General features: G+C 31.7%; 2 protein-coding genes and 1 pseudogene across 9 annotated transcripts; all 3 read left to right on the top strand.

Annotated features, from left to right (window-relative positions):
• The first annotated feature begins 11,466 nt into the window (after positions 1–11,466).
• On the top strand, positions 11,467–15,125 carry LOC114175103 (annotated as a pseudogene).
• A 1,127-nt stretch (positions 15,126–16,252) lies between these two features.
• LOC114174959 (ornithine aminotransferase, mitochondrial) lies at positions 16,253–29,358 on the top strand. The gene is made up of 10 exons (XM_028059694.1): positions 16,253–16,534; positions 17,126–17,234; positions 17,478–17,708; positions 20,200–20,359; positions 20,461–20,516; positions 21,640–21,792; positions 23,263–23,360; positions 26,560–26,640; positions 27,584–27,817; positions 29,046–29,358. Exons 1-10 carry the CDS (start codon positions 16,392–16,394, stop codon positions 29,191–29,193), a joined length of 1,413 nt encoding a protein of 470 aa, XP_027915495.1. The 5' UTR covers positions 16,253–16,391; the 3' UTR covers positions 29,194–29,358.
• A 9,802-nt stretch (positions 29,359–39,160) lies between these two features.
• On the top strand, positions 39,161–48,507 carry LOC114179213 ((S)-2-hydroxy-acid oxidase GLO1-like). Of its 8 annotated transcripts, none has more exons than XM_028065467.1 (13): positions 39,161–39,263; positions 39,386–39,423; positions 40,030–40,205; positions 40,427–40,551; positions 41,020–41,066; positions 41,245–41,322; positions 41,751–41,875; positions 42,008–42,074; positions 42,192–42,254; positions 42,330–42,399; positions 42,508–42,608; positions 47,667–47,771; positions 48,017–48,507. In XM_028065467.1, exons 3-13 carry the CDS (start codon positions 40,066–40,068, stop codon positions 48,200–48,202), a joined length of 1,107 nt encoding a protein of 368 aa, XP_027921268.1. In that variant the 5' UTR covers positions 39,161–39,263; positions 39,386–39,423; positions 40,030–40,065; the 3' UTR covers positions 48,203–48,507. The 8 variants fall into 8 exon arrangements, with proteins under 8 accessions (XP_027921268.1, XP_027921269.1, XP_027921272.1 ...); XM_028065468.1 differs by having other exon boundaries at positions 39,169–39,263; positions 39,386–39,483; XM_028065471.1 differs by having other exon boundaries at positions 39,177–39,263; positions 39,386–39,406.
• Positions 48,508–72,089: the final 23,582 nt, after the last annotated feature.

The raw sequence follows: 72,089 nt of genomic DNA on the forward strand, positions 1-72,089 counted from the left end.
GCATCATAGTCTCACTATGCCTTTTCAAAAATGAAATCATTCTTTATTATTTTTTATTTATACCACGTTTAGAACAATATTCTCTTTAATTTTTTTTAATAATTTTAGTAAAATATTATTGATATTATGATTAGCTATATATTTTTTAGTTTTTAGTAAAAATTAAAATTAATTTTTTTTACTTAATTTATTTTTTTAAAAACATATAAATTTAATTATTAACTTTTTTAAAAACATATAAATTTAATTATTTTAACCAAATTTTATTAAATTTATTTAATGTTTAAACACATTTAATTAATGTTTGATATAATTTTATTTCAACGTAGTTATAAAATAAAAGTTTCATAAAAAGATTAATTTTAATTTTGATTAAAAATTAATGAAAAAAAAAACATATTCTTTATTCATATAATAATTTTAAAATAATGTATGCATATATTTATTAAATTGATATTTCCAAATATTTTGTTAAAAAAATATATTATATTTTTAATTAATGCAAAACAATTTTTAAAATTATATACTAAGAAAGTAGGAGTATTTTTTATTATCACTATCAGTTCGAGAAATGTACAAATCTAGTCTTCTTTTTTTCAAAATTATTAAAATGGACAATGTCAAAATTTTTTACTGAAATGAGTCAGTGGTGTTTCGTGGATAGAACTTCATATTTTAGAAGTCGTTTTTCAAGACTACAACTTTGGTTTAAGTTTTACAATTTTATCGTAAAAAGCTGGGTTTTGGACCCGTGAAACACGGTTTACTTAAATTTTGATTTGTTGATTATTATAATAAAATTAATTGAATTCCATTTAGATAGAATAAAGATTAAATTGTAAGATAAGTATCATCAATACACATATAAGAAAATAGTACATTAAAAAAATAAAATATATTTATTACATAAACTTAAATTTATTAAAATATAATTAAAAAATATAAATATTTTATTTTGTAAAATTGAATAATAATATTTTATTATTTTTATTTTAAAATTTTATCTAAATTATTTATGTATTTTTTTAATAAAACACATTTTATCATACAATTATTTCAAATAATATATATAATATATAATAATTGAACATTAAAATAGAGAATACAAATATATATATATATATATATATATATATATATATATATATATATAATATGCTATGTGTAAATACGTTTCATGATAATATTTGAGTTTTTTACATTATTTAACACATGCACCAGTGCAGAAAGAGCATTTGGCAGCAGTTATTTTTGCTATTCTACCCCGGTTTTAGAACCGAGACATATAAAGACGAGGCAAAATAGGGTAAGCTTTTGGCCTCGGGTGTTACCCGAGGCAAAAACTCACCTTTCTGCCTCAGTTGTAATGAGAACTAAGGCCATATGTCCCCCCTTTCTGCCTCGGTTCTAATAAGAACTGAGACCGTATGTCTCATTAACTTTTTAAATAAAAAATTTGTTTTTGGTTATTATCACATTTTTTAACCTGCATATTTTTTTAAAACACCAGACCAGAATAGAACAGAAACAAAACTATACATTTTATGAAACATAACATCATTTACAATCCAAATACATTTAAAACCAAGAACACAAGAATACAACCATAAAACACAAGAAATAATCAAAAATAGGAGAAAAAAATAGAAACCAAGAAAATCCCAACAAAACGGAAAACAACAACCCAAATTGCAAAATCAATTATACAAAACGCGAAATAAAAAGGGGGGAATTACGTAATTTTTCGAATTTCAACTAACCACCACACGCACGGAGAATGTGACGGAGCGCGACTGTGGCTTGCTAGAACGGGAGCAACGGTGGCGCGAAAGACTAACAGACAAATAGAGAAGCTTTGTTTTGGGAAAACGAAGAGTTGTTGACGACGTAGAATGGTGGCATGATGGAGACTGGCGTAGTGGCTGTGTGAGACGAACTAGTGGTTGCGTGGGACGAACCAGCGGTTATTGTGGAACCCAAATGACCGCAACAACGTGGAAGGAGGCTCGACAGTAGTTGACAACGCAAATAGAGGCTAGATGACGATGGTTGTGGACAGAAGAGGCACAATCACGAGAGTGAAAACGGGAATGCTGCATTGTGGAAGACAAAGAACAATGCATTCGCGTTTTGAATCCCTAATTTGGTATATGGCCTCAGTTCAATTTTTAATTGAGGTAAATTTGTGATTTTTGGCCTCGGTTCAATTTTAACCGAGGTAAAATAGTGATTTTTGGCCTCAGTTCATTTTTAACCGAGGCCAAATGTCCTTTATGGCAGCGAATCTATTGCAATTAAGACAGAAAAGTTGGCAGAAATTGAAAAAATGTCATTGCGTCATTATATGCTTCGGTTTCCTAATAACCGAGGCCTATAATGCAAGTTAAATAGTCAAAATTGCATTAGTAATTGTCACTTCAATGTTAGCTTAGAAACGTGTTTGAAACATCAAATAATTTTAGCAAAATTTGGTTAAAATGACTAAATCCACACATTTATAAAGATGTGGAACTAAATTAGTCCAAATTTTTTAAGAGAAATTAAGTTCAATTTTAACTGAAAGTTAAGAACAAAAAACATATTTAACTCCAAAATAAATACATAAAATTTTTGGAAGTGCTAGACACATAAAACACATTAAAATTATAATGATATTTATGAAGATGTTCCGCTATAATTGAAATTATATGCTTATGATGAAATTCATCAAATAATTTTGTCTGCTGCGTATGTAAAAGCACAATTGCTTCTCATGATTGAATATTGTTTTGCAAGTCGCGTGTTAAAAACGTTGTCAATGGCATGAAAGTAGTTTTGGTGAAAACTATTCTGCTAGTTTAATTTCAAATTGGAAAGCATTTGCATCTTACGTGTGTAATTGAATTGGAAAAGCAATTCGTCTTTTCCCATGAATTGAATAGTGCATGAGTGAATGAAATTCACATGATACATTTTCTATTTGAAGTGCATAAGCTTTTATTTGGAATTAATGGAATGTTGTTGCTTGAATTGCATGCTATAGGTTAAGGTTTTCTCTTTTATGTATCATGATAAATTGGCATTAATTAGGGAAAATAAAAGCATTTGGTATGTATGTTTATAATTTGGTGCATTAACAAAATGTATTTAATTAAATGGATGCATGAGTTTGCTGATTTATTTTAATAGGCCGAATCAATTGACGATTTTATTAAATTATGTTTTTAAGGCATCCATTTATTTGAATTAAAATTATGAAAATGCTATATATGGTTAATAGAAATTAAAGGTATATATATTTATTTATTTAAAATCAAGTATGATAAATTTTGTTATTCACCAAAGTGGCCAAAATTTTAAAGTTTTTTTTGTTTCAAATTATTAATGTTTTTATTTTAATTACCCATAGAATGGATGCTAAATTATGAATAATTGATTTATGGGTTAAATGAAGTTCATTATTATAAGGTATTTTAGGATCGCCTAAAGGTTGATTAATTGTTCTCATAATTAATGAGCATGATTGTAGTCTCTGTTATGATATCTTTACACTTGCACGCTATGTTTGTTCCAGTCTTTAATGGGTTGAATTTCCTTGACTGGAGTGAACAAGTCCAATTTCACTTAGGTGTGTTGGATCTTGATTTGTCTTTTCAAGTTGAAAAGTTAGCTACTATCACGGATGCCAGTAGCAATGAAGAGAAAGCCCATTACAAAGCTTGGGAAAGGTCAAACAAACTTAGCTTAATGTTTATGAGAATGAGTATAACAAGCAATATTAAGTTAACTCTTCCCAAAACCAATAACGCAAAAGAATTTTTGAAATTTGTGGAAGAGCGCTCCCAAACTACTGAAAAATCTCTTGTTGGGACATTGATGACTATGTTGACCACCATGAAGTTTGACAGTTCACATAATATGCACGAGCATATGATCGAGATGACAAATATCGCAACAAGACTTAAGTCTCTAGGAATGGCAATGTATGAAGATTTTCTCGTGCAGTTCATTTTGAACTCATTACCGTTTGAGTATGGTCCATTCCAGATGAACTACAATACCATGAAAGACAAGTGGAACATGCATGAATTGCATAGTATGCTAATTCAGGAGGAGACCCGACTGAAGAACTTAGGAAGCCACTTTATTCAGTATGTGAAGAATAAAAGAGTTGTTGGAAAGAAATTTATTAAGAAACATGGAAAGGGTAAAAGACCACTGAAGATTGACGAGTCCTCAACCAAAATTCAGAATAAAATGACAAATGTCATTTATGCGGGAAGTCTGGACATTTCCAAAAGGACTGCATAAAGCGTAGAGCTTGGTTCGAAAAGAAAGGTGAGCATAATGCTTACGTATGTTTTGAATCAAACTTAACTGAAGTTCCCCATAATACATGGTGGATTGATTCTGGATGTACAACTCATGTTTCTAATGTGATGCAAGGATTTCTTTCAACCCGAGCCATAAACCCAAATGAAAAGTTCGTCTTCATGGGCAACAAAGAGAAAGTTCTAGTGGAAGCCGTCAGGACTTATCGTCTAATCCTCTACACTGGATATCACTTAGACCTTTTGGATACTTTTTATGTACCTAGTATCACTAGGAATTTAATTTCTTTGTCTAAGCTGGATGTTGTTGGATACTCTTTTAAGTTTGGGAATGGTTGTTTTAGTTTATTTAAGCATACTTTTATGATTGGATTTGGTACACTTTATGATGGTTTATATAAATTGAATTTGGATAATTTATATGTTGAAACTCTTATGACCTTGCATCACAATGTTCACACTAAACGTAATTTAGTGGATGGATGATTTGCTTACTTGTGGCATAAGCATTTGAGACACATTTCCAAAGAAAGAATGCAAAGATTAGTAAATAATGAAATCCTTCCGGATTTGAATTTTACTTATTTGAATGTGTATGTGAATTATATTAAAGGCAAACAAACAAAACACACAAAGAAAGGAGCCACAAGAAGCACTCAGCTTCTTGAAATCATACATACTGATATATGTGGTCCGTTTGATGTAAATGCTTTCAATAAAGAGAAGTACTTCATCATCTTATTGATGATTTTACGCATTATGGACATTGTCTATCTACTGCATGAGAAATCTCAATCTGTGAATGTCTTGAAAGTTTATATAAATGAAGTGAAAAAACAATTAGACATAAAGTTGAAAATCGTAAGATCTGATAGATGTGGTGAATATTATGGAAGATATGATGAAAGTGGACAACATCCTGGTTCATTCGCTAAGTTCCTTGACAAACGTGGTATATGTGCTCAATATACAATGCCAGACACATCACAACAAAATGGTGTATCAAAAAGGTGTAATCGAACCTTAATGGATATGGTTAGGACTATGTTAAGTAATTCATGTTTACCTGTATTATTGTGGATGTATGCTTTAAAGACAGTCATGTATTTATTAAACAAGGTTCCTACTAAAGTTGTTCAAAAGACTCATTTTGAGTTATGGACGAGTAGGAAACCCAATTTCAAACACCTACATATTTAGGGTTGTCAGGCAGAAGTAAAAATATACAATCCGCAAGAAAAGAAATTGCATGAAAGAACAATTAGCGGATACTTCATTGGTTATCCAAAAAAATAAAAAGGGTATATGTTTTACTGTGCTACCCATAGTACATGAATCGTTCAAGCTTGAGATTCTTGATTCATTGAGAATGGTTAAACTAGTGGGAGTGACGCTTCACAAAATGTGGAGATTAAGAAAGTTAGAGTACAAGTTCATGTAGCTAGTACTTCTTTATCAAGAGTTGTTGTTCCACATGTTGTAGAAACTAACAACAATCAAGAAGAACAACAAATTAATGATCCTAAGGTTAACAATGAATCGGTAGTAGAACACCCACAAGAAATAGTATTAAGAAGATCTCACAGAGATAGAAAGTCTACTATTCTGAATGACTATGTGGTTTATCTACAAAGTCAGAAAATGACTTAAGTATTGATATTGATCCATTTTCATTTGCAAAAGCCATTAATGGTGATAATTCTGATAAGTGATTAGATGTCATGAAAGATGAGTTTAAATCAATGGCACATAATGACGTATGGGACCTTGTGGAATTACCATAAGTGTAAAACCTTAGGAAATTAAATAATTAAATAAATAAGTATTTAATAAATGCGGATAGTGGGAACTTTTATGACAATTAATGTTGGAGTTTTTAATGTGGAATAATAATAGCTCACATGGTTGAGAGTACTTAGTTATTATGAGGAGACTTAGGTTCAAGTCTTGTATATGCCCATTGTGTGTTATTTTAATTGTTATTTATTTTTATAATATGCTTGATCATGATGAGTGGTAATATAATCCTATATGTATAGGAACTATCACGAAAATAAAGTCCTTTTTTTTTGCCAAAATTCTTTTTGGCATGACTGTGAAGGAGTATAGACCCTAGCCATCTTGAGGAGCAGATGGAAGGGCTGCGACACCATCAAGTAATGGTCTTTGAATGGCCATTACAACCCTTAGCTATTAACCATTATTACATCAAAGTTAAGAGGCCAATTAAGGGCGAGAGAATGTGTTTTTGGAGCCTGTCATTAGAGAGTATTGTGAGGGGAAGAAATTTAGAGGAACGATTGGATTTTATGAGAGAGAGGAAGAGTTGCACCGTGGAAAAACAAGGAGACCATTGTTGAGAAGGAAGAGAATCTAAACTTATCAAGTTTGAGCAAGGAATCCAGGTTAGGGGTGTTGAATTCGTGTTTAGTCGCATTTTTTGTAATTACATGAATCACATGAACTGTATGAGTATTCTATTATGTTGTTATGGATTCTGTGCGAGGTTCTAGAAATTTTCAGAAATCGCCTGGTGGTGAAGGCCTGCCAAGTGACTTATACAATTATGTGGACTTTTTGGGATTTTTTACCAGAAATCGCTTGGTAGCACGAACTGCTCGCCAAGCAATCCAACCTTAACAACCTTGTTTCTGGACTTTTGACATGAACCACCTGGCGGAGATGAACACTCACTGTAACATCCCGATCGGATATCACAAATTTAAATAATAAAATAAAGAAATAATAAATAAACTTCATTAATTGAAATATCATTTTCCAAAATCGCGGAAAATTTAAAACTTTATTACATTATAAAGTATCACAAAACCTCTACTATAAACTCAATTATAAAAGCCATGTTCAATAATCCAAGATTACAAGTATGTAAATTTCATAAAAATAAAACTCTGTATAAAATTTCCCAGATAGCCCACGCTCTGACTCTATATCTCACCAGATTCATCTGAAACATCATCTGTTCCCGTGTACCGTGTACACGATCATCGCCAAACACAAGCAGATAGGGTGAGTTAACAATTAAACAACATATATATAAAACATATATACATACAAACACACCAAAGGAATTCCATCCTTTGATTCCATATCACATGGCCACCACCATGTCATCCATGGTCTTCATCTTTAGACGAATATCTCAAGATGTCTTGTTGCCCCACCTACAAGCCACAACTTGTAGAGCACGTGCGGAAAACCAACTACAAACTATACTCTATAACGCCAGGTAGAGTTTCCAATACAAACATAGTTCGTAACGTCCCAAGACTACCAAACTCGTCAGGTTATTACTGCGGAGGGCAATCTAACTGAACCCATTCGTATGCACCACAACACGCACACTTGGTGAACGTTTGGCAAGTGAACCAATCGTTAACGTAGTAATAAAATATCGTCCTCTAGGATTGACTTGTTGAATACTAGATTCCTAATTTATGTAATTTTGAGCAAATGTGAATCAATATAATTGCAAGCATAAAATTTATAACAAAAACTTTAATCAAGAGAAGAATCGTTAGAGGATTAATTTCGTACTTTTTCCTATAAAATTCTACTCCTTTTTAATTGATGCAAGTAATATAATCATCCACTTGAGTTCACTGAGAGCTGTTTTACCCCTAATCCCTTAGTAGGTAAAATCTATTTATTGAATTCGAACCCCCAATGTCTTGTTTATAATCACAAACAATCCCCAATTTCCCAATTGTGAAATTGCTCATAAATAAACGATACAACCATAAACAGAGCACTGAGATGAAGAACATTAACAAAACATCAAATGTAAAGAGTAGAACCTATAATCCAAAGTATTACACCAATCCTCTAACAAAATGGAATTAGTTTTGCATACTGAAATAAAAAACACTAAACGGTTGTCCAAAAAATAGATGAAAAACGAGAGGAAGAAGAAGAAGTTTCTTTCCCGTCAACGCTTCCTTTTATCTTTTTCCCACGTTCCTCTTTGCTGAGATCACTTTCTCTCTCCTCTAACCGTTTCCCCCTATCTCTCCTCTTTATATTTTCTTTTTCTTTGAAATCTTTTTGAGTCCACATAATCTTTAAGTTTCTCGCTAGAAAATCTACAGGTTGTGGAAAAATCCACAGGTCACCTATGGAACACTCTATTTTGCGCATGATCTTCTGAAGTCAAAACCACAGGTCGTGGAAAAATCCACCGGGCACCTGTGGAACACCCTGTTTTGTATCCTTCAATTCACTGCACAAAACCACAGGTCGTGGAAAAATCCACCAGGCACCTAGGGAATAAACTGTTTTGAAACTTGCATCTTTTGAAGCCAACTCCACAAGTCGTGGAAGACACCACCAAGCACTTGTGGAACTTACTATTTTGCGTCTAACTTACTCCTTTCAGACCTGTTTACACAAACAACGCACCAATCCAAATGTATGATCCGAAACTAGATAACGCATGATGAAATGAGTCAAATAATGCACAAATGAATAAAAATGTCCTAAACTAATGCATGAATATATCTATATATGATATGCTCATCAACACTCACACCGGCAACACTCACCAACCCGAGCCACAACTCAAGAGATACCATTCTGAGCCACAACTCAAGGAATGCCACGTGCTTAACCCCTATCCTGAGCCACAACTCAAGGGATGCGTTTTGAGCCACAACTCAAGGAACACCAGCAAGCCGACCTTCGAGATATCGTCAAAGCCTTGTAGACCACGCACATTCAAAGTAAGTAAAACACAGGCCCTGTCTTTTCATTATCACTTGACGCTGCTCTTAAGCCGCTAGGCGAGATATGCTTCCAGACTACCTGGTGGGAGACACGTGCCGTCAGGCGCCAAGCGCCTATAAACACTCTGTCATTGCACGTATCGCCTGACGGTACAACTCTTATCGTCAAGCGCCACACGTCTTTATTACCCTCTACAGTTATAGATATCGCCTGGCGGGTCCAATACCACTGCCAAACGCTAAATCAGTACTCGCGTAATATTGTTTTTCAAGCATACCGTACAAATTCCATTCTCAATCACATTGACAAACCTTAAACAACCCTGGCAAAGTTAATTGTGTCAATTCCCACAATTGCTAGCTCATTACCAACTTCCTACACCCATATAGGTTCACTAATACAAATATACCAATCCTTTGGATTGTCTAAGGTCAATCTTATACTACTTCTCCAAATGCCATTATTAAGGTCAAACACTTATATTCTATCTTTATCCTTTACCCCAAATATTACCTCCATCTTCACCCAACTCCAATACATCATAATTAGACCTTACTAATATTTACACCACATTTTCAACGTAGACAAATCCCCATAATATTCCCAACTCCTGAAAGTTATGCTCCACATGACCCAGATTAGTTTCCCAACTCCACTATACACCAAAACACACAAAGCCCACTGCTCTAGTATAGCGTCTAGCGGCAAATTGAGTGCCACCAGGTAGTTCATGTTGTTCCAGGAACCCAGAATTTCACCCCCTGAACCTGCGAATCTTAACCAACCCAACTATTCTGATTTCACTCAATTTTTGACTCAATAGGTTGCATTCGCATGTTTAGGTTCACAATTCATTCCTAAAACTTCCAATATACGAATTCCATTAATATTTTCCACTTAATTTAGTGCAACTATAAAATCCCAAATCATTTACCCTAAAACGATGTTCATACAATTTTTCATCCAATTTAACCTCCAATTACATATAATTCAACGAAATATGACTTTTAATCATTCACAAACAGTTAGTACTGTCTTTTTCCCTAATCAGAATCATCCCAAAAATCCCAAAACACCAAAATCGAGTCAAATTGACTCGCGTCACCTGGCGAGTGTTCATCACTACCAGGCCGTGCATACAAACCCAAAAAACTAGGTGCAACAGGCAAGTGTCGCCTGGCATTCAAGATCATGCCGCCAGGCGGTTCCTCTTTAGGAACCCAGAAATAACACAAAAATGCTTTAGTCGTTTGGCGGCAGTTCATCGCCCGCCAGGCGGTTTCTGGAAAAATTCCAGAAACCCGAAATTCAAGCCAAGACAGAGGATGTTCATGCATAATCATACAATACATCATTCAATTAATCTTAAACATAAAATTTACGAGGTTCAGCTCCCCTAACCTGAATTCCTTACTTAAACTGATTGTGTAAGAGTTCCTCCTTGATCAACTATCGTCTCCTTTGTTACCACTCTCACGCCTTGCTGCAATGTCTCCTAAATTCCAGTTTACGTGCTCAGAAACCTTTCCTCACAACACTCACTATTGGTAGTCTCAAAACCCTCTCTTTCCTCTTCAATGGTTCTCTTAACTCTACCTTAATCAAGCTTAATGTCAAAAAAACGAAAATTGACATTAAACTTAGCTTAATGGTCATTCAATGGTTGTTTCATGATCATTTTTGCAGCCTTCCTAGCTTCCCTCTGACGGCTAGGGTTTCTATGACCTTTCCCTTCCATACCAAAAAGAATTTTGACAAAAAGAAAGTTTAATTTGGTTCTACAAACGTTCAAACCCATTACCATGCTAATATCAAATCAATGCACAACCATTCAACCAATTCATGTTTTGTGATAAATCCTATAATTCTAAGATTATATTATCACTCACCGTGATCAAGCATATTATTAAAATAATGATCAATTAAATAACACACAATTTGACATACATAGGACTAAAACCCAAGTCCTTTCAACATAACTAAGTATTCTCAACCATGTGACCTAGTACTATTCCATGTCACATCAATTAACATTTAATGGCATAATAGCTCCCACTACTCGCATTTATTAATTAATTAAATTTCAGGGGTCTTACACCCACTAGGTGATGCGAGCTAACTTGGCTCATTTTGGGACTTTTGTGATTTCTAGGCTATTTCTGATCGGTGGAAAAAGGGACTTTTAGCCATGGTTGAATATTGCATTTCATAAACCATTGGTTTCTGCAATAGTTTAAGGTAGTTGGGTAAATAATGGTATGGATATATTTTGGGGTTTGGAAAGGATTGGGATGTTACGTCTAGGACTAATGGATGCATGAATTCCCGTAAGGAAACTGTACTTACGCACTTAATTATGTATTAGACATCATTGGAAGCATGATTGAATTGTTGGATTATGTGAATAGCTAGAGAGATGGAGTTGGGGATTTATGAGGTCTTCGCAGGTGTAGGGAAAATTTTGAGTTGTCCAGAATTGCAAGCACTGCTTGGCAGCACATTATTTGCCGCTAGGCGCCAGTACAAATTGATAGTGTGTGGCTGTGAGGTGCAAAACAATGTTAAGGACTTTGTGGTGTCATTTTGTTTAATGAGAGTGGATTAAGGAATATTGGACAGAGGTTGAGGGAGAGTAAAAGTATATAGATTAAGTGTGAGAAGTGATTTTTGGGGTAATTTGTGATTGGGTAGTCTGTAATGTGGAAGGCAGTGTATGACAGGTTCACAATACTAAGACTAAGGGACAAGGGGGAGCCACGGCTCCCCCAACCGTTTTTGTTTTCATTTTTTTATATATATATATAAAAATAATATTTAAAAATTATTACTCTATTTATATTAATTAATTTTTATTTTATTTTATTTTCTATATATTTAAAAAAATATATTTATATATTACTACTTTATTTATATATTATTACTTTATTTATATATTATTATTTTATTTATATATTATTACCTTAATTTAGTTTAAAAAATCTGTTTTAAAATTTAAAAATCACGTTTTGTTCTCTATTATAATTTTTTATACTTTTCTATTTGGTTTCTCTCTTCCGTGCCTCCATCTCTTTCTCCCCTTTTATTTCCATCTCAATTTTCACCATCAATTCCTTATTATTTTCAAAATCAAATTGTACTACGGCAAAATTGAAGAGTTAAGGAATATTTTGAACCGAACAATTTCTTCTTTTGAGTAAGTTCATCTTTTCCTTTTTATTTTTGAAGCAATATGTTTTCCTCTTGTATGTGGCTTTTCTACGCTCTAGGCATATATCTATCTGTTAGAGATCATAAAATCATGCTTTAATTGTTGATCAAACTCTTCTCTGTGTAGATAGAGCTATTTTAAGCTTTAAAGTTGTGTAAGGGAAGAATAAGATTAGGAATCTACTCTAAGGTAAGGGAAGCTAATCATTTAGAAGTTATTAGTTTTCTTAAAATATTGAGTCTTGCTTTTAAGATTTAATTTGGGGTATTCATAATTTTATCTTTTTGTAAATAGGTGAGAGGTGAAAAATTTATATTAGAAAAATTATGATAAAGAGTAAAAGAATTGATTCTTTTTTCAAGAGGAAGGCTTGTGATGAAGATGAAAAAAATGCATCTACATCATCTAAAATTGAGAAACTTCATGAGAATCCAAATATTGAAGAAAATGAAAAACAACTCTCTAAGGTTCCTAAAGTTACACATAATGAATTTGAAAATACTTTAGAACGTGATCTGGGAAAGCGTATTCAAATTTGGCAATACCCACCAAATCAAATTGATGAGGTACGAAGGGCTTATCTAAAATGGGGTCCATATCAAATGCGTCTAGAAAATTATCCATTTTCTGGTAAAGATGATCATCCAAGAAGATTTCAGTACACATGGTTTAGCTTATTTCCTTCATGGTCAGAGTATTCGCCATTAAAAGATGCTGCATATTACTTACCATGCTATCTTTTTAGTAAAAAACCAAGCGGACGACCTGGCTCAAATGTTTTCATTGTTACAGGTAATTGAGTTTATTTTCATTGAATTCTAATTGGCAATAAGTTTATTGTCATCAACATGTTTTAACTTTTTGAATGTTATTTTATAGGTTTTAAAAATTGGAGAAAAGTTAATAATGGAAAAAATTGTGCTTTCCTTAAACACATTGGGAAGGATCCTTGTTCACCACACAATATTGCAGTGTCTGCTTGTCAAGACTTGTTAAATCAAAATTGTCACATTAGGAATGTTTTGGAAGTGCAAAGCTCAGATCAAATTATGAAGAATCGGTTACGTCTCAAGACTTCAATCGACACAGTTCGTTTTTTATCACTTCAAGCTTGTGCTTTTAGAGGTCATGATGAAAGTACTGAATCGAGGAACCAAGGTAATTTTCTTGAGATGATAAAACTCATAGCATCATACAATGATGAAGTTGCAAAAGTTGTGTTGGAAAATGCTCCATTCAATTCCAAATATACTTCACCCAAAATTCAAAAGGAGTTATTGAATATTCTTTCTAGTAAAGTGAAAAATCATATTCGTGAGGAAATTGGGGATTCCAAGTTTTGTATAGTTGTTGATGAAGCTCGTGATGAATCAAAAAAAGAGCAAATGGCTCTTGTTTTGAGATTTGTTGATAAAAATGGTTTTATTCAAGAGCGATTTTTTGATATTGTGCATGTTAAAGACACTGCAGCAATAACTTTGAAGAATGAATTGTGTGTTGTACTATCTTGACATAATCTTAATGTTTCTAATATCCGTGGTCAAGGGTATGATGGTGCTAGCAATATGAGAGGAGAATGGTATGGATTACAAGCATTATTTTTGACTGATTGTCCTTATGCATATTATGTTCATTGTTTTGCTCATCGGTTACAACTTGCCTTGGTTGCTGCATCAAGAGAAGTTATTCCAATTCATCAATTCTTTTCAAAATTGACTTTCATTGTCAATATTGTTTGCTCTTCTAGTAAACGTCATGATGAGTTACAGGCTGCCAAGTTAGATGAAATTGCATATTTGTTAGAAATTGATGAGCTTGAAAAGGGTAAAGGAGCAAATCAAATTGGTACTTTAAAACGAGCTGGAGATACCCGTTGGAGCTCCCATTTCTCTTCTATTTGTAGCTTGATCAATATGTATGATGCAACTTGTTTAGTTCTAGAAAAAATTACTGTTGATGGATCTACTTATTCACAACGTGGTGATGCTGATAATGCTTACAAAAGCTTGACCTCATTTGAGTTTATACTGATCTTGTATTTGATGAGAGAAATTATGGGGATAACAGATGTTCTTTGTCAAGCATTACAACAACAATCTCAGGATATAGTTAATGTTATGCGTCTAGTTTGTTCTACAAAAGGACTTATTCAAAACTTGAGAGAAAATGGTTGGGATAAGTTATTAAAAAATGTGACTTCTTTTTGTGAAAAACATGATATTGAGGTGCCTAATTTTGGGGCTTCTTATGTAGCAAGGCAAGGACGCTCTCGTCACCAAAAGGATTATATTACAGTGGAGAATTATTTTAAAGTTGAAATATTCTTTGTTACCATTGATAAGCAATTACAAGAGTTAAATAGTAGATTTAATGACCAAGCAATGGAGTTATTAATTCTAAGCTCTGCTTTGAATCCTAAGGATGCTTATAAAGCTTTTAATATTGATAAAATTTGCACTCTTGTGGAAAAATATTATCCCATGGATTTCAATGAGCAAGAGAAGATTAATTTGAATTTTCAACTTCAACATTTCATTATTGATGCTCGTCAAGATTCAAATTTGAAGAATTTATCAACAATGCAAGAGTTATGTACATGTTTGCCAACAACAAAAAAGTCTGAAGTTTACTACTTGATAGATAGATTACTTCGTCTTATCATGACTCTTCCAGTTTCTATAGCTACAATTGAAAGATCTTTTTCTGCAATGAAAATAATCAAGAACAAGTTGAGAAATAAGATGGAGGCTGAATTTTTAGCAAGCACTATGATAATCTATATTGAAAGGGATATTGCAACTAGCTTCAGCTCTGATTCAATTATTGAAGATTTTAAGTCATTGAAAGAGCGTAAAGGAGCACTCTGAATAAAGGTAACTTTTGTTGTTTTTTTTATATTATTGTTGATGATAAACTTTATGTTACTCTTTCATATATATATTATTGTTATATTGTTTAGATTCTATTGTCATGAATGCTTATTTTGAATAAAAAAAACGATGTAAAAAAATTAATTTTTTTTAATTAAAAATTATTATTTTTTAATTAAAAAAATTATATATAACAAATATAATTTGGCACCCCTATAATTTTTGGTCTAGTTCCGCCACTGGCTGACACCAAATCGAAAACGAGGTTACTAAGATGAACCCTAGTTGGAACCACTGCAATAAAACTAGAGAAGAGAAAGTATGAGTTGAGGACCAACTTACGTCCAAGCCCTAGTAGAGCCTCTGAAAAGAAATAAAAGAGAAGTGAGGAAGGAAACTGTCTTGCAAAATGGAGGCAGAATGGAAAACCAAGAGGCTGGAAGGGGTCTTGAGACACCCTATGGACTAGCCTTAGGCCCAACAGATAAGACTAGACCCTTAAACATTAGGAACAGAAAAAGTGAGCCTTACACTTTTCTTATTAAATATTAATAAAATATTGTGATGAAAAAAGTTTTGAAGCTCTAGATGATTTAAATTAAAGTTAATGACTAGGAAAGAAAATTTAGTTATAAATTTATTTAGTAATCGATGTTTAGTAAAATAAGAAAGAAAAATAAGATGATTTGATTTGAAAACAATAAGTTATTTATTTATTTCAACTATAATCATGTTACTATTTATTTTCATTTTTTTTACTTTCTACACCAAAATTATTATTAAGTAATTTATTTTTTCAAAACCTTACAACACAAAAAAAAATATTACTACAATAATTTTCATCATTTTAATTTATCTTTATTTTTTCCATCGTTTATTTTAAAAGAATCAGAAAACAACAACAACAACAAAACATGAATTCACTCAAAAATTGAATTCAAACTAATATTCTATTAAGGGACAAAAAAACAAAGGTCAGAATTCGGCTAAAATTCTAACCTATTTTAAAACCGTGCGGTCTATTTAACTAAAGTGCAGAGTGTGTGTTGGAAAAAAAAAGGGAACCGTGCCAGCATTTCCGTTAGTTATTATTATATATTAAAATGTTTTCCTATTTCGTATCTTTTTCACTCCTAGGCGCATCATAAGCACACGCCAAATAAATAAAAACAAGTTGGGTGAACATTGTTAACCCAGTAGTACTTTCATATTATTAAGATTTGCTTGAATCAGAGGAATTTGGGAAACCTTTGTATCTCATCAATGGCTGCAACGAGACCGGTGCAATGTTTGCTACGAAAGATTTGCAAGGGAAGCAGGAGTTTTGGGGTTGCCACTGAAGTTAATGCTTCTTCCTCTTCTTCTCAGACGATCATGAACAAGGAATATGAACACAGTGCTCACAAGTACGTTTCTCTTTCTTTTCGTCTTTCAATGTACTCCACATGTTGCTACGCCCCAAAGGCGAGATTTTTACTTCTGGGCTTGTCTTAGTTTCTCTTCTTCTCTATAACTTCTAATCTGATGATATTATCCCACTCGGATCAGGTTAAATCTCCGTAGGTTGAATGAATGATATAAGTTTTTTAGTCGTTCGTTATAAAAAGAAATCATAAAACTAATCATGAGTGGTAATCTGAAAGTGTGATTAAAAAAATTGTACTTCAAGGTAATCACGTTGTTTAGTCTGTTTTTTCATCACCTAAGCTTAAAGTAGTACCTGCAGAACTCTGACAACATTGCAGAAAAAATGAATTTGGGTCTTTTTGAACTCTTTTATGTCCCGAGTTTCCTTAAAACATTCTCAATTAATAAACAGTCTCAGTTGCTATTTCTTGGCTGTCAACTTATCTGGTTGGTATTGAGCATAGCTTCCTTTTGGGTGCTTGCTTAAGTATCTTTTCTTTTCACAAATTTTGAGTTCCATAGATTGTTCAGGGGTTTAATTAATTTATTTTGGTGTAATATTGAACTGATAGTTCCTGTTTCAAATGCAGTTACCATCCACTTCCGATTGTATTTTCTCAAGCAAAGGGAACCTCTGTTTGGGATCCAGAGGGAAAAAAATATCTAGATTTTCTAGCTGGTTATTCTGCTGTTAATCAGGTACAATCGACTGGATCTTAGTATTCACAATTCTCCGGATCTTAATTTTTCTACAGAATGGTGCTGTAATGAATAATTATTCTTATGTTCCTCCTTTTTGCTTCCTTTATGGAATGAGTCTATTAACTCTTACCGGATCCCTTGTACTGTTGCTACTACTTTTTCTTTTGTTATTCCTCTATTTTTGGGAAAATAACTAGTATAGATGTTCTAATAACATAAGTGCTTTTTATTTTCCCTTAGGGACACTGCCATCCTGAAATCCTGAAAGCATTACAAGAACAGGTAGAAAGGCTGACCGTGAGCTCTCGAGCCTTCTATAATGATCGTTTTCCAGTCTTTGCAGAGTACGTGACAGCCATGTTTGGTTATGATATGGTACTTCCTATGAATACTGGTGCTGAAGGTGTGGAAACAGCTATGAAATTAGCACGAAAGTGGGGTTATGAAAAGAAAAGAATTCCCAAAGATGAGGTATTTATATGAGATTATGCATGCTAATAGTTGTGATATCATATGTTACAATTTTGCAAAATTTTAGGATCCAACTACTGCATCTTTACATTATATGGGCCATAGGTAGTGATTCAATAATCATAATTATTTTTAGTGGTAAATTGTACTAAACTCTTATAATTTACATGTCTGTACTGTAATGTAACAGTTTAGACGTTCTCAAATGTATTTACCATACCATTTGCGGCCATGTTGTAGGTTGTGTATCTTAAAATAGATAAACAGTTGCTCAATTCTCATAGCTGTAGTATGGAAAATAAAATTATCTAAAGATACATAACATTGAATCCAGCATACATGACAAATGTAATTACCGAGTATAATTTCTCTTTTGTCTCGGTAATACTTAGGCATTTGTTGATGTGAACACCGACAAAAATTTAAAGGAAAACATTCTAATTATGACTGATGAGATTGTTACGGTATAAAAAGAAGAAGTTAGTCAGTTAGAATACTGATGAGTTAGTTAAATACTTGTGGTGTTAGTTAGATATAAATAGGGGGAAGAAGGATAGGAGAAGGGAAGGATGTTCATTTTGTAGATTGAGCATTAGCTCTTTTCAAAAGGACAGAAATCCTTTTGAAGGTAAATCCTTGGGGGAGAGATTGTTCTCCTATTCCTTGTTCTTTTCATTCTACACAATAAAAACACTTTACTTTAATCCTCTTTTCAATTCTTTGTTCCTGAGTAATTGGTGCTGGTGCAATCTGTTGGATCTTCGAGGGAGAGCTAGTGTTAGAGATGGAGGTAGCACAAATTTGGGCCATGGGGAAATTGCCAGAGTTCCTCGCGGCAGATCATGGCTGGATTGCTATAGTTGGAAAAGATCTGAGGTGCAAGAAATTCATTTATTCCATTAGCTGTAATATGCATTCATGACCAGGAGGGCGGCATTGCTATGGTTCTATCATTGGTGCTAAGATGACCCAGATTCATATTGGGAATCATTGTCCACAACTTTGATAAAAAGATTCAAAGATAATTATGGTAGTCACTCTTTCAAATATTGGCTGCCATTCAAAAAGAGCAAATTGAGATAGAAACTTGCAGCAAAAAAATGGAAACTTCCACAGTGTTTTTGAAAGAGAAACTCATGTTGCACAAGATATTGAATGATGAGCATCCACAATTGACTAGGTAAAAGAAAAACAACATGGAGTGAAGGGGGTCAAGATGCATTGAAGCAGAGGCTAGTTCTTGGACAAGAAAGGTAGGACTACCCACCTTTGATGGGAGCATAGAAGGGGAAACGGATTTGAAGAGTGGCAATTTTAAGTGAGATGGAAATGAATTGCAATTCTTGAAATAAAATAAGTAGAAGTAAAGATGGTTCAATAATCAAGAATCACACCCCTTGAAGTGCTGAAAAATCCAAAAATGAAGTGAAATTAGCTAGAGAAACAAAGATTATGATTGTGGAAGAAGTTGATGCATCAATAAAGAGAGTGAATATCAGTTTCTTGAAAACCCAATTGTAGAATTAATCAAAAAGGAAGTTGAAGGTAGACACTACCATGTATTATTTACTTTCAAAATTCAAATTAAAATTCTCTGTTGGATTCAACCATGATAACTTGTTGGGTGAGCCTTTAGAAACTTTATTGCATTATGGATGATAACTTAGCAATTGAGTCAATGAAAGGAAGGCTTAGAGGAAGTCATAGTGCATCATGTTATTAGAGTCTTGCCTCGTCTCGACCACTGCCCAAGCCACCAAACCTGTGAGTGCATGCTGTGACAGTGTGTTTCCATTCATATTGAAATAAAGCATTGTGAAGATCATGGTGATGAAGATGACCATGGGATCTAGCTTTCACATTCCAACCTTGAGGACAAGGTTTAATTTTAGGAAGGGTGTAATGTAAGGGTATAAGCAGAAGGAGAAGTTAGTTAAGCTAAATATAGTATTAATGAGTTAGCTAGTTACTTGTGTTGATTAGATATACATAGGGGAAGAAGGATAGGAGAATGACACGATGTTCATTTTGCAGACTGAGTAGCTCTTTTTAAAAGGAGAAATCTTTTTGTGAAGGGGGAAACCCTTGGAGGAGAGAGTTCTCTCCTATTTCTTGTTCTTTTCATTCTGTTCAATAAAAATCTTTCTTTTATTTTTCTTTTCAATTCTTGGTTTCAAACAAAGATGTATAATTCTTTACAGCTAAATATATGGTATTCTTCCAGTACAAAGAGAAGATGTAGGAAATTTATTTTGTCATCCTCTTTTCTGTTTAATATGATGTAGAAAGTTTATCAATTCATGTTTAGTTTTTTCTACTATTGTTGTGTGGTGATAAGGTCAGTAATTCACTATTCAATTTTAGAGCCTGAAAGATATTTTGCTGTAGTTGAGCACAGCCATCTGCTATGCTATTTCCATTGTACTTTTTATGAGAATCTGTTCAATAGTTTTATGAAATGAGTCGTTTTACTGATGGACATTTGTTTCAGGCTATTATTGTCTCATGTTGTGGCTGCTTCAATGGTCGTACATTAGGGGTCATATCTATGAGCTGTGATAATGAAGCTACCCGTGGTTTTGGTCCTTTATTACCTGGCCATGTTAAAGTTGATTTTGGTGATGCTGATGCCCTTGAAAGAATTTTTAAAGGTTCTGCTCTGTGCTGTATACTTATTCCTTCTCATTAGTAGTTTGCTTTATCATGAGAGATCTGTGAAGTTTATTATTTGAATTTTCTCAATGAACTGCAGAAAAAGGAGAACGCATAGCTGCATTTATTTTAGAACCTATCCAAGGTGAAGCTGGGGTAAGTTTTTTTAAAGTGCATATTTAATGAGCTTGGTATCAGACGCCTTGATTGAATTGATATGCTAAGGAAGTTGCTATATACTCGTATCTTTCTCTAATCTATTTACATTAGTACTTACAAAAAAGACATGATATGTTTTTGTCACAGATATGTATTGATTACATTAAACAGGAAGATATGATATAATTTGATGGGGAATTTCTTACCAAATATTTCCTATAACTAAATATTGATTTTGTTCTTATTATTCTATCTCTTCTTTATTATAAGAATAATTGCTTGTGTACCTAAGGCACGAAATTCATTATATTCCTTTTTAGTTTCTCTATTCTCCACATGTTACTAGAGCAGTACCATCCTGTATTATATGTTCTGTTACTAATCCTTTTAATGGTTTTCAATTAGATTTTTTTCCCCTGTACCCCAAAACAAAAATGAATTTTACTTTTATATCTTAAATTATTTAATTACAATCAATAATTGAAACTTAATTTGAGTGTTCATTATTCAAATTGTAATCCTATTGCATACTTGTATCCTTCAAACAACACAATACAAAAGTTGTATCATTTAAATTATAGTTCTTTTAATTTTAATTCTAATGAAATAACTTTAATATTTTACACATTATATAAAAAATTTGTAAACAAGCTACTTATGGAAGAAGCAATGTGAACTGACATTTTTCTACATCGTGAGTGATTATGCTTTCTTTTTGACTGTCCGTGATAACATCTGTCTCCCAAAATTGATTGAGTTTGTTTCTTAAATTATCCAATCAATGTATGTGTATATATCATATGTATGTAATGAGACTGAATAAGAGAAATTATTTTCTTCTAATTCTGAGACTGTTTTTTATAACCAGACCTAATATTTTATTTTTTATTTTATTAATCTTTCAACTAGTTTTATTCTATATATGTTGTGAAAAATATGTACTATGTATTGCCTGTTCAAATTCTTTAAATTTATGGAAAACTTATCTGGTACCCTAATACATCTCATCCTGTAGAATGGCTATAACATTCTGCAGACTTCTTTTTTTTTTTTATATATATTCTTTCTTCTCAAAATATACTTCTACATTCTTCTAATGTATGATATTTTTGTTTTAAAGATAATAATTCCTCCAGATGGTTATTTAAAAGCTGTTAGAGATCTTTGCTCCAAATATAATATCTTGATGATTGCTGACGAAATACAATCTGGGTTAGGAAGAACAGGGAAGATGCTGGCTTGTGAATGGGAAGAAGTTCGCCCAGATGTTGTGGTTAGTTCAAAATCAGATTTACTTTGTGTCTACTTTATATCTATTGATTCATTCCGAAAACAATGATATAAACATTATTTTGTCATCATAAGGTTCACAAAATCTATAGGCAACTCTTGTTGCAAATTTGGCTATCACCCTTAAATAATCTGGGTCCAGGAACTCCACCAATAGTTTCATACCTGGTTCCAAGTACAGTAAGTTAGGTCCAAGAATGTCTTTGTAAGATCTCAGTAATGAATTATGGACTCAGTTTGAAATTGAAATTGAAATTGGCAAGAAAATAACATCTTTATTCCAATAGATTCTTATGTCATTCTTTGGAATGCTGTTTTTTTTTCTTTGACTGATAAATCAGATGATATCATGTTTGGATCAGTTTCTCATCGATTTCAGTAAAAGAAATTACTTTATGACAATCCTTTGGATATATTCTATTAGTTAAAATCTATATAGGGTTTCCTTCTATTTTGTATAAATATATATTGTTAAAGATTTTCAAAATTCATAAAAGGTTGCATCCTTTTGTGTCACGTTGTAATGAAAAGATGCGACTCTTCACCAAGAGTTAAGAGATGTGACTTTTTGCTAAGACTCACAAATGTAACTTTTCACCAAGAGTGACGAGGTGCACAACTTTGAAAGTTTAAAGCTCTTACTAAAAGTCTTGAGTTGATCTATAAATGAAATCAATCTTCATGCAGAAAAACAAAACAATAGGAAGTACAAAACTCGCTAGATTATTTGCATTCAGGTCATTCCTTTATACTCTTACATGTGGAGAAAAGTAATGGAACTATTATTCCATAAACTACCACTGACGATATGCTTGATTTTGAGCACTCAAACTATATCAAGTAACTACATTGTATAAAGAAGGATATTGGTTATGCATCTTATTACATATATTTTCTTTAGAGATTGGTGAGGAAAAATTAAACTTATTAGTGAGTTTGGATGGGTAATTTATTCTTATCCAATTTTTTCTTTCTTTATATCCTCTTTCACTTATAGAGTAAGAATGAGAATGTATTGAATTTCGTGTCAACGATTCTCATTTTCTATTTGCATCTCCAAAACTTCATTAATCATTTCTCTTAAAGGGAATTTGCCAAGACATCTCTTTGCATATAATTTCTGTAGGGATTGGTGGTGAAATCAAACATAAACACATGCCTTGGAGACTTGTGCCTTCTCTCTTCTTAGTTGTAGAAGTAGAACCCTCACAATCAGTTCTACCAACATATGTTTTATAATGTGTGTGGTTGAACTGTTAATAGAAGCTGTGTGAGCTGCATTCAACCACCTTCCACTTGAAAGACTTGTCCACTCAATTTTATATTTTTATCAAGAAAATGGGAAATATATAGCCTCTCTGCAAAGTGCAAACTTTTATTTTTATTTTTTCTGAGGTTGTATTCCTTTTTAATAGCACCATGCATGACTCTTTATAACTGTCCTTTTACTTAGGTACTCGGTAAAGCACTGGGTGGAGGTGTTATACCAGTTAGTGCAGTTCTTGCAGACAAAGATGTGATGCTTTGTATACAACCTGGACAACATGGAAGGTTCGTTTTATTATAAACTTATGATTCATTGTAATTTGCTTTGTATAATATTTCATTGCCTATTGTTGTCAAACTTATGAGGTTATGCTGGACATCTGTTTTGAACTTTTCATCCTTAAAATCCCTTTATTAGTCTGATCACGTGAAGAGACTGAACTCTCTCTTGTGTAGGAACTTGGGATCATATAGTATATAGTTAATTTGATTTTGGGTTAGGGGTGCTAGTTCTATTCATGTTTGTGGTGCTAGCATAGACAAAAATTTATATTTAAGAAATCTAGGACACTTCCTAGTCATATTACTGACTAACTACTACACTAATTGACCCTAAGTAACTAACTAACCATGGTGAAAAGTATGTAGTTGGATAAAAAATGAAATTCCTCAAGGTTCCATTTCATGAAGCATATTTGATGTAATGCTTAATTTACCAAAATTTCTCTTTTACACCATTAACAATAGCAAAATGGTTAGTTTGGAGAGCCTACCCTCAGAGACTAGTTAAAAGGGGGGAGAAGAAAGTACATGAATACTCCACCAAATGGTGAAGTTGATCATCTCAAAACTCAATTGACTGCCAAATGATTACTCAATCTTTGAACTCAAGTACAATGATACTTTCTCTCTGATGGTCAAAATTACTACAATTAGACTTTTCCTTTCCATTACAATGATTAGTCATTCATCGCTTCATCAATTATATATTAAGAATGTTTTTCTGCATGGTGATCTAGAAGAGGTCTGCATGGAGCAACCTACTGGATTTGTTGCTCAACAGGAGTCTAGTCTAATTTGTGAACTACGTTTATAAGATATTGTATTTTCATTGGAGGAAATATTATCACTTGGAAAAGCAAGAAAAAAAATGTTGTTGTCTATGCTTATGTGAGTATAGGGCAATGACATTTCTCACTTGTGAGTTTGTATGGGTAAAAGAATTCCTCTAAGAATTAGATTTTTTAAGATCTAGGCAATGAAGACATATTGTGATAACCAAGTTGCTCTCCACATTGCTTCCAATCCAGAGTTCCATGAGACAACTAAATACATAGAAATCAACTATCATTTTATTTGGGAAAAGTTGTTGTCCAAAGGAATATGTATTAAGCTTTTCGGATCCAATGATCAACTTGCAAATGTGTTAACAAAATTCTTGAAAGGACCTCAAATTGAATTTATTTGTTCCAAACTTGGCACATACAATTTTTATGCTCCAACTTGAAGGGGGTTTTAGAATAGGTCAACTTAAATAGACTTTATTCAAAAGCTTCCATGACCAATTTAGAGCATCTCCTATCAATGCCATTCAAACTTTAGATAAGTTCTCCTCCTTATGTATTCTTAAGGCCTGCGTAATACTAATATGAATTAATCAACCACAAATAGGCATTGTTCTTCCAATCCAATAGTGGATTCATTTTCATAACACTACAACTCCAAGATCAAATCTTTTCTATCACATAATTAAAACCTGGGAGAGGATACAAAAAAAGTACTTATTGATTGTAATGAAGAAGAGATATAGAAATAAAGAACAAAATCAATAATTACCAATGGGAAATATTTGCTACGATATTTCCTTATTTGATTTAATCAATTCATATTATGAGTTAAGCTTGTTATAGATTTTAGGAATGCAGATCCCTTGAAAGAATTAGTGAGCATGACTACTAGTTGGATGTTGGTGATGACAAAGTAAATGATGCAAAGCTTTATTTAACAATTTGGTGCATGTGTATGAAGATGGCATGCTTAGGAATTGGCAACCGTTGTTGGCCACGAGTTAGACAATGATTGATTGCTAGAGAAGGGAGACTTTGATCGATAGGTCCTACTAGAGGTTAACAACTAATGGAGAACAAAAACTAGTTGAGGGCATGACTATTGACTGAGAGAAAAATTATGCTTGAGGGAACAACCGCTGGCAAAGAGCAAAAATTCTTTAAGAGCAATGGAGGTTGCCTGAGACAAAAACAAAATGCTTGGAGGGCATGAGGACTTCTGAAAAGTAAAGATGCTTTGAGAGCACACACAATTGTTGGGAGATCAAAAGTACTCAAAGGGCAAAGATGACAGCCAATGAGCAAGAATGTTTGAAGGTACATTGATTGTTGGGAAGCAAAAGAGCTATGGGGGGTGTGATATAACTATTAGGGAGCATAAGTGCTTGGAGGATGCGATGGTTATCAAAGAGTAAATGCTAAGGCTGGTGCCTTTATGGAAAATGTCATGGCCTAATTGCAAATAGCAAATTAGTAACAAAATAGGTCAAAGAGGATGGTATTACTCTGATACCATAGTGAAAGGATTTCTTATAACTGTTTTTATATACACATTTGAGTATTCTTATTTTGTAATAAAGAAGAGATACAACAATAAGGAACATCATCCATAATTAACAATGAATTATTTACCAAGATATTTCCCTATTTCATCTAATCAAAATCATATTTCAATATATAATATAATCAAATCATATCTTTAACACTGATAGACCAAAAGAATTTGACAATGTCCTTGGATATTGAAGAGATCCTGGACTCTCCTTATTCATAACGCTACCTCTCCAAAGCTTTGACTCATTGAGTAACTCTAACTAACCAATGACTAATTAACCAAGGCCCTCAACTAATAGATGTGTCAGTAGATGTTGCATGGTGCATCAATTGTCGCTCTTACTTAGAAAGAGTTGCGCTTTGATTATCAGCTATAACTTTTGGCTTAGTGGTAAGTGCTTAATCCAACAATTGATGCCAAAACCAAAGTCACGAGTTCAATTTGCATTAGGTTATTTGTTGAAGGGTGATTGCTCATAAGTTACATCAATTGTCCTATGGTGTAAGTCAGGTCGGGTTGTTATGCTCTTAAGTAGAAAAAGTTGCAACCTGACTATCAAATACAACTTTTGGTCTAGTAAGTGCTTGATTCAAAAGTGGTAAGCCACTAAAACACTTGGGGAACACACCCTCTAGGTTAACAAACTAATTCAGCAGCCCTCGGTTACATTTTAGAACTTTCAATTGCTATATATGTTTTAAAGTTTTTCATGCTTGAGCTTTCATGAAATTTTTCTTTCCGTTTTGCATTTATTTCTTTCCATGTACTCAGAAAACAAATTTATTTATTGCAATACATTTCAATGTTATTAAAATATGAAACCTAAAAATATAATGCTGAACTTCTCTGTTATTTTTCACAGCACTTTTGGTGGAAATCCGTTGGCCAGTGCAGTTGCAATTGCCTCACTAGAAGTGATAAAAAATGAAAAACTAGTTGAGAGGTATCAAATGCTTTGCAAAGTCATATTGTCAATGCATACTTGTTATAATACAGACTTGAATAAAAAATATTGACATGTATTTTCTTTTTCTTTTTCATTTGATCTAGCATCATCAGAATGTGGAATAAGAGCTTCAGTAGTCAATACTAGGTCCTGGGATTTGGTAGTTGAATGACTATATAGAATACAATCTTGTTCTTGTCTTGGGGTATACATGATTGAGATTTTTTTTTTTTCATGTTTCTTGTACCTTTTTGAAAATGTTACATATAAATCCCAGTAAGTTTTAGAAGTTGAATAACTATTTAGGTTATCCTGTGTTGGGGACATATATTCATCCAATTCCAATATCTTTAATATTTGCACTTCTTACAATAACTAATCTTGTTTCAGATCTTATTTTTCTCACCCTTCCTGAAAAAGTAAACACAACTTTTCAAACCTGGCTCATTATTGGTATTTTCAGTGGTTTATTTTTCTAATTTCACACCATCAATAAGTTTCAGACCATGTTTAAAATTTCATAAGAAAATCATATTATAATTTTTTTTTTTTTTTTTTTGAATCACAAGTTACATGAGCGTGTGAAAAAGAATGGTCATTGAAGGTACTATATAGTGCAACAAATTTTGGGGATCCTGATGTTAAACTTATTTGCTTAGAAAATTTAAACGTAGGGAATTAGTAGTTCTTTCTGATGCTCTTTAACTTTCTACTCAGTCCCTCACCCGTTACAGAGCTTATGCTCATCAAATTATTTTCTAAATTATTTTATTTGGTTTTCATTTCTCATCATTGAATGTTTTCTAGCTGTGTTCAAACTTTTAAGTTTCCAAGTTTCACTAAATGCTTTATTAATTTGATTCTTTATTCTCTCTACCGTGAATTTCCCTTTGAGAAATTAATATATAAAATCTGCAATTGATGTATTACTATTGAACAGATCTATCCAAATGGGAGAGAAGCTCATGGGTCAGCTTCTTAAGATTCAACAGCAATACCCAGATTATGTGAAGGAGGTACGGGGAAGAGGATTATTCATTGGAGTTGAGTTCAGAAGAAAAAATTTGTTCCCTGCATCGGTGTATGAGCTTAGTGAAAAATTGAAGGAAAGAGCTGTGCTTGCCAAGCCAACACATGAAACAATAATCCGCTTTACTCCCCCACTTTGCATAAGGTAAGTTATGAAAGCAATAGAGTATGTCTTTATACCAAGTTATCATTATAGTTTGACAAATAGTTAAAGTACTACCTCTGGGATTTCGTTTGTTGTTATTGGAACAATTATTGAAGATGAAGAGTGGATTCTAGCATAATCCAAATATTACTGAAGCCAGACTGCGGTAAATTAATGTAAGACTCAAAAAATAAAGAAAAAGAGAACAATATATTTCAAGAACTTGAACAGGTTAGATTGCTTTTGTCTTCTCCAGTATTGTATTCGTAAAAAATTTACTGGATGACTAAGTTTTGGAGCTAACCCTAACTTGGAAACAAAGTTGCCCTTGTTAGGAGCAACTTCATAGACATCCATATGAGATGTTTCAAGAAAAGTATTAGGAATACCAATAGTAGTTTCAAATGAGATGGTTCCTATATGAAAGAAACAAAAGATTACTCAATATATTTAGAAGACTTAACTTCAAAAGAACTCTGACCCTGAAGTTGATGACTCATGTAAAAGGATTTAGTTTAAGACATTCGTGGAGGTAAAAAACTTTTGACTAGGAGGATGACAACAACGCTATCATTTTTTTATAAAAAACATAACCAATGAATATGCATTTAACAATTCAAGGATCTAACTTCCCATAGAATTGGCTTTGAATATGGATAAACACAACACATCCAAATACTTGACTATGAAGACTAGAGAGAATAATAATCAAATGGAAAGAAGGAAGACATAAACTCATTGGGACTCATCCCTCTATAACCCGAGAGGGTAATCTATTGTTAAGATGAGCAATAGTGAGGACAACCTTACACCAATAAGATTTAGGGACATATATTTGGAAAAGATGTGTTTGTGTCACCTCAAGAAGATGCTTATTTTTTTCTTTTAGCAATTCCATTTTGTTGTGATGTATCCACATATGTGAATTCTTGAGCATCATTTTCGGAAAGGTATTTAGGCATGTCATGATTTGTATATTCTCTTCCATTATTAGAATGCACACGTTTAATTGGCTTTTTCCAAATTGTGCTTTTATCATATAAAAGAATTTGAGAAATAAGATATTTCTTTCATGAGGAAAATTCCCGTAACATCATTCCTGGTCGGTCTGTATAGATTTTGGTTTAGTGTGGAAATTTTAAGCGTTATGTGAAGCATATCCATTGATAATTTATGTGATTTGGAATTTAAAGCAAAGATGTGACCAAAAGTGATGTAATGGTTGCAGTGTGGATGAGATCCAACAAGGTGCCAAGGCCCTGGCTGATGTTCTGGAAATTGATGTTCCAAAGTTGCAGAAGGAGAAGCCAAGAGAAGCTGCTCCAGTTGCCTCTAGTGCATGTGATCGTTGTGGTAGAGTCATGTATGATGATTAATCAATCACATAAAGCTATATGGTTAGCCCCTACCTTTAGTTTTCCTTTCATAACAAATTATATCACACGAACAATGCTTTGCCTTCTGCATCAAAACTACCTTCAAATATTCCATTTATTATGAAATAAAGATGTCATAGAACAGAAGGGTTCTTTCTTTCCAAATCTCTAAGTGTGGAATGAACCTGTCTCCTACAACTTCATGGTGTGTGATAGCTAGCTCTATAAATAAGGATATTTCTGATTGACCAACAAGGACAAATAAAAAATAATAATGAAATTGAATTCTTCATCAAAATTAATTTAAATTTAGAGAAAGTATGAAAGTTTCTATAAATTGGTTTATTTATAAGTTAATTTTATTTTAAAAAGATTTTCATTTTTCTAAATCTTTATACAAATGTTCATCTAATGTTACCTATAAGATAGTTTATACATACCACATAACTTTTATGTTTTATTCTTTTTTATAATAATAAATACAATTAAGTTTTGAACGAATTAATCATTAAAAGTGTTCTTGTATACTTTTTTTAAGATAGTAATTATCAATGGTTGAAATGCTTGTGAGGAATTTGGTTTCGATGCTGGATTTTCTGTATTGTGTTTTTAGGATATATAGATAGAGGTTGTTTTTAATGTTTTAAAATATACTAAAAGGAATTTTAAAGTATCAACATCAATATATTTTTAATGTTAAGCACTAAACATCACCAAACAATTTAACTCTTTTATTATAAGATTGATTTTGATGTTTTGAAATATATTAAAAAAAATTAAAAATATCAATATTAATGTATATTTAATGCTTAACATAAGTCATTCCAAAAGATCTAGCAGAGATTCTTGACACGTTTGTGAGAGTAATCATTTCTATTGGATATAATTTTTTATTCTTATAATTAAATTGATAACTAAAGATGGTGTGTACACATGTGGTGCCTTTATCATCTTTGAATCTCCTTCCGGATTTTGTTGAGAATGGTCATTCGCCGATTATAAGTTTATCATTTGGTATGATAGCTTGATTCCAACATTTTCAAAAGTTTTCTATAAAAAATTCCAAAACTTTTCGTAAGATATACAATTACCGTTTTACTCACGTGATTTTTTTTCTTTTCTTACTTTTTGATGCATTTGAAGCATAAATCAAAGCGGTGAAAGCAATAAGCCAATTCAAACTCATTACGTAGAAATCACGATACTTATAAACGTGAAGCAGTTGTTTTAGAATTGTTGCAAGGAATTGAAGTGGTTTTGTCAGTGCTTTGAATAAAAATGCGTTTGGCTAATTGTAAACGCATGTGCCAAATTAAGTCACGCAAGGAGTGTATATTTTGGATCAAATTCTTAAGGTATAATTACTCATATAGTACATAGTTTGGAGCTAGACAGTTTGGGGCTAGTGTGTCAAATAGGTATCCGGTTTTAAAAAAGTGTTAATTGTATTTCAACTTTTGAAAAAGTGTTTCAATTAGGTCTCTTTCAGACAGAATTGACTAACGCCGTTAGTCAACGTGTCACGTGTCAGTATGTGATTTTTTTCATTTTTTTTAAATTTTTTTTAAATTTTTTTCTATTTTTTTTAGAAAAAATTTAACTTTTTTTTTAATTTTTTGAAAAAATAAATAAATGTCATGTGTCAAGTCCCTTATGTGACACGTGGCATTGCAATGTCACATGTCAGTATCACTATCAGACGCTATTGTGTTGATTTCGATGTAGTTCTCATATATGTTTTTTTGTTTCAATTTAGTACATACTTATGTGTATCTGATTCAATTTTGACCTAATATTTTTTAATAATTAAAATCCATTTTTTATAAAATTAAAAGTAATTAAGTATAAAAGTTTTACAAAAATTAAGTATTTGATATTTATATTAAAATTTAGTGGTAAAAGTCATTTTATTTAGTCATTTTTAATAAAAAAAATTAGTATAACATTCATACCAATATAAATTTTCGTTTAAAATTAGTAAGAGACAATATTATTCTATTTTGGAAAAAAAAATAACAAAACATGCGTACTTAATAAAAAAAGTAATTAATAAAGTAATATGTTAAAAAGTCGTTTTTAATAAAAAAATATTAGTATAACATTTATACAAATAATAAATTTGGTCTGAAATTGGGAGAAACAATATAAATATTAGTACTTAATTTTGTAAAAATATTTATACTTAAAAATAACATCTGATAGTGACACTGACACGTGGCACTGACAATGCCATGTATCACACACAGGGACTTGACACGTGACATTTTTTTTTCAAAAATTTTAAAAAAATTAAAAAAAATTAAAAAAATTAAAAAAAAAACACATACTGACACGTGGCACGTTGACTAACAGCGTTAGTCAATCCTGTTTGAAAATGATCTAATTGAATCACTTTTTAAAAGTTGGGATGCAATTGATATTTTTTTTAAACTGGGTACGTATTTGACACACTAGCCCCAAACTAGGTACTATACGAGTAATTATACTAATTCTTAATCTAAATTTGTGATTTTTGTTTTTTAACTTTGACTTAAATCATATTAATTTTCCTTTTGAGAGTTCTTAATTTCTTGATTTTACTTATAAGATGTCGTATTGTAAGATAAATTATTACAGGGAATTGGATTTTGATTACTTGATATTGACTTTTGATATTAGACTATTATGAGTTAAATGTTAGCGTTTTTTTTTTTCGGCATTAAATAATATAAAAATTAAAAGAGTTACTCTCAATCTTTATACACCCTCAAAACAAGTGTGAGAAAACACAAACCATAGACACAAAAAAAGAAGAAGAGAAAAACAGGCCAGAGGATATCCATTCACACAAAATATAACGTTTATATTTTGATAGTTACGAAACTTGAGCTTAAGTGTTGAAATAAATTCAAAGCATAAATTAGACAAATTAATCACAAACAATAAGTGGATATATAATTAGTTTTCATTCGTCTTAAGTGTAATAAAGAAATTATATATATATATATATATATATATATATATATATATATATATTCTTCATGTTCTATAGTTTTAGAGTTAAGTTTTTTTCGATTGAGTTCTCTTCATGTTCAAATTACTTCCAAAGAATTGGGAGAAAAAAAAACAAGAAAAGAGAGAAATTGAAGACAAAAGAAAGGACAGAAAAAAAAAGGAAAGAAAAAAAAAGTGATGGGGTGAAAAGAGAGAAAAAAATCATTGAAAGAAAGAGACACCAAAGAATTATGTTGGCAAAACAAAAGTATATGCAATTTTTCTCTTCATGAATTTTCAGAGTAGTGTAAAATTGTAAAGGTTGAATTGTCTTCTATAAGGATATGGAAAAAAAAATCATTTTATGAACTAAATAACCAACTAAGTTTAATATATAATTGATTAACCGAAGTTAAATCGGTATTTTAAAAATAAATTCCTAAAATAATTGATTATGACGAAGAATAATCAATGATTTCAGTTAAGAAAAAGTTTTCTTAAGAAACACAACTATAAATTATGTTCAATAATGGATTAATCTTTTAAAAATTGATTTTCAAATGTTTTGAACATAATTAATCTATAACAATATATAAAGATATTTTTTTTATATTCATATTTTATAATACCATTTATATCTTTTACAATATAATTATTTATTAAATATTTTAAAATTAACAGTTATTTTTACCTATTTTCTATAAAATGGTTTATCTTTTTTTCTTTTTTTTATTCATCAACAATTATTTTCTCTATTCATTTCATTTTATTTTTAATAAATATACAATTATTTTATATATTAACTTAAAACATTACAATATTATCACTTACTAATATAATATCATTCATATTTAAAAAATGCGTACACAAGCACGATAGCAATGGATGTCAACGGGGCGGCCCGTACCCTACCGCTGGATAAATATACCACTCGATAAATATCTGCCACGTACTCGTACCCATATCCATTGGGTATCTTTTATGCCAGTACCCGCTTATTTTTTTCATATCCACTGGTATCTGCGGGTATTTACAAAATTATTTAAAAAATAAATAGTTAATCATAAATTCAAATAAAATACATCATTGTTATAAATTTTAAATAAAGTTTAAAAAAATTCAAGTTCATACAAGTCCAAATAATCGTAAAAGTAAATATAAAATGACATTCAACATAATGAAAATTTTTTAATTAGTGCTTTGATAAACAAATCTACTTTCTCCGATTGATTCCTGAAAAATAGACAAGTAATAAATTTCAACTGCCATGTGCCAAGTATTCTTATTTTGATTCCATCATTTGATTACAAGCATACCATAAACGTCACTGTCTATATAGGATTTTATTTATATATATATATATATATATATATATATATATATATATATATATATATATATATATATATGCCAAATTTCAAAGTAAGGAAAGAGAAGAGCGTCAAGGGTATACATGAAAAAGACAACGTACCAATACTTGAAGTGAGAAGAATGAAGATAGAAGACAAGATGTGTAGCTTAGAAAAAACTAGGTTAGAATGTTTTTTACTAATATATATATATATATATATATATATATATATATATATATATATATATATATATATATATATATATGTATATATGAGGGTATTTTTATGAATTAAAGTTTAGCGGGTACAGGTATCCATGGGTACGGATACTATGATACCGGGTATCAAAAATATTCATACCTGCGGGTAGCGGACATCCATTTTTAATATTCGTTTCCTATCCGTTATAAATTTTATCTACGGATACCCGCGAGTACGAATTTTGTTAACATCCCTAATAAGGACGTATGTATTTACGTTAGTTATTCTCTACATACAATTGGTTATTTTAAGTCTTTTAAAGCAATTAACCAAGTCAGTTGTAATCGATTAAAATTATCTTGACATATTGTTTGAATTGATGAATGACCAATTAATAATGGTCATCTTATTCATTTATTTCAAAATATCTTTTAATAAGAAAGATTTCTCACTTTCGAAAACACACTTTACATACATTTCAAATTTAGAGAGCACGATTGTGAGTAAGAAAGTTCTCCAAAGAATATTTTTTACAAAATTCATTTTGTTTTGAAAAGATTGCTGAAAAATCATTAAGGAAGTGTATTCAAGTTATAGGGTGGCTTTTTGTATAATTTGTCACATATAAGGTAATACATTTCTTTATTCTTGTTCTTGTAATTCAAATTTGTAAATATGTGCACTTCTCTTTAGTGTGTGCCATAAGTAATTGAATATTTTTGTTACCTTTTGTAAATATTCTTGAAGGATGGTTCAAGAAGGGGTTGTTTTTGTTCTTTTAATTAGATATTTCAAGATTTTTAGTGAAAAACGAACTTAGATTTAGATTGTTTGGGTTAAATGGACTGTTGGGAATAGTCCAAGTGTGAGTCAAAGTCCCACATTGGATAGAAAAGACAAAGTTAAACACTATATAAGAATAAAGGCCCATAACAACATTGTCTTAAGGTTTTGGTGTAAAAGTGGTGTCTAAGGTCTTATATGTGTAAGACTAATGTCATATAACCATATAGAACCACAATCTCTCAATGACCATGACTATGACTATAAACCATATATGAAAAAATATAACCTATCAAGAAACAATTTGAGAAGGTTCAATTGTTCGAAATGAATTTTTAGTTCCGCGTATTTATCAACATATTAAACTCGTAAAAATAACTCAATTTTTTTGATAATTTTTGTAATTATATTCTGTATAATATCTGTATAATAGAAAATATATATATTCAAATATGGAAAAGTTACTCTAAGGGGGATTCTTTGTTTTTTCTTTTTTTTTTCTTTGTCCTTTCCTAGAGTCCGATTCCTATTCCTTCTTGTTTGTGTTGAAATAGAAATATTCTAAAAATATCAATAAAATACTATTTTTGAATCCCTTCCTGAAAAATCCTATATCTAACCTATCAGTGGTATCAAAGCCGATGGTTCGGAGTGACTGACCGCATAACCACCACCATAAACAAAAAGGGGTCACCGATGTGACTGACCGCGTAACCATAACCAAAGGGGTCACTCATACCTGAAGGGAAATATACCATATGAAAAAGAAAAAAAAATAAGGGACTCACCCTTGAGGGGAGATGTTGGGAATAGTCCAAGTGTGAGTCAAAGTCCCACATTGGATAGAAAAGACAAAGTTAAACACTGTATAAGAATAAAGGCCCATAACAACATTGCCTTAAGGTTTTGGTGTAAAAGTGGTGTCTAAGGTCTTATATGTGTAAGACTAATGTCATATAACCATATAGAACCACAATCTCTCAATGACCATAACTATGCCATGACCATGACTATAACCATAACCCATATCATATATGAAAAAATATAACATATCATGGACATAGGTTTCAAACTAGTTTAACATTCCTTGTGTTATTGAATTTTCATTTTTGTTTCTTATCTTCGAATTGTGTTGTTTTTTGTGTCACTAATCTGAAATTTTTAACGGTCATTTTTTAATCAATTCACCCCTCTCTCTTAGTTGTGTGTTTAGCCCTTTTTTATTTTACAAATTATGATATTCTTGTTTTTATTAAACTTTTTACTTGTATGAAGATTCTCTTTTGAAGGAAGTAGTTTTTAAGCTTTCAAAGAAACCATGAGTAGAGAAAAAGATTTTGGTTTACACTACTAAACCTTATGATTCGATTGATGTATATCATGAATAAATAAAAAATATTTTTGAATTGCGTGATGCTTTTGGTATGCATAATGTTGTAGGTGGTGATGTCATGTCTTTGAATCTTGAGATTAATACAAGTTATCTTGACTTGAATGATGATAATAAACATTCCTTTATATGTTGTTAAGGATGTAAAACATGAGTTCTATAGACAAAAAAAAATGTCAATTTTAATGTTCCTAAATATTTATTGCTTGATTCGTGAATATTTAGTTATGAAAATGCATTTATTTTAAAATTTTAGGTGGATTGGGCAAAGGATGAATACATATAGAATTTTTATTATTCGTACACAAATTATATTGATCGATGATTGTTTGCAATAGATTTCAAACCTTATGAATAGTCCATTAATTTAATTATTATTGATGAGGTAAGTACATTGGTAATAAGAGATTTTCCTTCGATATTAATAGATTTCTTTGGTATTTTTAGACTACTTTAAATTTGAGAATAATTTTTCTCCAAAAAGACACTTATGATGAGTGCATGAACAAAAATGGAGAAGAATGTTTGAAATTGAAATAGGAAAATGTTTTTGTATGTCACCTTTGTAATTATTTCTATATAGATTACATGAATTATTGAATGAGCCTAATTAATTGAATTGCTAGTATTCTTAGGTCCATCAAATATATGAATAAGAAAAACTTATTTTGACTTTGTAATTAGTTCAAGACTTATTTTATGTCTCTAAGATGGTGTTCTCTTGGAAAGATGGATTTGGGAGAGAGTGTGAAAATGAATTTGTGTAGATTTGAGTGAATGAATATGTGTGTTTCTTTGAGTGGATTTAGATGATAAGTGAGTAGATTTGAAGATGAATTTTATGAAAATTAGTAAGTGATTTGAGTGATATAATAGATTAAAAAAATTGTTTTAATAGATAGAATTTGAAGATTACCAAAATACTTTGATAGTAAAAATATATGAAATGATTTTTAGATTAGTTAAAAATATTAAATTTTAAAAATTATTATTTAATAAATTTTAATAAAAAAATTTATATTAAATTATTATTATTAATTATTATATATATTATTTTTATTATTTATTGTTATATTTAATTACTATATACATATTATTTATTATTATTACTTAATTATATATATATATATATATATATATATATATATATATATATTATTTATGTATATATCAACCATATAACTTTTAACTCCAGAGATACAACAATATGAGTTTTTTGCTTCTCTCTTTTATAATAAATTCGATATAAACTATACGTTCTCAGGAATCTCACAAAAGGTTGTAGCTGAAAAAACAATATGGTACATGCACGTGAAAAGGGGGTATTTTAGTAAATAGAGTGTTATTTCCCTCAAATCTCCACACTCTTAAGAAGAGTAGAAAATTTGAACATCTCACATATCCATGCTTTTTTTCTCCCTTAAATCGTACAAAAGGAACATGAAAATAACTTCAAATGCTAATGCTTGAGAATGGTAAATCCGCTACAGAGAACACAATGTAAGTGAACTTTTTACTCTTTTGTTTGAATTGTTCATCCAATACAATATGACAAAATTTTCTCAAATTTTCAATCATTTATGATTGCAATTTCTTCTCATATTTTGATCTCCTTCCTATTTTTTATTTTTCTTAATCATTTGGTGACAATTGTCAAAAATTATCTTCCTTTAGTTTGATGTTCTTCACTAGTATACTCGCTTTACCCTTATAATTGATATTAGTGAAATAATTTAAGTGTTATTATTGATATTAATGAAGTAATTTAACGGTACTTTAAAGAAAAAATTTAATGGAACCTAAAGTTAGGATGAGTCCATATAAATTTTTTATGTCCTTTTACTACATACATTTAAAGTTAATTTGGTACTTTAATTGGTATTATAATTAATCTCTTCAGGACAAAAGGAAAAAATCCGTTGTAATTATGAAAAAAACAGGATAAATGAACACGTAAGAAATGTATACTAAATTTTAAAGTTAGAAACACTTTTATGAGTATCGTTTCATTAGAAGAATTCACTAAATACATTCTTTCAATGGTTCATAAATGGAATACAAGTACACATGTATACTTTTACTTCAAAATTTGGATTTTGGATTAATCAAATAAAATTTTCTAAATAAATTTAAATGTAAATCATGAATTTAGAACTCAACGTCAAATATATAATGGATGGTACATATATTGATAACAGACGTTGATAAAGAAATTTGATAACAGACCAATTAAATCTAATTTTAAAGCTATAATTAATTATGACTTCAAAATATTTATGAATATTTACGTTACTTTTAAAATCATCTTTGATTATGACTTTAGTATAATTTATTGTATTCTTTTATTTCTATGATAATAATAATAATGAGTTATTACAAAAACATACTAAAAATAATAAAAAATGTATAAAGTCATCTTACTTTGAATTTATTTCCACTATCTTTCATCCCATCTAAATAGCGGCCATGTTTCTGGTTGTGTGTATTATTTTTCTCTTTTTTGTTTCTTTCATTTCTTTTTCCACTATCTTACTTTTCTTCACTTAATCTAAACAAAGACTAAGATATTAGACGACTGAATTAAAAAAAAAGGTCACTTTCAAAATACATTTTATTTTATTTTATTTCAGAACACCTATAATTTAACAATTTATAACAATAAAGAAATGACAATTTTAGTATTAACAATTTTTTTATATTTTTAGGAATGAATATATTTTTGGTATCTTGCATGAATATCTCAATTTTTTTTATATATTTTAGTTCTTACACTTTAAAAATAAATTAATATAAGTTTTAATTCAGTTGCATTAATTTTTTAAAACTCGTTAAATGTTCTTCTGTTTATTATTTAAATTTAAAATCCAACATATATCAAAATTAAAAGAAAAATAAATTTCAATTTCCCATCTAAAAATTAAAAAGTATTTAACTTTATTATTTATTTACTTCCCAAGTTCTAGTCGCCTGTCACTGTCAAAACTAACTCCACTTTACTATCAATTATTCAAGTTTTATTTGTTTTCTAAAGCCACCAGTTACTTTTTCTTATAAATTTTACAATATTAAACTTTTACAAAATAAAATATGTTAAAAAGTAAAGTTTAACATTTTTAAAAGATGCTATTATCTTTTACGGAGAACAATAAAGTGATTAAAGAAAGTCAATTAGTATCATTTAATTTTATTATTTCGAATTAAAAATAATTTTTTTCTTATATTAAAGCTACATAGTACGTATGAGATATGAACCCATGAAACAGCCAAAAATCATGGTCAAAAACACGACGGCTCACATCTCCATGAAACAGTTTTGTCTCGTTTTTCACTTACCACGACAAAAAATTCACAAGCACTTGTCATATTCACAAGTACTCCTGATTTTGTCACTATACAATTCCTTATTTATATTCCTTTTTATCTTTCGCTTTGTTATAAACCACCTCGTGACTCATTTTGATTTTTCTCGTCACTTTTTCTTGTTCCTTTTTAGGTTCATCGTATCTCTCACCGGGTTAGTCCAAGACTAAGGTTCTCCCTTACAGCTTAGTACCTCATTTTAATTCCATGTTGTTTGCTTTCTTGTGTAACGTAAGTTTCTGTTTTTCTAATTGGACATGACACGTTTTAACTTTGTTTGGTAGTCTTAATTCATAGTTACTTTCATTCTTGTGCTAACGTTTGCAATTCATTGTTTTGGGTACTGTTTGAGGTTTAAGCAGTTTTAAAGTTTTGATCTTTAAGCTACTGGTTTATTCTTTTGTCACGGGTTTCTTCTGAATCTGATCCTGGCTCATCAGAGTGTAAAATAAAGTTATCCTTTTAGTGGAATTGCTCATCAATATCAAATAAAGTAAAATGGGATCTGTTTCCTCTTGAGTGAACACACAACAAATCATGAAACTAGAGTTTTGTATGAAAATTTCAGAAGATCCTGGTTTCGTGCGTGGACTGATGATGGATCTTTCATTTGATGTTGATTAATTGAAATATCATTGAGGAACCCAAAAGACTAAGTTTTTCTGCTTTTTTATGGTTTGAAATATTCAATTTCATGTTTGCATACCATCTTTGCGTCGAAATGCATTTGATATCATTTAATGTAATTTGATCACTATACTTCAAACTCACTTTCAGCATATCCTGCGGACTTCGTAAGTCACTCTTGTGAAAATGGAGATGATAACTAATGTTACAGAGTATGAAGCAATTGCAAAGGAAAAATTGCCAAAGATGGTTTATGACTACTATGCATCAGGGGCAGAGGATCAGTGGACTTTGAAAGAGAATCGAAATGCATTCGCTAGGATTCTGTAATCTTCTTATCTCAGGGAACCATGAACTCTATGTATCTCTGTTCTGCCCTATAGAAACTTTTCATCACAATCCAAGTTGAACTTTCTTTTTGATTACTGAGGATGCTCATCAAGATTCCCGTGTTATGATATTGCAACTTTGCTTCCTTCAATTATTTTTAACCTATTTCTCATTCTGAGGCTCTGTTCTCATTATCTATTTGGTTCACATCAAGCAGATTCCGGCCACGTATTCTTGTTGATGTAAGCAGGATAGACTTGACTGCAACTATATTGGGCTTCAAAGTTTCAATGCCAATCATGATTGCTCCGACAGCCATGCAGAAGATGGCTCACCCTGAAGGTATGTGATCAGACTCATTGGTGTTCTACATGAAGATATTGCCATTGCTTTTATTTTCGGGTTACAGTTGGAATGAGCTTCATTTTACAAATTGAGTATGCAAAAACAACTCTTCCTTTATTTCCAAACTGAGTTGAAGGCAACATTAAGATAAAATTCACATCAAACTCAACTGAAAATGAAACAAAAGTATTTTATTATTTTTAACTTTCTGAGTGGACGTTGAAAGCTTCCGAAATTAAAACTAAACTGTCTTTGGTTGTTGTTGTTGCTGTTAATTTACAACTATATCACTTTCGTTCTGTGTTGCCGAATGCTCCAATCTTGACGTCATTTGAGGCATTTCTAGTATATATACTACGAATTGTAAACTTTATCTGAAGTAAACATTAACCATGTTGATTGCTTTAGTACTCAAGTCCCCGATTCTTAATATATCTTAAAAAATTATGCAACTTTTTTGTGCAGGAGAATTAGCTACTGCAAGAGCAGCATCAGCTGCTGGCACAATCATGGTTTGGCTTTAACCATATTTGTCGTGCACTATGGTTTTATTTGCAGACAAACCTATATATGTTTTGTTATAGTTTTATTATTTATTTTATTCTAATATGAAATTGTGTAGGCCTAATGACCTGCATTTGTTTGTTGTACTTACTTTCCAACAGATTAATTTTCATAATTTTGTCACAGACACTATCATCCTGGGCCACTTCCAGTGTTGAGGAGGTTGCTTCAACAGGTCCTGGCATTCGGTTTTTTCAGCTCTATGTGGGTTCTTTTTCCTCATTGCTTCCTTCTAAAGTTCTCTTTTCTGTGATTAAAAGTCTCCTCCCTGAATAAAAGAACATTTCTTGAGATGAAACATTTACAAGCAACTCAGTATTAAACACTAAATCACTTTTATGAATTGTCAATATAATTTGGTTTCACTTTTATCAATGCTTTAATGAGTTTGGCAAATTAAGGTTTGATTCCTACATGCTGCCATGGGAATGTATTTACTTGCATTTTGTTTCCAGTGATTTTTGTCAAATATATCTTCGTAATTTTCACAAATAATTCTTTTCCTTTCACTATAATTTCCTCCACTCACTTTGCTTCAGTTATTCTAGCACTAATATATTATCTCATCTTATTTAAAGTTCTCCAAAATCTTCTGTGAACGCCTAATATGCTTCTGTTCTGTTCTCTCTCAGGTGTTTAAAGACAGAAATGTAGTTGCTCAGCTTGTGAGAAGAGCTGAAAGAGCTGGTTTCAAGGCAATTGCCCTTACTGTGGACACTCCAATTCTTGGTCGTAGGGAGGCTGACATCAAAAACAGGTTGGCAACCGTTTGGAAATTTCAACGGGAACAGTCTCACCTTAAAAAATTACATGTTTCATCATGGTTGGGTTGATATACTTCCTACTTTAATACATATCCTATTGTCTTGTTTGATGGGGTATTTTGTAGATTTACATTGCCACCGCACTTGATATTGAAGAATTTTGAAGGACTGGATCTTGGAAAGCTGGACAAGGTGTGATTAAATTTCTATTTTCTATTGTTTGAATGAATTTTGAAATCAGGTGGGTTTTTTCGCTGTTGGTAATCTTATTGTTACTTTTGCTATTTTCTCTTTGGGATTACATTGCAGACTAGTGACTCGGGTCTTGCCTCTTATGTTGCTGGCCAAATTGATCGATCACTCAACTGGAAGGTGATACAGTATTTCCACATACAATTTCCTAATATGTGACGCTGAATATTAATTTCATGGTAAATCTTGTTTCAGGATATCAAATGGCTGCAAACAATCACTTCATTGCCAATTTTAGTAAAGGGTGTACTTACTGCTGAAGATAGTAAGCCTGTCAAACATATACCCTTTGTTGCTTCATCGTCCATTTTATCTTGTTAGGATTGCCTTCTCAATTTTCAATCTAATTCAATATCCTACGCCAATAATGTAGCAAGGATAGCCTTAAAAGCTGGTGCTTCTGGAATCATTGTTTCCAATCATGGAGCTCGCCAACTAGACTATGTTCCAGCAACTATTACAGCTTTGGAAGAGGTACTGCATTCTAATCCTTTATTGATTTCTTTTATTAATTGACGTGAAGATTGGTTCAGTAAAAATTTTGTTAAGGCTCTCACATCGTCTAACTATTCGAGACTGCCTAGTAGAAGATATGTATCTTCTAGTATTAGTATGGACAGTCTTAGTAAAACATCTAATCTCTTAGTGTCTAAGGAGATTAGTAGCGTCTAGATAGACAGCCTCATTGACGTTTTAGCTGGGTAGTAGGAAGTATTGTTCACATGTCTGCTCTGCTAGTTTAAACATGTTTTGTGGAAGTTAGTTACAATATTTATGTTGTATAAATAGGAAAATATATCGATAGTTATTGTGACAATTGCTATGTTGTATAAATAAGAACATGTATCAACAGTTATTGTTAACTGAGAGTTGTTCAACTATAATAACATAAAATTGAGAGTTGAGAGAGAGTTTTTTGAGAGAGGAACTTCCAGTTGTAATCTCTGTCCAGTCAATTCTGTCTGGACGTGGATTGAATTTCGTTAAGACATCAATTGAACCTTGTTTCTTCTGCATGTGATTCTTTTTTTATCTTCTTATGTTTACCTTCTACTTGTTTCATTTGCGGATTCTCTGTATTTTCATTTATCATTTGTGTGGAAGACTCATTTACAATGAGTTTGTTTAGAGTTATTTCACGACAATTTGGTGCGGTGAACATGAATTCAATCATCATGATTTTTGCAAAGTATGGGAATGAGAAGTTCACTAGTTTAAATGATTTTGGATTATTATGGTTGAATATGCGTGCTCTTATGGTTCAACAAGGCCTCCATGAAGCTCTAGAAGGTAAATCTAGGCTTGGTGTAGCCTTGGTGGAGAGGCCAAGAAAATACTATTTGAGAAGGCTCCCAACACAAATATTCTTAGCCTTAGTGAGGTGTTGAGGCAAGTCTCGAAATAGAAGATTGCAACAAGACTATGGCCAAAGCTTGAGAGCTTACATGTGACAAAGTCTGTAGTTAACCATCTATAGCACGCGTTATCTCACAAAAGATGAGTTGGGAAAAAGGTATTGATTCTTGATTTAGACATTATTGATCTTCAAATTAATGGGATCATGTGTTTTTGTTGTTACAATGTTCGTTGCCTAAAAGGCATGATCATTTCAAGGAAACCTTGTTGTATTGAAGAGTGACTCTCTCTCTTGAGGAGGTTCAAGTCTCAAAGTAGAATTCTCCAATAAGATTGTGGACAAAGCTTAAGAACTTCTATGTGACCAAGTCTCTTGTTAACTCTGTCTATGGCAAGTGTTGTACTTATACAGGATGAGTTTTAAAAGGGAATTAGTGAACAATTAAATGACTTCAACAACCTATTGATTCCTGATCTAGAGATTATTGATGTTCAGGTTGATGATTGAGGATCACATGTTATTGTTGTTGTGTTCTTTGCTTAAAACACAATATTATCTTGCTGTATGTAAGAGAAACTCTCTCTCTTGAAGAGGTTCGGGATGCCCAGAGCTCGAAGGAATGAAATAATTGACATTAAGGCGAATAGTGTTGGAGAAGACCTTGTAGAGGAGAGAGCGTCTACCCATGATAACATAGGAGGTAAAAGTTGTGGATATGAAATGGTGGAATTGCATAGTCAATTAAATTTTACAATTGAAAGAAAGATGGTCACACCAAAAGGTTTTGCCCAAAGAGACAATAGGAGAAGGCTAACAACCTTGATGATATGTTAGGATTTGGTAGATAGTCTATGTATGGTAAAGCAACTTTGGTGTGGAAGACGATTATGAATTATTAGACGTTCTCATGGTGTCAAAAAATGTTGATAATTGTGACTAAATAATGGACTCAAGATGTTCATTTCACATGACTCATGATCGTCTATGGTTTGAAGGAGGCTTTGTTCTCCTTTGCGATAACAATTTCTATAAGATATCCCGAGTTGGAACTATTTTCATCTACACAAGGAAACTGAGAGGTTGCTTGAAGAAGTTAGGTTTATACCTAGTTTGAAACATAGCCTAATATCCCTTGGCGAGCTTGAAAATAATGGATATGTGTTCAAAGGTGAGCAAAGAATGTTGAAGGTGATGAAGGGATCTAGGGTAGTGATGAAAGATGTGAGAAAGAATGACTTGTACGCCTTGGAAGGTTTTGCAGTACCTGACTCAACATCTAATGCTAAGATGATTGTTTGATTGAGATATGACACAAAAAGTTAGATCATGTAAGTGAAAAAGTATTAGTTGATTTGAAGAAGCAAGGCTTGTTTTGTTGTAGTAAAGGTTGAAAAAATTCATTTTAATGTAGGACAATGTAGAACGAAGAAAACTCTTGATTATGTCATGGTGACTTGTAGTGACAATCTTCATCTCCATTACACTCTTGTTAATAGATGATTACTCGAGGAAGTTATAGGTCTACCCTTAGAATATCATGGACAAAGCCTTTGAAAATTTCAAGAGTTGGAAGCCTTTTGTAGTGAACCAAACTAGTAAGATAGTGGAACAATTTAGAATTGATAATGGTCTTGAATTTTTCTTAGAATTTTCTAACACATTCTATAAGGATAATGACATAGCAAGGCACCAGAAGAAGTAGGTTCTCCTCAATGGAATGGCTTAATTGAGAGATTCAATAGGACTGTTCTGGAGTAGGTGAGATGCATGCTACTAAGTGTTGGAGTTCCAAAAAGATGTTTTGGGCTAAAACTACTGCTGTTGATGCCAACCTGGTTAAGACATTCCCCCAACCTTGAAAATCTATGAATCTTTGGTTGTGTTGGCTATGATCACACAAGACTAGGAAGACTGAATACACGCATTATGGAATGCATGTTTCTTGGTTGTTCATAAGGTATAAGAGGATACTGTCTATGATGTCTTGATCCAAGACATCATTTTCAATGAAACAAGTCTTTGATGCCAAAAGTTCCAGAATGTGAGCTTGGGCATAGCCATGATGGTGAGAAGGCAAACATTGAGGTGGAGTTTGACAAAATAGTAGCATTTGGGTTCCTACAAAATGACGATTTAAACGATTTGGTAGATAATAGACAAGAAGCTTTTGATGAAGAAACGACTTTGGATTCTCTACTGGGTTTTTGTGTTATTACTTTGTTGTGCCTTTAAAATACCCTAATGAATACTGATTTTGATGTTTTAAAATATATTAAAAAGAAATTTAATATACCAACATCAATGTATTTTTAATGCTTAGTAGAGAAAACACAAAATTTCAGCAGAGAATGTGGACTCTGAAGAAACACATGCTGATGATTACAGTACTAAGGTAGAATAAGGAGAACGATTAGGGCTCTGGAAAGGTATGGATAGGCAAAGCTTATTGCATACTCCTTAGTAGTTGCCAATAAAGTGTTAGAAGATGAACCATCTATTGTATCCTTTGCACTTGCAAATAAGGAGAAACTCAATGGTTGGACACTATGAATGAGGAGATGTAGTTGCTTTATTTGAACAATACCTAGTCTCTGGTTTGTATACTAGTGGGTTTTAGGTTGGTCAATTGTAAATGGATTTTTAAAATTAAAGACGATCATTTAGGACTAAATTCAAGGTGAGATTGATGTTTAGAGGCTTTACTCAGAAAGAGCCAGTTGATTATAAAAATGTTTTTTCTCCCGTAGTAAAGCACAAATCCATTAGGATGTTGTTACTCATGGTTGTTGAGCTTAACCTTGAGTTGGAAGAGATAGATGTTAAGATTGCATATCTATATGGAGACCTAGGAGAGACCATCTTTATGAAGCAACAAGAAGGATTTGAGGTAGGATACAAGAAGGATTATGTTTGTAAACTAAACATATTTTTGTATGGTCTGAAACAATCCCTAAGGCAATGGAACAAGTGGTTTGAATAATTCATTGCAAGTATTGGTTTTGAATGGACCAAGTATGGTTCTTGTGTCTAGTTCAAGTTTATAGCAGAAGATCACTTCGTATTATTATTGTTGTTTGTTGTTGACATTCTAATAGAAAACATTAATAAGCTGGAGGTTTAGGGTTGAGCTCATTAGCGACATCTTAAGTGGTTACTTTGTTATTCGAAAGGATTGCTTGGAAGAGTAAATTTATGGTAGAGTTGGACAATATGCCAAAGATGCTCCCGTAAAAGGTTATGTTGACTTGGACTATGTTGGGTGTTTGGACACTAGAAAATCTTTCACAGTTATGTGTTTACAGCATATGGTACTGCAAGCAATTAGCTGAAATGTCGGTCTAAAGAAGGTAGTGAATATGGGGTCTCTAGCCAGAGAGATGAAGATGCAAGACCAATTTGTCACTGTTTATTGTGACGATAATAGTCTTTTACAATTATCTAAGAATCAAGTCTACCATGGAATATGATATGATTATCATATTCCATCCCTCGGATATGATCACAAAAGGGTTCTCTCAGGCAACAAGTTCTTCCATTGCTTGGATTTGATCCAAGGTTAATTAGTGATTAAGCCTGTCATGATTTAGTGACAAGTTCTGATTCTCGCTCAGAAGACTTGTGTTGAACCAAGGTAGAGATTGTTAAGGTGGTTCAATACAAATTTTGTTAAGGCTCCTGCATTGTCTAACTACTCCAAACCGTCCAAGGGAAGATATGTATATTCTAGTATCAGTGTGGATGGTCTTAGTAGAACATCTAGTCTATTAGTATCTTTGGTGCGGTTTGGATAGGCCATGTAAGTGATATTTTAGCTCAGTAGTTGGAAGCACTGTTCACCTGTCTTGTCTGCTAGTTTAGGCGTGTTTTACTAAAGTTATCGACAGTTATTCCACAACAACTGAAATAGAAAAGTACCACTTTTAGTGCCAGCATTTTCGGTGGTGTAACTGAAAGTCTTGCTCAACTTTTGTTTAATTTTATTAAATTGTGCATTTTACATTAAAACTTTAAAGCTGCTATATTTGAGTCATTGCAAAACTCTGTTTCATTGTGTGCTTCCTTGCTCGTCATCATTGCATTTTCATTTTTGTTTCTTTTGTACTTTTGTGCCCTATTGATTAATGCCCTCTTTCACTTTAACATATTGGAAATATTTGTTGCTTTGACTTGAATAGGTAGTTACAGCTGCAGAAGGAAGAATTCCAGTTTTTCTGGATGGTGGAGTTCGTCGAGGAACAGATGTTTTTAAAGCACTAGCACTTGGGGCAGCTGGTGTGTTTGTAAGTACACGAAATTTAGATTATCACCATAGCAAATTAAATTGTTGAGTGCTTAACTAACTACATTATGTGTATACTTGTTTGCGTTACTCAAGCATACAAGGATCATAGTGGTGTAGTTCTTAAGCTCCAGAAAGAAGCACAAGATCCTGATCCTAGTAATTTCCTCAGAATATGGATTTGCCATTAATGTCAACGAAACTTGTGGAATATGCTTTTTATTTACCTTTTATCTGAAATTTCAGATTGGTAGACCTGTGTTGTTTTCATTGGCTGCTGATGGAGAGGCTGGTGTGAGAAAAGTACTTCAAATGCTTCGTGATGAGTTTGAACTAACTATGGCACTAACCGGTTGCCGTTCACTCAAGGAGATAAGTCGAGACCATGTTATCACAGACTGGGATCGCCCAAGAATTGCTCCTAAGTTATGAGGTGGCTCAACTCAACCTTGGTCTTCTATGTTCTAAAATAGAAATTTTAGAATATCCTTTGATCTCAGCTCATGCTTCAATGGAAAACCTGTGTTTCATCCATTAGAAATTGCTGCTTTATTCACTGTACAGAACGAGTTTCTACCTGGACTCATTTCATTGCACTTGGTGCTAGTATTTGGAAAACTGCAGAAACATGATCGCCAATAAAATGTACTAAAAGGTTAAGAATTCTTCTTACTACTAGACTTTAAAATAGTGTAAATTCTCCATTCACATGGCTAAACCAATACTTTAATTTATAACAGTTAGTCATACATGGAAAGATTAGGCATACAAAGTCTTCCATGGTCATACTTTGATTAATTTCCCTTCCTTCTCTTGCTAGCTTGGCTGAGAACTAATACCAGCAAGGAGGGTGTGGTTTTTGGTTGTTTTACTTTTTCTAAAAACACCTCATTGACCCAACAAACCCAATAATATCCAACTCATTCTACACATTTGATCATTGTGGCTTCTATGATCAAATTAAATAGAGTAAAACATTTATTCTATTTTAAATGAGTTTCCTGGAAAACATGATTAGGGGTTGCAATAAACAATATAAAGATAACAACTTCATAATATCAGGTGATTCTCCGATTTATTCATAATTAAATTCTTCATTAGTTATCGTATGATTATCAATTAATTTCAAAACATATCTTAAATTTACTAAATAGTTAATTCAGTAAGTCTGTTACTCGTTCCAAGCACATGAGTGAGATTCTATTTATACTTCACATGCTCTAAGTGTATACATGTAAAGTATTGTTCTTTTATCTCTTGAATTAAACAAACATGAGATTATTTCTAAAGAAGTATGAACTATTAAAAAAGCGTTAATTAATTCATTATGTTTCTCATTTGTTCCAATACCTCACATGTTCTAAGTGTATACAAGTAAAGTATTATCTTTTACCTCTTGAATTAAGCAAATAAGAGATATATAATCATGCATTCTAAAGCAACCCTAAGAGAAAAAAAATCATAACTCAAAAATAATATATAAAATAAACTTTGTTTTGAAGAAATTAAAAAGTAGATAAAATAAACTCTATTTTGAAGAAATTAAATAATAACACTTTAATTGTACATAAACTCATAAATACTACAAAATTATAACAGAATCAACCTAGAAGGTTTAGCCTTCCATGTGAAAGACCACATGAGACATTGTTGCTTGTCTTTTTATAGCAATCTTAGATGGACTAAAGTTGTTTCTCAAATTTACAATCTTCCAAGCTTCATGTTGGTGATTCAAGGTGTCTATTTCAGTTGCATAGCTTCAAAAATTCCAATGTGCGATATATGATCTACACTTACATATTTTCTTGCAGAGATTCAAGGCATCAAAATAGATTCTATTTGTGGAATATTCAGTATAATAAACAACGTATTCTGGTGTTGCAAATCCTCACAATCTTGCACAAAAGACAATGATCAATAACAAATTTTGTTTGTGAAATTCCCAACTCAGTAGATGACCTAATGGTCCAACAACGCGTTAGACGACTTGTGTCTTTGCAGTATACGAATAACATTGTACATATTAGGTGAGTCCGGTGCAACACATAGTAGACGATTTTGGTGATACACATCAAACGAGTCTCAACATCTTCTCTTCTTAGTCTTCTAACTCACTTTATTTCTTATTAGAATTAGAATCTTAACTTTTCTCAATCATTGGAAATTCACCAAATCAATCATGTTAGCATTGTCCATAGGTCCATTAGAAGATTCATCAATTATCATCTATAGACAACTCATGAACTTGTCTATACTTTAGCTACACAGAATAACAAGTTAGAATGTTCAAGAAGCTTTTATGCAATGCATCATATCTTCAAAACTTAGCCCAAGGATGATTTATAAGATCATTTGGTAAGATTCAACAAAATAATTTTTTTTGACTAGAATCGTTTGTCCAAATCATCAAACAAGGTCGTCTACCTATAACATCTAGCATCATCGAGGCGTTAAAAAATGATTTTTATGAATGGCTAAAGCTCACTTAATCCTATTTGGACAAATTTTTCCAATTAAAACAATAGATTTAAACTCAATTACAATTCAAGAAAGCCAGGATTATATGATTCGAATGACAACAAAAATGCATTCATCAACATTTTTATGACTTTCTTCATTTGTAAATTAGTAATCTAGAAATTCCAAGGGTCTTATATTTTAATTTTTCACTTCTTTACACGTTGTGCCTTAATAATTATTGAATTACGTCTTATAAATTTAAATTAACATTTTTATTATTATTATTTTTTGTCATAGTCTTTCAAAAAGTCTTAAATTTACACTAAAAGAGAGAATTAAGAATTTTAAGACAACACAAGAAATAGTTACACTACTTATAATAATTCAATAAAGTTTCTATATATAACATTCCAAAAATAGGTTGCTACATCACTTGATTCCATACTAAATAATTCATAATGGTGAGTCAGAAGACTACTTGTTTCTTTTTATATTTGTGGAACCCTTATATGTTGTTAGAGAGTTTCATATCTCTTTTCCATCTTTGAAAACAAGCACTTTTGGATATTCCTCCTTTGTTAGCGCATACATTATTGAATTTTTTTCTTATAAATACAAGATAAATTCAAGAGAGTATGAATTCAACCACTACAAGAAAAACGTTAATTACCGACGGTCAGAATCCATCGGTAATAGCCATAATCCGTCGGTAATAATGTTTTACTGACGGACTTTCGATGACAAAATATTTGTCGGTAAACCGCTCGTCGGTAATCACTTACCGACGGATTGTTGAAATCCGCCGGTAATTACCGATGGAAACATCTGTCGTCCTGTCCATCGATTATTACCGACGAATTAGGCCGTGGATAATTACCGACGGACCCATCCGTCAGTAAATCCATTCGTGAAGTCCATGCCATTACCGACGAACATATCCGTCAGTAATTTGGACGAATGCTTCCCATGGTAATTACCGACGGACGTATCCGTCGGTAATGACATGAACTTCACGAATAGATTTACCGACGGATGGGTCCGTCGGTAAGACTCAAAATTTGGTTTTGGTTAGTTTGTTTTTTAGGCATTCCACAATACCTGCATATAGAAAATTCTAACACAAACAAATTCAGCAGTCTAACTTTCCAGCATTCCACTATATCAAATATTGTATCATTATCAAACTCCATGACAATATATATCAAATGACACACTAAATTGTTCATAAAATAGAGAAAATAATATGTATCACAAGAATGTTTGTCAAAGTTAAAATGACTAAAGGAGCCTAAGGAACAACTCAAAACTGAAATCCTACCTAAAACTCAAAATTTCACTACCTAAAACCTCTAAAAACACCCTAAAAGTAGGCTAAAACTAATTTTATGCTAAAGCATGGGTAGAAATACCACTAAAGTACCTAGACAAGGTTAAAATGACTTAATCCTAAGTCACAAACTATCTCCTAAATGATTTACCAAAAATCACTACCTAAAACAAAGACTAGTCTACAAAATTGACCCTTTTGTGTGTGCATGTACTAAGCTAACCTATGGAAGTCTAATCTAACTATCCTAACATGTTTCTAATGGCAAAATATGAATAGAAAACAACTCAAACTGCTAAAACTGACTACAACTCAAAATCTAGCTACCTAAGACCTAAAACTACCACTAAACTATGCTAAAACTCCAAAAATTTACAAAATTAAGTAAACTAGTGCACATAACTCTTATAGAACTACTTTGACAACTTCTAATTATCAAAAGAAAGGTTGAGAACAAATGAGAACTCAAAATTAACAAGCTAATTCGAATTTGCCTAGTAAAAACCCAAAAAATGAACTAGAAATGGTCAAAATGAGCTAAGACATCCCAAATCAGCAAAGAAAATATGAAGCAATGGAACAAACACCTTCTAATTGGTATATGGATGATGAAAACTAATGTAAAAGTCTGGAATAACATGCTGCACGAAAATTGATGTGTGGAGACCCAAACTTGTGTGACTTAGTTTATACATAACTAGTAAAGAACTTCGTTTATGTTTTTTTTCATTGAATTAGAGTGATTAACTTGTGTGGCATTTTTTGATGCAGAAATAGTGAATGAAGGGCAAAAAAACTTACAAAAAGAATGGCAAAAGATGCACTAAATTGGCTGAAAATTTGATAAGTTGACCATGAGTTGACTTTTTCATATTCAATTGACCAAAAGAAAAAAGAAGTCTCAAGATCAATATATGGGAAATTTTAAGCAAAAGTTTGGGTTACATGACGGTAGTGTAAAAAGGATATGGGTTAATGAAATAATGCAAAAGTTTGGGTTACATTTTAACTTATGAATCGAAAGACTATGCCAAGATGAAAATTGGAATCTAATTTTTATATACTTCAAGTGGACTTAAATGCCCTCACTTTATTTCATCATTAACCTCTTTTCCTAACCAAAATTGTGAAAAGTTAATGTGTCTACACCAAAATACCATCATCAGATTCATGATATCTATTCATGGAGGCATCACAATGCAATATAAGAGTTAACAGAATTAGCAATCCAATCCCATTACAGGTACAAGCTTTTCATTTAGAATTACACTGCTATTATCAAAATAAATGAGGTGGTATAGATTGTTGAAATGAAACCAAAAACAGAACCAATAACAATTCAGACAATTTCAATTTGGACTAAGCATCAATTAACAATCAAACCAAAAATAGAACCAATCCAAATGCATATAACAATTCAACCAATCTCAATTTGGACTAAGCATCAATCAGCAATAATTAAACCAAAAACAGAACCAATCGGCAAACACACCTTACAATGGCTTCGATATCTCACAAGCAGACCACAAGATCAGTGCTCTGGGATCAAAATCAGTGCTCTGCGGACCAACGGACGTGGGAAGACCGAATAGAATCCCTTACAAAATAAAGAACCATGTGAGAACAACTATAAGCGATCAACATTCAGTAAACCACAATGAATTAAACTCACCAAAATGAGGGTGAGGGTCAAACAGTGCAGTGGCCAGCGAGGGTGGAGAGGTGACAACATCGACAATCCAGAACACAATTCTTTACAAATCAAAAACCTATGAGAAAACCTAGCAACGATAACAATGGCAAGAAGAAGAATGAATTAAACTCACCAAAACGAAGGTAAGGGTTGACGAACGTGGTGGCCGGCGAGAATACAGAGCCGCTCCGACGTGGAACCTAGACGATCTTGGAATGTGGAACTCAGACCCACAGTGGCAACGGAGAGGCGACGACAGCGACGAGGTGACGACAGCGCAATGGCGACGTTAGTGAGCAGCGGAAGCGTTAATTGGCGTTGTGAATTTGGGGGAAGAAAGTGAATTTGGGGAAAAGGAAAGTGAAATGCGATTTCATAATATCGCAAACTTTACCGAAGGATATCATCCGTCGGTAAGTATGCGACATACGTCGGTAAATAAGTGGCTAATTTCACATAGACATTATCGACGGATTAATCCGTCGGTAACTAAGTTCAAAATTCCATACAGGCATTACCGATGGATTAATCCGTGGTAATGATAATCATGGGTGTCCGTCGGTAAGTTCGTCGGTAAATGTTAATTATCGACAGATTATATCCGTCGGTACACATCCGTCGCTAAATACGATATTTCTTGTAGTGAACTATCATCATTTTTTGAAATAGGATGTCAAATCTTTAATGACTTAATTGGTTAAAAACAATGTAAAATAACTTTTTCGCAAAGTAAAAAACCTGTTTGAATATTTTTCAAGATACAAGATATATAATAAGTGTAATATGCAATATAATAAGTAAAGTAAATGGAGAGAGGGAGTCACATGATAGAAAATAAACATTAGATGTAATGCACTAGAATGTTCAAAGGAACTTACAAATCTTAAATGATATGCATAACATAAGTTATAATTACAAAAAGATTTTATATATAAAATAAAATAAAAGTCATAAGTACATATTATACATTTTGGTTAGTCAAAATGTTTTTATAGAAACAAAAGATGTTATAAATATTCATATGAATTATAAAAAAGAAAATAAAAAAATGTACCATGGACAATTTAGTTCTCTTTGCTATATATGTTTGAATTGTTTCCTTTTTCAAAAATGAAAGAGCTTCAAGCAAATCCAAGCTTTCATTTTTCAAACCTTTGAGTCAACCACATAATGCACAGATCAAGATATTGATCATATCTTATTAAAGGAAGAATCAAAACAAGAAAATATTGGAGTAATGTTTATATTGAAGACCCTTTATAAAGAAAACTAAGTGAAGATGAAGAAAGCAGCTCCATTCCCTCAACCCCACTTTCTTTATACACCTTCTAGTATTCATAAGTATTCTTTTTGAGTGAACCATAACCTTTATTATTGTTCATTTTGTTAAGTTAATCAAAATTTATTGTTTTCTTGTTTTGATGTTTTAATCTCAAGGTGGAGATTAAAATGAGATAACCATGAATAGTTTGGGTACTTATTGTAATAGGTGTGGTTGTGTACTCATGGTAATCAAATGTGGTGTATGTACCCATTTGTAACAATTGAATTGATTATTGGAACCTCTTAAGAGGTTATATTATGGAATAATGGAATAGTTGAATTTAACCTGTGAATTTAGGTGTATAATTTTTTTATGTTATTAGTTCTATTTGTTTTCTAGACAACCTTGTCTAATTGCTTACAAAAGAGTCCATGATTCTATTTAAGTCCTTTTCATACTGAGTTGTTCCAACACCTAATATATTACAAGAGTTATGGGTGAACTAGTATAAATTTATTATGTTTTTTGAATCTCATTATATGACATATGTTAGATAATCTACTAATGCATAATAAAAAAGTTCTCAGGACTCTATTTAACCTCTTGTAGATTTTTTAACACCTTGGGTTAGTAGAATTGCTATGTTAATTAAAGCATTTCATAATTGGTATTAAGCAAAATAGCTACATAAGTAAGATCTATGTATTGTATTATTCCTCATTAATTTACATAGAAAAGTTTTACAAAAACATAAACTTAACTAAAAGAGGAGGAATTGTGCAAAATATAAAAGAAAATACATATAAGTAGCTTTTACTATCTACATAATTGATGAATTTCACTTGTAGTATCCCTTGTTTTCGTGCAAATATATGATCATAATAGATAGCAACAAACCATAAACCAAGGTAAGCTAGTATATTTAAAACGAGTTCAAACCCATAAACAATTCAAAGTATTAAGGTAAATACAATCTCAAACAATTCATTCATACACATAACTAAATCGACCAACTATAAATGTCTACTTTCAAAAGATTTATGGGTTGAATTGGACTCAGATTTTGCACTTATCATATGGATCCCAATAGATTTTGAATTTTAATACCCAGGCTCTACCTAGCCCCATAATAGGACCTATGTCCATCCCATATGATAGGGTTAATTCACTATGACATGCCAAAATAGTTCTCTTTCAAATCAATTTCCACCATAGGAACCTTCATCGACTCTCACTACCTAAATATCTTCCTCTATGTGGCTAGAATACTTAGTATAATTTTGATAGTCTCTTAATCGATTCCCTATTCAATACACCCTAAGTTCAATCGAGTGAAATATTTTCTCCCTGAAAAGCCATTTATCTTTCATCACATCACATTCATATATGTTGTACATACCATCATTATCGAAAGCATTTCCGTCCCATGAATTTCATACATTACATCTCTCTTTTCAATAATTAACCATCCTTTGAACACACTATAAAGCACTTCACCAATTGAATATTTCTCAAAAATAAATAAAACAATTCATTTGAAAAAATCTCCTTTCTCATGGAGTGACACCACGACTCACTTAGCGAGTGTGTGTATTGGGAGAAAATTATAAAAAATTTGCCTATGGAGTATCTCACTTACTTAGCAAATAAAACCATTGGGACCAATTTTTACAAATTAACGAGCCTTATCTAGCCTAGTGAGTGAAACACGCTTACTTCTTTGACTTTCGTTAAAAGAAACACTCTACCCTAGCAAGCAAATCACCCGCTCAACAAGTGAGGCTTCCCCTTATTCTTTGACTTCATAAATTACGCTCTCGCTCATCGAGTGAAACACTCACCCAACAAGTCTGCATAACTCAAAAATCGTTATAGGTATTCTAATATGTCTAATTGGCCTTCATAAGTGTTTTTCTTCTTTTTCACAAGCCAAATCAGATTAACATTAGTTCAAAATGGATAATTAAAGGCCAATTATTCAAACTGTCATACCTTTACTCATACATGTCATCAATTACAAGCATACATTTTTCACCCCAAAGATTAGAAAGTTCACCATTTAAAACTGTTAATCATAGGCAAAAACAAGAACACACACAATCAACTCTTCACAGTTATCATCAATTCCATTCAACAATCACACAAGTTTTAAATATTTATCTTTCCTTACCTGACTATCGAGCAAGAACACAAAATCTCTTTTGACTCTAAGTACCCCTTATTCACAAAGAAAACAATATTTGCACAAGAAAAACTCAAATCAATGATCTGATCATACTATAACAATCCTAACTGAATATATATTCATCTATAGGTCTTAAACAATATGCAACTCTAAAAATCCCACATGCAACCAAAACTTTCTAAAAGGCTCTAAAGAGAGCAAAAGATGAACTTACTCTATTCAACAAATTGATGAGATAAACGGGTAGACCTTGTTGCTAGGAGTCTTATGATGTACTCTGATATTCAAACAAACAAATGGGTCAGAAAGTTAGAGAGAAGTTAGAGGAGGAAATTTTTTTTACTTTTTAGAGAGATAATGATTTTTCTAAAATAAAACTTGATTGAACTAATATCTATTATTATACTTAAACTTTTTAATTTATAAAATGTCTCTTATTACAAAAACTATTTCTCATCTATAGTATTTCTAGACTTTCTAGAGGCTTAAATCCTTACATATATGCTTGAAAAAAGGGAGAGATGGAATTGGTTGAACAATTTTGTTTTGGTACTTGATTATTAATATGATGCACGCTCTCCAAATATAATGAGAGTTGCATAAGTGCTAACAGGCTTATGATTTTGTGAGATGGAAGGATTTGTCATAAAAAAAATGTAATAAAAGCTGGTTGCGAAATGATGCGTGGCTACATATACATTTTTGGTAACATGTAAATTTTACTGTCAGAATAGTTTACATATGTATAAGAGTATATATATATATACAAGAGTACAACAGGAAAAAAGTCAGGGTATGTCTATTTTGGATTTACATTGCAAAGTATCTAATATTTATGGTCTAAAACATACAAATAAAATATAATCATTCTCAACCTTTTTTTCTTATATAATTAATCTCATTTTTTTTATTGTGGTTTATCTTGCTGTAAAATGGTAGAATCCTTACGCCTTATTCATTTAATTTATTTCTTAGTGACGAAAAAAATGTCCTACAGTATTTGTAGCATTGCTGTAAACAAAATACTAATATTTATTCTCAATGCAAGGTTAACAGGATAAATTAATATATATTTGTTTTTATTTTATATAGTAGTAAAATAATATATCTTTAGCATAAAACATTATTGTAAAATTATAAATGTTTTGAATTAAAACAACAATGGTGATACATGTAAAGATATAAAGTGACAGAATTTTGGAAGATCGAATCCCACCAAAAAGTGAGGCCATGGAACAAACTATGGTTTTCTAAAGTCATGAAAAGATACTAAAGTACTTGCACACTTTGGTGACATTAATTGAAGTCTTTATTTAAATTTCATTCCCAATTAATGAGGAATAACATAATTGACTAGTACAAAATTTGAATGAGTGGAATAGGAATAATTGATAACCAATGAAAAACAAAGTCTTCAATTATATGATTGTATACTACAAACGGTTCTCAACCACATTTCATGCTGCTTTGAATAAGGTCATAATAGACGTTTATATTCACATGTCTGTACTTCATTATTCTCTTTCATTAACTTAACCATATTTAAATCAACTAATTTTGTCACTTTATTAACTTAAGGCAGAATTAGTGTTTGGCATTATTATGTGATATGTGCTAATAATATGATAATGAATTATTCATGTCACTTCTATGATATGACCATAGAATAATCATTCAAAAAGAAACACAAAAGAATCGAGCCAAAAGTATTATTCACTTGGAAGAAGCATTTCCCAAATTGAAGTTTGTCTCTCTTGTTTGCACAAATGATTTTCATTCATATTCATTTTCCTTAGCACATTACCAAAATGGACTGGTTATACGATGCTAGTTAGGCTTCTTTTTCCTCCAATGGTAACCTTCAATAAATGAAATATTTATTTATAAGTGTGTAGCATATAGTAACAATTATAATGTTTAATAAATGTAGACATAGAATGAAAAAAAAGAAAAAAAAATTGCTAACTCGTTAACTTTTACAGCAGTAACTATTAAAAATTATTTTTGAAAAAAAAATCTCAAATGAATAGTTTATGGAACGTTTAGTTTAAATAAAATTACATCTAATAAAGGACACTAGCTCAGCTAGGTTAGCGACAGGTTTTGTGAATCATTGCATCGACCTTTCTTTAATTTCGACGGATAAAAGAATTATATCATTAATAATTATAAATAAGCTAAAGGAAAAATACAAGTTTTTTTATTTTTATAAATTCATACCAGGCACGATATATTCATATAAAACAATAAAAAAAATGTGAAAACCAAACTAAATTCATATAACAAGTTGCAAAAGAGAATATTTAAATAAAAATTAAATGACTCTAATACCATGTTAGAAGTGAATTTTAAATCTAACTCAATCCCACAAAATCAGCTTGTAAGGTGAAGTTTGCACCGCACTTATATACCATGAAATGACCTTATTTCTAATCGATGTGAAACTTCCAACACAAACACAAAAGATTTTTGTGATCTTGGAGTATTATAGAAGATTTTAATGCTATTTTAGGTTCCCATCGAACTAAAGGAGGAACTTGTTCTAATTTCAATTGCTGGTTTAATTAAAACTATTAAGTTTAAACATTACATTATTCGTTTGATATCATATATACTTTTTAAGTCTTTCGTAATCTTTAAATAATATTATTTAAAATTTATTTTGCAAAATATTAACAAAAATAAAAAAAGAAATTGTTGTACAGTTTAATCTAAATATGATCGTATCAATGCTCTCAATCTTAAATAATATATTTTATCATATAAATAGTTTGGATTTCCCTTATTTGTTACATTGTATAATATAATTGTTTAAATAATAAATAACGTGATTTTAAAATATAGTACTGTAAATTAAAAATTACTTATAATACAAAGAAATGCATCTTGATTGGTTTTTCGATGGAGATCCCTAGAAAGATACAATATCATTGAGACATGAACTCATCTAATGTAAAGGATTGACATCATCTCCACTCCAAAATCTTAAAACAATTAGTTTATGACCTTTTTGCTCAATTTTCTAATTTTTACTCAATGTGAAACTTAGATTCATACTTGGATTCTTAACAAAAAATTTCTCCCTAAAGTCAGTACTTTCACATTGTGATAGGTTGGGCCAAAGCTCCAAAGGGTGACTATGGTGGATGGTGGATTCGTGGAGGTTGGTGTTGAGAGAAAATGACTCTTAGTTTTGGTGATTTAATGGTGGGATAAAGGTTGTTTGTGGAGCTCTAAGAGAGGTTAGGCCAACTCTAGAGAAAGGGGTGCTAAAGGGATCTCTTGGGATGCTCTAGCAAGTGACTAAAAGAAGAAGTATGGCTCAAAATTAATTTTTGCAGCATAACATTATCATTCTCAAAGTGAGAAATACATGGGGGACACCTCTATTTATAGAGTAAGGTGTCTCCAAAATGGTCCAAACCATAAAATGCTAACATGCACCAAAACTCTAAAAATGCTATCTTGGTGGAGGAGAGTTTGACATGTGGCAATCCTCACTCTCACAAAACAAACCACTCATGTGTTGTCATGTGGAAAGCTACTTTATAAAAATCTTCTCTAATAGGATAATGACACATGGCCACTACCTTTGTAAGAGAATTCTCCATTAAAGAGTTTGCCATGTGGCACATGCAGGATGCTCTTCCTAAGCTAGCTTGATTAACATAATTAAACATCAAAGAGCTCCCTACTTAAGCAAGATTGTTTTTAAAACCCCACACTACTTGACCCTTAATACAAGGTATAAATATTCATAATCTACTAGATACTCCATTGTGGCCTAAAAGAAAAGAGCTTTGTTTCACCTTACAAAGATGACTTTATCTCTTCATGAAAGTACTTGGCCATGCTAGGGGCTATGCCATCACATTGACACTTCCCCCTTGAGCTAAATGTTAAGGAGTGGATTTTAAGTCTAACTCAACCCTACAAAATCGGCTTGTAAGGTTTGCACCCACTTATATATTTTAAATTGGTCTTATCTGTAGTCGATGTGAGGCTTTCAATACACTCCCTCACACCAAGGTATATACATCTCGAGCATGAGACTAGACATTAATAAGTGGTCTGATAGTGGCTTGATAGTGGGTGGAACAATAGGTCCAACAAACAACAAATCTCGCTAGGATAGCCTCTAAATAAGTAGCCTTTAAGCTTAACTCAACCTCACAACAAATATCTAGACTTCCAACACTAACCACAAGTACTTCTTACTTGGATCGTTGTTCATTTTAACGGGAATCGCTTGTCTAACCTTTTGTCAGGATTTCTTTCAATACAGGGACTCGTCTGAGTCGATCACTGACCATATAAAATTGGCTCTGACTTATGGATCTTTCGAGGGAAGATTACTGAGGAGACACAACACCATTGAAACATTGAATCCACTCCATATAAGGGATTGACAATACCTTCAACTCAAAACCTTAAGACAATGAATTAGTTAACTATGTTTTTAATCTCTGAACATTGATGCGAAATTGGAATTCGTCCATGTCCAAACAAAACTTTGATACGTTTTGGTCTTCAAAATTTAAAAATGAATGGATATAGTCTTTTTAGCCTAATTACATTAAATTTTTTTGACCTGTCAAATGTGTTTCATGCTTGCATGAGTTGTTTATACCATTTGACACGTTTTCGCTTCAATATATGCTAGAAACATGTTTGATATATCAAAAAGATTTAACATAATTGGACTAAAAGCACTATATCCATTTACTTTTAATATTTAAGGATCAAAATGTATTAAAGTTTCGAATAAGGACACATTCCAACTTTACACCAAAGTTCAGGGACTAAAAAATATTTAATTTACAATGCATTTATGACTTTTCTATCTTATACTATGGTCAACTTTCTCATTTTTACTTAATGTGGAATGCTTGGTCTTGGATTCCCTGTATATTTAAACATCACTAATTGTCTTGCTAAATTATATACAAGAATATAACATTTTTAATTGTTCTAATTTCGAAAATAATTTTTTGTATATATTTAAAGCTAGTACATTATCATAAAACATGTATTTTGAATAAAAATATCCGTTCAAAATACTACAAATTTGAAAAATGAGAAATCCACAAATTAATTAACCAAAATCATTAAGTGCTTCTACTTCTAGCAAGAAATATTCTTCAGAACAACTGGGTAGCAGAGAAACGCAATGACGAAATAAATTACCTTTTCATCATACTCCACTCACCACCAACTAGGCGTAAAATGTTCTTTTCTTTCCCACTTTCATATGATATTTTAGCTGTAATAGAAGTGCTTTAAATAAGTGAATAGCAGGAAAAAGCGATAAGGTCATTAGAAGAAAATAAAAAACCGTATTATAATAATAATATACATTACTGAAACAAACTATCTAAACTATAAACAACTGGAATAAAATTAACTAAACTAGTATACATTATAAAAGAATACATCTTCAGTCACTTGTTTTTTATTTATTTTTATATTTTAGGAGTGTTAAAGTATTATTTTCCTTTTGTAATGCATTAAAAAAAAAGAAAAATGAATTATATGAGTAAGCGATGAAGAAATAAAGATAATTTTGCCTTGAGAATTTAACAAACCTAATCATGAAATAACACAAGTGGATATATATAGTTGCAGAGATACGTGCTATGTCACTAGCTCATTGTCATCATACACAAGTGGAATGTAACTCTATTCCAAATCAACACTCAAAAGCACTAACTTTGAATAAGAATAAAAAACAGAAAACCAACCCTATCCATAACCAAAATATTTGTTTTCTGCACTAAATAATATAACTCTTGGTCATAAAAAACGTGACTAATAGACATCTTCAGGAGTAGATAAATAAGAGTTTAATATATCAATATTTATAAAACTCTATTATGGACTGCAATATCTTTCTTTTAAGCAATGCATAAACTTTCATTTGACAATTGGTTTTCTGAAAATATTTGTCAATCTTCGTCACTTTCTTCTCATTATAAAATACTTCATTAGCAATCCCAAAAAAAAAAACTCATCCAAAAGAAAAAAAAAATTGACACTAAGAGTTGATTAATGTCCGTGTTGTGTGGACAAACAACACACCATCCAACTTTAGAAGTTATGTCATTTTGCATTGACCTAGGAGACAGAATCTAGTAGTATCATCAGTTTAGTCCACACTAACACAATTAAGTATTAATTAACAATTGAAGCTAGTGAGCTAGTGTCGATCTAATCAACAATGTGTATTTATTTTTAAAATTTATATTAGAGATAGCGTCGGTCAAGCCGACACTCACTTTATATTTTTATCAGCGATAGTGTCGACCAACATACACTTTTTATGATTATGAAAAATGTAAGATAGGTGAAAATGATATCACGGAGAAGAGCTGCGGGGTGAAGAAGTTACAGAAGATGACCCTTATTCTTAATGTAGTCACACAAAATCGCTAGAAAAAAAAGACTTTATAATCTAAAAGAATTTGTGCATAAGAACTTAGAGAACCCAGGTTTAAACTTTGATCACAAGCTTAACAACCCTCAAGCTTTATTTTTAGTTTTATAATCTAAAAAATTGAAATGTCTTAAGACTTTTCCACCAATTTAGCTAAGGTAATAAGGAGAAAAACATGGAAGCAGTTACAAGACAAAGAGAGAACCTACCAAAACTAGGTCAACAACAAAGAAAGGCATTACAGTGAGGAAAGATAAGAAGCATGACGAGAAAAGATAAAGAAGAAGAAATTCCAAGGAAGATTAACTCTAGGGACACTTAAAGAGATGGAGGAAGAAATAAAAAGGCAAAATAAAGTGTAATACTTTTAAAGATTATAGAATATTCTAAGAAAACTAAATAATATTTTATAAAACCTAGAACACTTATGTTGGATATCCAAAAGGAGAGAAAAAAACACATCATTTTACACCTTTGACATGTCATTTCAAGACCATGTGCTTGTGTAAATACTTGCATATGTTACCTTCAACTGCATATCGAGGTTGTGACTACTTCATATATGCAAGTGTCTCTCCACCTTTCAATGGTTATCAATTTGTTAAACAAGATTAATAAATTTACTTTGTGTTGATTATAGGATTAGTGAGACACAAGTGTTATAACAGGCGATACAAACTCCATTAGATGAAAACCTCAAGAGGAATCTTCTATTAGATTTATATGATTACAAAATCTATAGACTAATGAATACATATGATGAAGCGATTCACGTATTTAAGTCTTGAAGAAAAATATCCTGAAATAACTAACAAAAAACTAATTTTTTATAGACTAGACGAAGTAAGAATAACTTTGTCTAACATTAATGCCTAGACATGTCAAAACGGACCAGCCCGACCTGTTTTGGCATGGTCTGTTTTTTACACACCAATTGACGGGCTGAAGAGTTTGACTTGTTCCGCCAATGCGTGGGTTGGCAGGTTGGCAGGTTGTCTTACCACCATCACCCCTTTTTTTCCGCTTTCTAACTTTTTTGGCTAAAAATCAATGAAACCAAGTTTTTCTTCTTCTCCTTGGTAATCCAGTACTGCAAAACAAACAAAAACAAAAAAATTTTCTCAAATAAAATAAAATGAAAGCCTTACAAGTACATGAGGTGAAAAGAATTTAACAAAAACAAGTTTCATTACCTCCAACATAACTTATATGCATATTTGGGTTTGGGACAAACATCCCCAATTTGAAAAAAATAATGACCCACCACAAATCCCCACCCACCCCATCTAGAAATCACCACAACAAAAAATGAAAATCCCCAATTCACAAAAATCATCACAACACATGTACAAATCACAACATAGGTTTGAAGAAGAAATGGAAGCACGAAATCAATTGAATAAGAAAAACTAAAAAACCCAAATTTTGGTTAGGAAAATGAAGATTAGAAGACAAATCAAAGAAAAGATAAACCACTCGGTGTGGTTGCTTCAATGGGTGTCATCGTCGATGAGGACGTTCGTCGGAGTTGGCTCTACTGGAGGGAAGAATTTGTCTTGCGTTTTGTTTGCATGTCGCATGTGGGTGTGGATTTAGTGTTATTTTGTTGAAGAAGAAGAAGAAGAGAAAACACTCACGTGTGGGTTTTCTGTGTTCTTGTGGTTGAAAAATGCACAAAATGAAGGAAGATAAAAAGTAAAGTTGTCAAAATGGGCCGCCCGGCCCGATCCGACCCACCATAGATTGTCCATTTGGTGGGCTAACCCAACCTGGCTCACTTATAAGCAAGTCGAAAAACTTCGAACCCGACCCAGCCCACCACAGGTTGGTGGGTTAAACGGGTTGGTTCACTAGTCCACTTAATTAAAATAAAATATAATGTGTTTCTTAAGTCATAAATTATAATTCAGACTAAAATTTAAATAAACTTCAGTACAATATAAGTACAATCCAAAATGATGTTAAACTCCACTATAAACTAAAATTAAAAAAAATTACTATATAAGATCAAAGCATTCTTGTCACTTATCCAACTATAATATTAGAGTTTTGAATGGATAAATCCACAATATTTTAATCTCTTGAAGCATCTTCTTTATCCCCATCTATTTGGAGTTGAAGTTAGGTTTCCATTTGCCAACCCACTAATGTGTTTGGTTAAAAAAACAGTCCAACATTGCAAAGCCCAACATAATGTATGTGACCATACGGGTTGGTGGGCCAACCCGGGTGAGCCGGATTCTTGGTGGACCAGGTAAAAAATTGACCTATACTAACATTGTAAAAAAATTTCAACCCAACCCGGTCCAAACTTGTGGTGGGCCGAGTTGGCCCACGGGTTCTGACCCACTTTGATAACTCTAATAAAAAGAGAAAGGGGCTGACATGCGAAGAAGAAGATGAACAAATGAATGTGTGAAATGAAGGAAGTAAGAAAGAGAAATGAGTTGTCTTGTAATAAAAAACAAGGTTAAGAGAAAACAGATTGGCGGGTGATGGCTGGTTGGCCCACCTTGGGCCCAGCGGGATGGCAGGCCAGACGAGGTGGGTTTAGCAGGTTGGCGGGTTTAGATATGCAACCTGACTCGCCTTGTCTTTGGTGAGCTGACGGACCGGCTCGTCAAGCTTGGCCTGCTTTGTCGCATATTACAAAAGATTATATTGATTAAACATTGTAAAATAATATTTAAACACATATTGCTAGTATTCAATATTCATCAAAGTGAACAAACAAACACATAGTTTGATGCTTATATATGAGTATACCTAATATAAGGAAGGATAAAAAGACGAGTGAAGAAATAAACCTTACGCAAAGGATGATTGTAGAGGAGCAATAGAGGGGTGGTGAAGGACTATAGAGGAACGTGGAGAAATGTTGACAAACATAGCGAATTGGGAGAAACAATAGAGGAATGATGGAGGAGCAACACTTCATGGCAAAAGAGCAAGCTCTAATGATGTTGGAGCAACGACAAACGAAATGATGAATGACAGAGGAGTAGTAGCATATGACAAATGGTAGAGGAGCAACGACAAATGACGAACGAGAATCAACGAATAATGGTGGAGGAAGATTGACGACCGAAGAAGGAGGATCGACGACTGATAGAGGAGCAAAGATAAAGGAGTGTGCGAGTGTGGAATTCACTATTGTAAAAGGAGTATGCGAGCGTGGTCTGGACGAAAGAGGCAAAGAAGAGAAATTAGGGTTTTTGATTTTAGAAGATGGTTTTTTAAAAATTTAAGTGGGTTGTGGGTTAGCTCACCATAACCCGGTTTTAACTTGCATAACCTATGGCTCAAGTGAGTTGGACTCGTAATCGAAAAAAAAAGGTTAATTTTTCAACTCAAACCGGCTCGAACCCAAGGTGAGTCGGGTTGGCTCACGGGTTCTGGGTCACTTTGACATGTCTAATGGAGTTTGAATTTTTTTTTTGTTCAAGTAATAAAATTATTAGGCGCGATTTATTTAATTGTTAAAGATTACAACAAGATGGCATTGTTAATTTGGGGGGTGGGGAAAAATAGTTGGCACAAAAATACAACAACATTATCGTCTAAGATGGATGGTACATAGGATGGGACTAAAGGTTCTCAAGCTTCAGTTCTAGTAATTCAATCCATTTTGATGGTACAACTTATGAAGCTTGTGGAGGAATCTATGGTGTTGATGAAGGATTAAGTTGGTCATTTTTAGCTTTTTGAATATGGTGATAAGTTTTCTTAAAAAACCCTAAAGAAGATTCCCATTGAACATTAAGATAGAAATCTATCTAGATGTGAAAGTTCACTTCTAAAGGTTCTAGAGAAGAAAAGTGATGGATTGAGTTATAAATCAAAATAAGGACGGAAACAAAGCACATAAATTGAATAGAAATATAAGAGAACACAAACAAAATGGAAAAGATAGAGAATGGAGATGGAGATGAATCACGTCACTCTTAGAAGGGACATAAGCCAAACCAATTCTAGATATGAGTGATGGGTGCCGCCATTTGCAAAGCAAGATAAGGCTAAGTGAAATCTCCACTCCTATGGAGGAAGCTAAGGGAAATTGGTTGATACATAAGAATGTTTTTACTTCAAAATATTCAACCCTTTTACATGGAGAAGAGCACCCCTTATATAGAAGAGTTTAGGGGTCTCTAAGTAAATAAACATAAGTTCTAAGGGATTACATAGTAAATAGGAAACCCTACCTTCTAGAAGGTAGGTTAAATGGTGCAGTAAAAGGAGTTTCATGAGCCTCCTAAGGAGGTTTCTCGATCAAAGGTGGGGCCTCCATTTGGTCCAAGTGTACCACCAAGGTACACTTGCTTTTGGTTTTACTTTATGCTTTTGTCCTTTCTCTCATTGGCTCCATATCATCTATGCCATCCAATGGTGTTGCGCCACCTTTCCATGCCTCCTTAAGCCTAATTAACCTATCAAAACCAAATAAATATGGATTAGCATATTTACTTATGTCAAGTCAACTTTAGTCAACAAGTCAAACTTAGTCAAAGCTCAACAAGTCAAACTTAGTCAAAGCTCAACAAGTCAACTAGGATTGGTCAACTAAGTCGACTAGGGTTGGTCAACTAAGTCAAACTAATGAAATGCAAAACAGAGATAAAAATGAAGATTGAAAAGTCTCCCTTCTAGTCATGCTCCTTGTGATTCTTCTTGGAAGAACTTCCATGGTGCTTGGCATGGTGAAGCCTTCATGATCCTCCCCTTCTAAGAGAGATTTCGACTACGAATTTTTATAACCTACATCAAAAGAGGAAATATCATATACATTAAAAAAGTTACTTATGTTATAGCTTGGGAGTAAGTCTAACTCATAGCCATTGTTGTTGATCTTCCTAATGACTCATAGCGCAACAATTTGTAGTCCAACAAACTTCTATTATGATTCAACCTATTGTGGTGCAATATATTGTGGTGTCACCTACTGCTCAGTCATAACCTAAACATGTAATGGTTAATTTTGATAATATTTGTGATGCAAATGGATTTTCTTTTATTAATAATCGAGATGTTTGTAATGGTGTTATGCTAGTGGAGTTTGATTCCTTGGCTGATATGCCTTCTTTGAATAATGTCACTCTCATTGTCAATAGTTACAGGGTTTACAACAACTACATTTGCCACATAGTAATTTTGAGGAAGTTCCTAATTCTTTTATGTCTAAGAAAGCTCGTATTATAAAGGAATTGAAATTATATTCTAAATAGGCTAATGTGCTTGATGAGAGGGGATATTTTAATACTGAAGAGGATGATGTGACAATTCAAAGTACTAGGAAACCCGACAAGGGTACACTATCAAAGAGAGATAATATTAAATCCTCCAAAACAAGGACTTAAAAGCTATAATGAATGTTATAGGTCTTTTTTGGAATGTGAGAGGGTTTGATAATGATAAATCTCTTAGTATGTTGAGGAATTTGATTACTTGGTGTTTGTATTTTTCTAAGCATATGAAGTTCAAAGTTTTCATGTTTTTCGTGAAGGAAATCATAGGAAATAATTAAAGTGGTTTAATATTTTACATCCATGTATTTATTTAATAATAGGTATAATTTATCTATGTTGCATGCAATGAATATCTTATCATGAGTTTGGTATGTTCCCTCATGTTTTTCTTTTCCTTTTATTTTAACATTAATAAAATTTTTATTGGATGACAATAATACTTAGCATGAACTTATTTGAGAATAATTAAAATTAAGTTCAAGAAAATATAAGGAAAAGATTGAAGTATAAATGTAGTAGGAAACATAAATTTAAAATCTTCCAAAAGTATTTGACGAAAAAATTGAGAAACTTAAGAGATTGAAAATGCAGAATATGAGAAATCAAGTGATTGAAGATGAAAAATAAAAGTTTATCTCTATTACTAACTTTCAATTTACACTCTTTAATTGGTGAGAAATGAGAGTGAAAATTGGCCTTTTTTTATTTAGCCAAGCCTTCATAAAGATCATGTTATTTCAAAAGCTTAAAAGAAAAACAAAAATTTGACATCTATTTTAAGCTAGCACATGTCTCGTGAGATGAGAGAACATTAAATAGGATTTATCTTTTTATTTCAATTAATTTTTTGAAAAGGAAATTGAGAGATAAATTTGGGTAAAATCCATTAATATTATTTTTGAATGAAAAGTTGACTTAATATTTTGCCTTTTTTTTATAGTCGTTGAATCAAAGTGTTTATCTAATTCTCCGAATATTATTATAGAGAAAGTAGTTGAAAATTAAAGTACCCGTGTATATAACTTGACAAACAAATATATTAAACATCTAAACCATTTAAACATTATTGAATAACATTTTAGTATTTAAAAACATTAAATTGTGAATCTATATAATTAGAAGTAGTAAATAATTACAATAAAAAAATTATAAAAACAAATGTTAAATACTTATCATGTTGTTGTTGGTGGGTTACAGGTCAACCCACCTCCAACTTGGCTCAAACCCATTTACCTGGTGGGTTAAGTAAGCCAAGTTCACTTCGACCCACATTTAAAAAGATTGAAATTTTTTTAACCGAACCTAGCTCGAATGGGTAGTGAGCCTATTGGCTTATAGATTAGAATATTTTGAATCTCTAAATTACAACTAAAAAATAATACACTTGGAAAATATATCTAGTTAATTAACACATATAAATAGATTAATTAAATTCACGCCTAAAATCAAAGAATGAACTATATAGAGTACAAATCAAGTAATCATAAACTTAAGGGTTAAATATGTTTTTAGTCCCTAAACTTATATGTGAAATTGGATTTCGTCCTTATCTAAAACTTTGATACATTTGGTCCTTAAACTTTAAAAATAAATGGATATAGTCATTTTAACCCAACGACTTTAACATTTTTTAAGTATTAAATAATGTTTTAGGCAGACATTTAAGTTGTTTACATTATTTGATGCATTCCAACTTTAATATCAACTTAGAACTTAACACGTTAATGTTTAGAGACTAAAATATATCAAAGTTTGGAACAATGATGAATTCTAATTTCATGCCTAAGTTTAAAAACTAAAAATATACTTAACCCTAAATTTAAATAAATCCTAAATTTAAATAAATATCATAAAGATTTGTTGGTTTCACAACAAGTATTTGAAGATATACATATTACAATATACGTATAGCAAATCAATAATTAAAATATTCGGTCTTGTTGAAAATAGAATATAGAATAAATAGTATTTTTTTTATATTATCTATAAATTTTTCTTGATTTTTCTATAATAGGTATCAAATATCTAAGACTTGTTTAATTTTTATTTTGAGATTCTCTTTTTAATTTGTTCTGAGTTTAGTTTGATCCTCATATATTTTTTTTGTTTTACTTTTTTTTAATAAATTTATCTATATGAAGATATCATAATTAACATGAATTTATATATAAAAAAATATTCATAGCCATTTATTATAGGTATTTCTTTATTTATTTTTTCGTTTGAAATTTACCAATAAATATGTGGAGAAGATAAGGACATATGATCAATCTAGCACTGAAGTTCCAATAGCAAACAAATCACTTGCACCCATATATACTTTTTGTTTGCCTATTTCTATATCATGTTCCTTCTTTTCCTAACAATTTGACGCACTCCCTAGTTTTTACAGTCCACTTTCTTTTTTTTTTCTTTTTTTTTTTTACTTTTTATAAACTTTTATAACTCCAATACTTTAATTGGGTTTTTGCACATAACTCAAGTGGAACATAATTCTTAATTTACTACTATTTATTTCTCCTTCTTCCATATCTTACTAATTTTCACATCGTTGGCTATTATGAGAGATAATCTTTTCAAGCAAGAAACATTTAATACTTTAACGTTTATAATATATATATATATATATATATATATATATATATATATATATCCACAAGTAAATATTTACTACCCAGCCCTTTTTATGTGTAGACCACAAGTATATGCGACAATTGTCGGGTAATCATTGAATAAGCTTTAATATGCTGAAAATCTTTTCAAAAAAAGTTGCTTTAGGAATGAATGGGGAGTTTAATTTCATCATGAATTTGTATGTCTTCATGTTATGCTCAGCTGTTATTTTGTTTGTTTCTTTTTCGTAATGACCAAGTCCTTATTTCAAATATTTATTGTTTGATTGGGAATTAAATTATGTATTATATCTTTCAAATTCATTTCTCCACCATGTTTAAGGCATTCGTGCGGCGGAAATTATTAATGACTGTATAATGAGCTTGTTTCTGGAATTAGGGTTATTGTTTTACTAGGTAATGTTTAACGTGGTAAATTTAATTTTTGTGATTCAAATTATATACCATTTTTTAATTATTTTGCTTTTTTTTTCTCCCATACAATGTTTACAAGTTTGGGTTTAAAGCGATATTTGTATTCATCATCTAAATCAATGTCATTTTTTGTCAACAATATTTTAACATTAAATTTGTTGAGATAATATTATTAGAATTGATTACTATATTTTAGACATTGTCCATTTTAGAAATTAAAATATTTTTCACAACTTTACTTATTTAATTAATGTTTGAGAAGATTGAAGGTAAAAAATATATTTAAACTTTTGATTCTTAAATAATATGAAACTATCCGATAAACCGTTTTTTATTTTTATTCTTTTATTTCCTAAAATGGATGGGTATGTATAATTTTCCATTAACTTCACAGTGGAGACACTGCACAGTTCTTGATGCTTTTGAAACAAAGTGCTTATGGTTTCCTTTATTAACCCACTAAAAGGACATACACAGTTGTGTTGGAAATCACTTAATGAGAAAATGTAAGAGTAATAATTATGCAAATAGTTGAAATATTGATAGTATATGATATACATGGTGACACATGAAAGGGACAAAACTCTATCTGAGGGGCACAAAACATGGAAGAGCAGAAGCCTTGGAATAATAATACAATGCATTCTTCAAACTAAGCCACCGGAGA

Source organism: Vigna unguiculata, chromosome 3 (genome assembly GCF_004118075.2).
Source record: "Vigna unguiculata cultivar IT97K-499-35 chromosome 3, ASM411807v1, whole genome shotgun sequence".
Lineage (NCBI taxonomy): Eukaryota > Viridiplantae > Streptophyta > Magnoliopsida > Fabales > Fabaceae > Vigna > Vigna unguiculata.

Coding starts and splice junctions, on each gene's coding strand:
- LOC114174959 (XM_028059694.1), top strand. CDS start 16,392: ATGGCTGCAACGAGACCGGTGCAATGTTTGCTACGAAAGATTTGCAAG. Junction 21,793..23,262: donor AAGTTCGCCCAGATGTTGTG/GTTAGTTCAAAA, acceptor CCTTTTACTTAG/GTACTCGGTAAAGCACTGGG. Junction 27,818..29,045: donor ACTCCCCCACTTTGCATAAG/GTAAGTTATGAA, acceptor TAATGGTTGCAG/TGTGGATGAGATCCAACAAG.
- LOC114179213 (XM_028065467.1), top strand. CDS start 40,066: ATGGAGATGATAACTAATGTTACAGAGTATGAAGCAATTGCAAAGGAA. Junction 40,206..40,426: donor AATGCATTCGCTAGGATTCT/GTAATCTTCTTA, acceptor CACATCAAGCAG/ATTCCGGCCACGTATTCTTG. Junction 40,552..41,019: donor GAAGATGGCTCACCCTGAAG/GTATGTGATCAG, acceptor TTTTTTGTGCAG/GAGAATTAGCTACTGCAAGA.